We start from the raw sequence: 72089 nt of genomic DNA, 5'->3' as shown, positions 1-72089 counted from the left end.
CTATTCTATGCTGTACCTTTAAAGGCATTTTTGGAGTTTAAAACTGCTGTTGGGCATTCTATTTTGCTCCCTAACCAGTAGGATAGCAAATACTACTTTATTGTTCTTTGTGAACAAAATCATGAATTTTCCTTGATAGACACCATGGTCCTTGATTTCAGATCTTTCTCACTTTACAGAGAGATAAATTTTAGTGCTAGAGGAATTTATTTTAAACTAGTATTTTGTTTTTAAAAATGAGATAAATAAAAAGCTTGGCTTTCTTTCTTACATTGCAGAAGAATTATCAGAGAATCTAAATCTAATCCAGGTGAGTGATGACGCCATGTCCTCAGGATTTAAGCAGAGTGAAATGGCCTATGAGAGCAGACACTAAGGGGGAAGCCTTTCTGGATAGAGACTTTCATGACCAGGTTGTCTCCTACATAGTGAGTAAGAAAGAGGAAGAGCTAACTCTTGGGCATCATCTTGAGAGTTCCAACAGCTACGTTTCCTTAGCACCTTTGCTGAGTGAATGCTGTTGGAGAGTATGAAGGTTTCAATGAGAAAGGCTCCATAGGCTCATATATCTGAATATTTGGTTCTGAGCTGGTGGTCTGTTTAGGAATGATCAGGAGGTATGGCCTTGTCAGAAGAGGTGTGCCACTGATGCTGGGTTTTGGAATCTCAAAGCCAAGTCCAGTCCCTCCCTCTCTCAGTCTCTTGTTGGTCAGATGTAATCTCTCTTCTACTGCTCCAGGACATGCCATAGGGTCTCCACCATGGTCATCATGGATCACCCTATGAAACTGTAAACAAGCCCCCAATTAAATGCTTTTTTCTATGAGCTCTCTTGGTCATGGTGTGTGTCTCTTACAGCAATAGAAGAGTAACTATGACCGGAAGTTAGGCTAACTCTAAAATGGACCAAGGAGAAAACAAATCTAAATACCTTGTGGAGTGAGACTGAAGCATATTTTGAAAGATTAGAGCCTATGTTCCTCATTTAGTCATAAATTTGTGGGGTAAGAGAGAAAGACTGCTGGAGAATTTAAATCACTAAGTATTGTAAGACATCTAGTAGAGATAAAACCCATGTCGCAGTTTTCCTGGAAATGTTATCTGTGAGAGGTCCTCCACCTGATGAGAGAACAGTATTTCTGGGGATCAAATCCTAGGTTGTTGCTGGCAATGACTTCCATCCTATCCTGTCAGAAAATCCAGATTCCTAGGTTTCTAGGAATTTGATCTGAGATTTGTTGCTGTTTTTCAGAATGCTAGGTAAACCCCACTGAGAGAAGGCACCCAGCCCTCCCTCACAGGGCCACTCCCCTCACCCTCCTGCTCCTTGGTTTGTGTGCAGCTTCCCCTGCATCTCCCTCACTGTGTCTCTCAGAGCACAGTAGTACAGGGCAGAGTCTGACAGCTGCACTGAGGACTTCTGCAGGTGGAAGGAGCTGGTGCTCTTATGGAGGGTGGCGTGGAACCCTTGCTGCTCTGTCCTCTTGTTGTCTGTGGAGCTCTTCAGGAGGAGCTGAGGGGCTTTGTTGTGATATTGCATGTACCAGAAAAGGGAAATATCTGAGTAAGAAGTCTGATAGGTGCAGTTCATCATCACAGGTGACCCCTCTGTAACAGTAAACAGGTCTTCTGTCTGGGTCACTGAGTCTCCATCGCTCCTTCCTGAAAATAAATAATAACAAAATGAGGAATCACATAGCTATATGAGAGAGCAGGTAGAGACTCCCACAGCTGTTGAAGTGATCATCACTTAGGTAAACATAACTCACCGAGCATCAAGAGGAGCAGCAGAACTGAGCAGGTGTCAGGAAGCATGTTCACAGAAGACAGTGACACTTGGTTCTTGAGTTCATCAAACTCACAGGACAAGTCTCCTCAGGATCTTCTTGCAATTCCTCACTCATAAACAAGGACCTCCTTCTGCACAGTGACAGTCTGTCATGTGAAGCCACCACCTGCTGAGACATTAACATCTGAAGAGACAGCGCCCTCTGCTGATATCCCTTCAACCTGCTCCACAGCTGTCTGCACAATGCATTGTGAATAAACTTGAAAATTCACCCAAAGGAGGCAAGTCTCATAGCCACAGTGGATGCCTGAAATCCTGAAATCACCAGGGTTACTGAATTATGTGTTTCCTGTGGTATTTAGGGTGAATAGTGTACATAAAAGAACACACACACATACACACACACACACCTCTGATAAAATTTATCTACTTTTTCTCATTTTATTGTTTTTGAGAATGTTATGCAATGAATTTGATTATACTCACATAATCCCTCCACTTATGCCATATTCATTCACTCTTCCCTACCAACCCAGCTCTTGTGACCCCTCCCCATTTATAATAAAATACCTCAAGGTTTGCATTACAGGTTGTACTGCCCATATACTCTTGGGTGTGTAGCCTTCACAGGACAGGGTGGTCTATGAACCAGGGGCTTCACCTTTAAAGAAACCTGGATCCCTCTCCCAGTAGGTAACAATTGCCCATAGCTCTTAGCTAAATGTGGAATGCCCACCTTCCCTCTGCTTGCTGGAACTGTGACTGGTCTGATAGTGTGCAAGTCTTACATCTGTTACCATCCTCTGTGAGTTCATGTGTGCAACTGCCCTGCTGTGTCCAGAAAGCACTGTCTCCTTGTTGTTATCCCCTACCTATGGATCTCACAGCTCTTAGTCTCCAAAATGGTGCCACATATGGGGTTCAGCTTGTGCAGCAGACTTTAAATCAAATCAGAAGTTAGTTGGTTTCTCCCATAATATTTGTGCCACTATTGAAATAATGGGCATGTCTGCCAGGCTATGATTATAGCTCACAGGATCCAGAAATTGGAAAAACTGACAATTCATTTACTCCTCCAACAGGATGCATAGCACATTCTAGCACCACAAAAGCAACCCAGTAGGAATGAAGTGTTAGCTTAATTTCTCCATGATCTTTGACTTATTCAAAAGGTTATTACCATCAAGTTTCAAAGGGTGATCAACAATATTTACTATTGTGGTTTGTGGATTGTTGCTCTATTTATGTGGAAGCCCCTGTTACCAGTGGTACAATTGAAAGTTCTTTTTACCCCTTAGGTTATTTCTCAAAGTTGGTTCTTAGGTTATTAGAAAGACCAGGAATTATTTTACAAAAGATCACTTTTCTTTTTATTTTACATGTTATGGGTGTTTTGTTTTTCCTGAAAGCATGACTGTGTCATGTGCATGCAATGCCTACAAAGGACAGAAGTTGTCACTGAATCTCCCGAGACGGGACATAACACATACCCTGTGTAGTGTGCTTTGACACAGGGGTGCTGGGGACTGAATTGTTTTCTCCAAGAACAGTGCATACTCTTAATCACAGAACCATCTGTCCACCCCTGACCAGAGATGCTTCATGAGGCAAAATATTAAGATTCTTTCTTCTCAAGGAATAAACGAGAGTAAAGTATTCAGACCCAGTCAGCAAGGGGAACAGAGGGATGTAGGCAGAGGTGCTCATTTTATAGCATGTTTCCTAACCTCTTTGTTGACATAGACTTAATGTGAAGAAGCACAGAGGCCAGTACAAATGGTAAAACGGTAGAGGCATTGAGAGCCCTACTAAGAGATTTGTTATTAGTTGCCCAGGTAGCAAAGCCATGAAGGGTGTCGTGCAAAATATAGATCTTGTTGATGTTATGATTCATATGGTGATACATTTTTCTTCAAGGTGTGGTGTAGATTATGGGGAAGAGTCCCTAGAAGCAGGGAAGCCACTAAGACAATGAAGCTGAGAACCAGGTGTGAGTCACTGAGAGTCTGAAATGGAGGTGGTAGGATCAGGCTGAGCAGTAAAGTTCAAACATGATGCTCAGAATGCAGCATTAACATAAAAATCTATAAAAGTAGCTGCTCCTTAGGAAATGAACCTTTGCTAAATGCCTTATCTTAAATAAGAACACAGAGGGAGACGACACTGTTGACGGAGACTTATTCTCAACTGTTGTTTTTTTTTTCTTGTGTAATAGGATACATGTGCATTACCTTGTTACTATCAATGACAGCACATAAAACAGTGTCAAAATCAGCAACAATAATAAATGCAGTTATATTTGCTTATACAACTTCAATGTATTTTACTGTCTGTCATCCTGAGATAATGAGGTTCCTTCCTATTCACTGTACCAAATACCTGAGAAGCAGCAACATAAAGGATGAAGTCTAGATTGTGACTCCAAATCCAGTCATGTGAGAATAAACACTACCCATCACAACTCACTCTTGCCAACACAAGTATATATACCACAAGCATATACAAACAACACTCACATGTACATCCATACACACCACATACACTTACTACACACACATACATCACAGACATCATATTGCTTAAAAAAAACAAGAAATTTTGATTTTTGTTCAAAACAAGTTTTTGGAATTTTCAGCTAGATGTCTTAAGTAACAATAAGATGTCACATTAAAAACTGACTGTGTGGGTTGAAGAGATGGCTAAGTGGATAAAAGCACATCCTGCTACTGCAGAGGATCTGAGTTTGATTCCCTGGACCCACATTAGACACCTCACACATGCCTGTATTCCATATCCTCTGTCTTCCACAGCCACCTCTACTCGTGTGAACATACACATAATTAAAAATAAATCTTTTTAACAACTTAACTCTGTTTGACACAAGTAAGCATATTTACCATCTGTAACAGAAGTCAGAAGTTCTGTTTGAATATGTTCAATTCTATAAGTCAAATCTGAATTAGCATCACATGAATCTGTTTATTCCTCTCATCTGATTTTATCTATCACAGTGTAAAGTCAGTATAAAATGTGTACAGTTTTAGAATATAACTCAAAATACATTTGCATCTCAGGTAAACAATGAGAAACATAAGTTAACAAGTCAGACTTGGTTGTTCTTCAGTGGATATCTGGTCTATTGGCCTCTAATGGTGTCCAATACAATGCTGCGAGCACGGCTACATCAGGTGATAAGCTCACTAATAGACACATATTTATTTATTTATCCATTCATTCATCTGTCTGTTTGTTTGTTTGCTTGCTTGCTTATTTGAGGAACCACAACATGCAGGCCTTAACTAGATGAGTACTTGCTGTTTTTAGTGAGAATGAAGAGAAAGAACAATTAAAAATATAAATCATTTAAAGTTACAGGCACAATAAGTCCAGACAAAAATCAACTGTAATTATTAAAGAGATCAGTGCTACTATGGAGGAACTTATCATTTTTCACCAGAATGATAGAAATAGTGCCTGAAATGTAAAATACCCCAGGGTATGAACATAGAAGACTCACTAAGAGGAAGGGTTCCTGAGAAAATAGTCTCTTTTGACACTTTTTTTGGGGGGGAAAAAAGGCCATGCTGGGAAGTGTTTTCCTCAATTTAGCCAGTTAGGCATGCAGGAGCCACTCATTGCAGCAGAAATAAAAGGGATTAGGCTACATGGGAAGCTGGCAGCAGAACTCAGTATCATCTGAATAGTGCTCATTGTGAAGACATGGAGAACATAACAGGCCATGGTCATCAGGGCTTGATGTGAGGTTCAGAGAAAGGCTTGGAGTGGCAGGCACTGTACAGCAGAGTCAAAGTCCCCGAGAGCCTTGAGAGGCTGGTGAGAACAGGTAAGGGCAAAGCCTAAGTTACAGTGACAACCACTAGATGTTTGAGATTCTAGGAAGAATAAATATCTGCCAAGGAAAGCTGCAAAGTTTGAAAATTATATATAGTGCAGGCATGTAATAAAAGTAAGGATAGATAGTAGACTCTATTTAAACATAGAAATACCTACTTTTAAATCATAGCATTTCAGGATCCTACACATTGTAACACCTGATGAGTCAGCATTTCTGGAATTAGAACACAGGACTCATCTCAGAAGTTGAAAGACCCATCAAGGCCATGAGGACAAAGACCTTTTAGAGCCTTTCACTACTGAGCAGTTTCTCCTCATGCTCGGCAAGGATCCCACACTCTCTGTTCTGATATTGGAGCATAAAGAATCTTTTGTGATTGTTAATCTGAATCCTCCATTTCAAGTAAAGATATATGAGGACCCTGCGCTTGAAGACGTGTGTAAGAATGGACAGAACTGAGCCTTGCATTTCAGTTTTTTAATCTAAGCTCATGGTATTTTTCTTCAACCAAAGGTGCTTTTTAAAGTCACAAGTTTGAAAGGGTTCACCTATCCTATCGATAACAGGCTTTTCTTCATGAGAAGACATAAGTGCTGATTCTGTCCATAGTTAGGGTTTGTAGGATGCAGCTGAGAGTGTTTGCACTACAGCAACAGGTGCATGATAAACTCTCCATCTGCAGCACGAAAGTAAGCAACAGTGTGTGCATCCAGGAAAAGGACAGGAAACTACTCTGAGTAAAGGTCTTCTTACTATCTAGGGATCGTGATCAGTTCCTTTTTCTGTCAGCTAAAGAACTACAAGACAGCAAAAGTCTTGAGTGCAACACGTGGCAGCAGAAAAGACATAGCAGACAGAATCAACTGATGAAGAATAGCTTGTATTATGACTGCGAGAAAGAGGGGGGAAGGGAGAGAAAGAACACAGAGAAAGACACTGTACAGAGCAGAGAGGAGCATATTCAAGACCCCAAAAGTCTAGTGTTTTACCAAAGGCTGGTATTTAAATATCTCTAAAAGGTTTCCCTCCCCTAATTTATGGTTGGTCAGTTTGAATAAAGACAAGGTAAATGCTTGGCCCAAAGCATTGGCATACACATGTCCGTCCTATCAGGCTTTGAAATTGTTTGGGTCTAGCAGGAGTTAGAGGCCTATTGATGAAGAAACACTTTTCTAGCTCTGTTTGAAATCGCTAAGCTTCACCCATCAGGGTGAAGAAGAAGCCACTGAGCCATCTTGGAAGTTCACCAATTTTGTTAAAATGTGGGCCCTCCCATTATCTGTCTGCTTATCAGTGAATCTATTTAACCTCTGGTCCCTCCTGTAAATGACAACTTTTACTCTTCCATTGTTTATCTCTCATAGTTAAATTTATTATAATTAGAAGCCCTGGGCCTCTACCGTGCTTTCTGGGCTGCTGTAGGACAGCAATGGATGTTTTGTGACTGCAGTTCTCGATGACATTTTCAGCTTCCTAGATGCTTGGGGCCTGACTAGTCTCTTCCTGTAGGCTATTTACCTCTAGAAAGAAACACGGGCTAGAAAGCAGAAGTCAGCATTTATATTTTCCAAGTACATCTCCAAATTATCAAGAACACCTGGCCTCTTCATGCAGCCTCTGAACTTTGATGTCCCTGTTCCCATTACCAGAAGATTGAACTCCCTAGATAGTTATAGATATACAGCCACCAGAACTCCCAGAGTTTATCCATTCTCCCTTTTATCACAGTGGATTAGGCTCTGGACACTGATTTGAAGCATCCTAAAAAGGAAAAGTTAGTTTCTCCTAGCCCTGGCTTTTAACCTAACCAGACAGAGGAAAGCTCAGTTTATACATAAACACACATATTGGGGAAAGTGGCAGGGCTTAAAACCAAGTCTTAAAAGGCAGAAGTACCAGCATCTTGCCATCTATCATCTTGTGTTTGCCACCTCAACTTGATACTTGAACATGGTATGAGATACCTGAGGGTCCAGAGCCAATTCAGAAGAAATTGCGAAGCTATTCCATTCTCTGTCTTGTCCTAGAAAAGATTAAGAGCTAACAGTCTAATTTAATAAGACATGAGTGAGGTAAGAGTTTTCTATAGATCCAAGAAATGCAGAGCTTAGAGTTTTGTTTTGTTGGCTGACTGGTTGTTTCTACTTTTTTTATTTTGTTTAGGTGGCAGGCCCTTTCACAACTCAGGTGTACATGGTCAAAAGACCTGATTCCAGCACTGATATTCACTAAAGGTTGACCTGGGACAGTGGTTCTGAGTTTGTGATCTATCAATGGAGGTAAAAGATGTGTACTTTGCATGTAAAGCCTAGGAAATCTTCATTAAGAGAGTTATATAAAAATGAGAAATTAAGGAATAGTGAGAGAAATTTGTGAAAAAGAATAATTTCAGGGAGGAGAGAGCTGTCTAGAGTCTTTATAGGGGTATGGAAAATATTGCACAAGTGCTGATAAAATTAGATGTAATTGTTTTGGGTTGGTAAGTTTTCTGAGTAATAACAGGCTGAACTAATGGAAGCCCCATATGCTCTATGCATGTCCCAAGTTAGGAGATGATCATGTGATGTTTAGGTACTACCTACCCAAGTAGAAATGGTTAAAGTCTCCCTCTACCCATCTCTGACTTGTGCTTTCTTGAATGCCGACCTTAGCTGCCTCATAGCTTATAATCACTGACTTGTATTGATACTTCTGCTTTTCAGGTGTCTCTAGCACTGGTAAATATATTAAACTTTCTATTCTCATAGACAGCCAGAAAGAACTTTATGAAGTACAGAGACTATTGTGAGACTGTAAAAAATAACTGAATCAAATCACCACAAAATTCAGCAAGGTAGAAACTAATGGGAACCAAAATATACACAGGAACTTTGACACAGGCTCCAAGCAGTACAAAGGATGCTGCCATGAGATAACAGGAACAGCACCAGATTTTTGCACCTGAATCCCTGAGGAAATTCAGAGAGGCATGACCAGATTTGAGACTCCATCTATAGTGCACTTGTCTTGAACCCAGGCTGATAATCTGATCATCCAAATGAAGAGTTCAAATTTTATCTCCCAGCTTCAAAGAAGAAATGTGACTGAGTTCAAACAAGAGGCAGTATTCAGATCAGTGTTGCTCTTAACCTTAGTAAAAGAAGCTTTCTTTTCAGTGAGTTGATGCAGAGATGCACAACCACCCAAGGTTCTGAGAATAAGAGTTGAGTGTCCAAACCTAAAGGGACATCTATATCAGCCTCTACAAAGCTAGGAAAACATCAGAAAGTAAGGGATTGAAAACATGTAAACTCTCAAGGATAAGGAGAATGCTTAAAGTACTGAGAAAATAAACTGTGAGTGCTCCGCTATAGATGAAACACCTCTACTATCTATTTCAGTAAAGCTTAGGGGACACTTTGGAATAACAATAAAAACAAAAACAAAACAAAAAAAGTAAGACCTAGAAGATGGGGAGGAAAGCTTCAAGATACTGCTTTCTTGACATGACAAGGCTGTTTTACACGACTCATAGGACCTGTGGTTACTTGTACCAGACATGGACAAGATCTAGACAGCTTAAAATACAAGAAAGGGAGTGAAAGGGGCTCCTGAAACCTGTTTGCTTGCTGAGGAGCAATGGATAATTGATGACTGTTTGCACAGGAGAGTCATTTTTCTTTAGGAAGGGTTAGGATAACCATGCATCAGTACATGATCCCACACACATAAGCACATGCCAGCACTAACAGTAAGTTATGGGGTGGGGAGGATGAGAAAGAATAGGAGATATGAAGCGTAGAGCACTGTGTATACAAGATGAGATATTTCATAAAGTAAGTATTTTTCATATAGAGCATGCTCTAGTTCAGGCCTTGATGCAGCCCAGTGGGTTTGTGTGCAGGCTGCAAGGGCCTGGGGAGCACTGTGTGTTCACTGCACACAGGTAGACAGCTGAGTCACTGGGCTGGGAGTCTCTGATGTGCAAGGAAACATGCAGGCTGGCTTTATTGAGGTGAACTGTGAATCTGCTGTCTTCCTTTTCACCATTGGAGAAGATGGACATGAGCACCTCAGGGCCTTTCCCAGGACGATGTCTGTACCACCAGAAGTTCAGAGAAGCACTATCACTGAAAGTGCAGTTGAGAGAGGCCATGACTCCCTCTGGGACACTGAGGGATTCTGGGTTCTGCTGCACCTTCTGCTGGCTGCTCACACCTGTGCAGAAAGACAAAGGTCAGACAAATAGGACTGGATGCACATGGATATAGATACCCCAGAAAGCTTTTTCACAGACCTCTCCCTCCCTAACTAGAGATTAAAAACACCTGTGTTTCTACCATTAGCCTGAGTGAGCAACAACTTTATATATCACACCTGTATCCCACAGAAATTCCCAAACTTACAGTCTAACTGAAGCCACAGGACCACGAGGGAAACACCCAAGGATTTCATTCTCTTCCTCCCTCTTCACTGAGCATTCAGATTCTCAGCTCTAAACTCAGAGTCACATTCAAAAGTTCCACATCTCCTGCTTAAGGAAACATGAAAAGCAGCTTTGTTAGCAATCACAACAGTGACTACTTCATCACCTCAGCAGCACCAAGCCTGTCCCCTAGCCCTTTCTCTACCACTCTCCTTCTTCCTGCCCTTCCCCACTTCCCCCTTCTCTCCCACTTGAGAGCTTTGCTCAGGATCCTATGAAAACACTGCCACCTTGTGGGTTCATCATAGTGACCAAAGAAATGTTCAATCTGCAAACTCTTCTAGCCTAATTATTAAAAGGTAAAGCACTTGAGAGTTCAGTAGGTGTTTTTAAGAGACTTGTGTTCCAGGTCAGGGTGGATGGTGAGGTAGTGTGTGCACGCTCAGCACATGTTGTCTCTGTAGCCACCTGTACTGAAAAATCACCTAGGAAATGTCTGCATGGAAATCTGAGTAAGCTTTTTTTCATACATCATAACTCTAACCATTGTCCCTCCAGACACCCTCATACAAATCCATCTTCAAGTTTTACAGATGACTTCACCAGACTATTTATTGAGGCCAGTCCCTAGAAACACCTGGAATTCTTCACTCCATTATATGCCAGGTGCACACTTGTGTCTAAACAGATCTTTACTTCTGTTGACCAGAAGAGATGAACTGTGTTCAGCACCTAAACTCTAAATAACTCGGAAAGTTTTCATTTGTCTAATTTTTCATTCTCCTTTCTTGAGTGAAGTTCTGTTGTGTAGGATTGATCTGTGAAAGTTCTAGTTATGGTTTCTTTCGCCTCTCTTTTTCTGACACAGGCCCCTCTCTCCACTTCTAGCCTTTCTTCTTTCTCTGTTCTTTTCTCTCTTGTTGCTTTTCCCTCCCTTTCCATTTCTAACATAGTCATCAAGCCATGTGTACCAGGGGAATACCTATGACAGTGATGAACTCGGTGACATAGAACCAAGACAGGAAACAGGGTTGGGAGTTATTAGTGTGGTCTCTGGCCACACAGATGGCACAAGTTCACCAGGCTATTCACAACTTCTACTCCCAAACTTGTGGGCAGATACCAGATTATGCATTCCTTCCATTGAAGGAATAACCCTGTGTGACTTACAAAACAGGTTCCCCAATGATATTTATGAGCACAAGGACCTTTGTACCTCCTTCACTTTCCCATAATGGGCTTTGAAACCTTGCAGAAGCTGGTGACTAAAGACCTTTTCCTACTCAAGAGACATGAATCACCATCCACAAAACATGTTTTGATCATGCCCTGCCTTTACCATCAACAAGTGCAAAAGAAACAGAATGAGGGAAAGATGCTCAGACTCAAACTGTTTTTTCCAAGAGTACATTGTCGGTGACAATAATACTACTTATTTCTGTAAATATGAAACTAGAAGAAGGATGTAATCATGCTTATAATCCCAGAAGGGGTTCAGATTTGGGAGGTTGAAGCAAGAGAATGTGAGCTTAAAGTCTGCCTGAGAAATACAGGAAAATTTGTCACAAAATATATAAAGGAGGAGAGACAAGAATGAAGACAACAAGCAAAGTGGCCTAGGTAATTGTCCAAAGAGAAAGGTGAAACTAAATGTGAAGGACAGTTTAGTAAGATACACACCTGCTTATAGCATGAACAATAAAATCCCAGGGGCAGATATAGGGGTTGGAGCTGAAGAACAGAGAAGCAAAATAGTCAGCCTCTACCAATGCTCAGATGGAAGGAGCTATCCACTGAACCTCAAATTGCTTCTCCAAACTGTACTGTACTCCACCAAGACTCAGAAACCTTGACTGCTCTTTGATACTGCACTTTATATACTCACTAGTTCTGGGATTAAAGGCCTGACCTCTGTTTCTCTTTTAGACTGATTCACTCTCATGCCCTAGGTGGCCTTGAACTCACAGAGATCCATTCACCACTATCTCCTGTGTCCTTGGATTAAAGGTGTGTGCCAGCTTCTATGACTATGGCTAGCTTTGTATTCTGATATTCAGTGGCTTTATTATAATATAAACAATATATTGCCACAATTCTCCTATTTTGTCTAATACAAAAAAGAAGGCTACAACTAACGTAAGAAAAGCATATACAGTGAGTACAATAACTATATACAATATATACAAGCAATAAGTTTGTCAACAATGTCTAGTCCATTTGCATTTGACAAATTCAGAGACAACAATAGTCATCTTATCTAAGTGAGTCCAAAGGGTTGTAATTAATTCACTTTCTATTCTAATTTGCATTGTCTTTTAATGTCTCTCAACCTTTTATGCTTTATAACTCTTTAGTGAGCTTCTTTTCTGAATCTGGTAAGCAAGAAAAACTGGAACTATCACTATCTAGTTTTAAACTCCCTCAGAGACCTGTTAAGGAAATAATATTAACTGAGTAACCAGAAAGAGTGAGTAAGTAACTTCTAAAAAATGTGAGAAATGACAAAAACCGATAATTGCCTGGAAATCACCTAAGGTTCCTTTGCAACATTTGGGCATCCATCTTCACCCTATAGGCCTAGTATATCTGACAGACTTTTCTATGAATCAGAATTTATGAAGGACTGTCCACCTTTTCTTGGCACTCTTTTTTGTTTCCTGTTTGTGCAATTTGGACAGTGTACTGTCAGCAGTCAAGGCAAGGGCACTTTCTAGCTCAGTGGCGCCTTTTCCCACAAAGAAAGTGAACATCTTGTAGAGCTTCTTTTATGTCCATCATCTTCTCTGTATTAGATTGGTGCTGCCAGGAGCAGACATGTGTTGTTGTCATGAAAAAGAACCTATGTTATTAAAACATCTTAAGTGCCATATTTTGTAGATCTCTGAAGTGCTTAAAGACAACCTGTCTATCGAAACTATATCTTTTTGACCTTATAAGCATAATATGACTACAAATTTGATTATAATACATAACTAATTAGTAACCTGCATTCTCTATTATCCTATATAGCTGTTCATAATAACTTTCAAGCACTAGAAAATTACATTATATTGTTAAATGGGCTGAATAGGTACAATACCTTGAACAAGATTGGAACTTATGTACAGTGTGTTTTAACAAAGTTAATCTCAAATTTGTATCAATATAAAAAATTTGTATGCAAAAGTCCAATTTGATCTAAAATGCTTAAAACTAGTAGGTGCTTTTTAAAAGTAGATTCAATAATCTATCTTTTATATGATCATATATATATCATTCCTTTATTTTCAGAGTAGAATCAATAATCTACCTTTTTAGCTTATCATATCTGTATTCTCCCTTTTTTCTGATCATTGCCAATAACAAATTGTAACCAATCCCCCCAAAATGAAAAATATCCATAACCCAATGAAAGACCAAAAACAACTTACTCCACCTGTTGGGAATTTGGCTGTTCTTAAAGGTACTTCCTGCAGTCTGGAACACGGGGATCCTGAAAAGAAAAGTTTGGGGTTAATTTTCAAGTCATAGGAGAGGTAGCTCCCATAAATAATGTATTATCCACTCCTTGCATAATGGGAAAGACTGGAAGTTCTCTCAAGTCCTGGCTAGAGTAGTCTGTGAGGCTGGATCATGTCAGGATCATGTCTCGAAATTGTTCTAAGCAGTGTCTGTGAGGCTAAACACCTCTAAATTGTCCTGAGCAGTTTGTATTCTAAACCCAATCTTTAGTTAGAGTGGTTCAGATTAACAGTGTTATCATAGTCATGGTTGAATTGTTGTCTATGGGGTTCCATCTCATTTTTGGAGACTTCAGTGATCACATTAGGTTAGATTATTTTCCTTGGTAATATTTTTTTTTTCTGGGTAATTCTCCCTTCTTCTTTGGATGCTTATTTGTGTAAAGGTCTTTAAATTCCACAAGGTTGTTGGTTTTATTTCCCTGAAAAGACAAAAAAAAAAAAAAAAAAAAAAACAAAAACAAAAAAAAACAAAAAACAAAAAACAAAAAAACAAAAACCAAAAAAAAGCCCTTCCCCCAACCCTAACTTTGGAGAGGTTTGTAATCTAATCTTAATCAAATCTGATTGATGGTTTCTCCTGAAATTTTTGTTCTGTCTTCTAAAGCTCTTCTACCATCCTGAACAGTATGTTTTCTTACAATAGGCATCAGATTTTTAAATTGTTCTGGAAGGAGTTTCCATGATGACAGGAAAGGACTGAGAGTATGATTTGGCTTAGGGGCCTGCAAGAGGCCCCTCAAGGAGCTTCCCCAACAGCAAATTATTGCCTTGAATATCTCATTTTCATCTACACTCATTATTCCAATGGCTACCTTTGTCACACCTTCTACATAATCCAGAAGGGAAGGGAATGCTGTTTGGATTATGCTTAGAAGAAGCATTGTTTTTGAAAATGCCCTATTTACAATCCCTTTTAAAGTGAACCTGTTTGCCAAAATTAAAACACTTGACATTTTGTTTTTTCTTTAAACCTGTTGTAATCACCTTTCCTATCCATGCATCATCATGGTCAAGAACTTCAACATTAATTGTACCTCAGATCCATTCCTCCAAAGGTCTTGACCTTGCCTTTAATGGCCTGATTATCCTTATCATTGAGAAACAGTATTTTCAAAAACCAGATTTTCAGTTGTCATTTTTCTAGCTTCTAAATCTGATAACATTCTATATACTGCTAATGTCAATCTTTGTAAGAAAGCTGTGAAGACTTCCTTTGGGCCATGTATAACTTCAGTAAATAATTCAATTTACTTTCCTACTTCTCCAATTCTGTCCCAAGCCTTCAAAGCTGATGCACAGCATAAAGCCAGGGCAATGTCATCATGTAGAGACTACCTTTCTACAGTACCATAATATCCTTATCTGAGAATTTGATCTTGGGTACCAGGTACCTCATTGTAATTGTGAACCAAGCTCTAAGACAGCATTAAAAAGGTCTATCCAGTCTATAGGGAAAATTATAACATAAACTGACTATGAGTTTAACATTTGCTTCACAAGTGATACATGCATGCTATATGACAGTATTCTTCCTTGAAATACTCTAAATCTAATATTGTCACAAGTACCCAATTAACTGTCACAGAACCTCTATCATTTTGCACATCCTGTAAGATTAATGGATATATTAAGATTGGTTTTTTAAGTCCTTACATGGTTCCTCTTGTAATGCAATGCTGAACTTGGTTCGTCATGAAATTCTTCTGTCTGGATTTTAATATCTCTATGATCTACTTTAATAACTTTTTATAAGGCCTGTATCTTGGAACTCACATAAACCAACTGTTTTGGAGATAAAACAAGAATTATGAAACTGACAACAAAGATTATCAAAATGCTATGGCTAGCTTTGCATTCTTATTCTTCAGTGGATTTATTAGATCTTAGATATATCACCACTGAATGACAAACTGCCAATACAAGAAGACAGTTTAAAGTTTCCTGCTTTGCTGAAGAATCTGCCAGACACACTATGGCCTATGGGCTGAAGACGGAAGATTACAGAACTTCAGGTGACTGACAAGGCAAGATGTCTTTGTCATTTCTAGAGTTTATATACTATCCTTCTGTGGTCTTTGAAGGAGTTGAAGGCAATTATGGTTATGGTTTTCCTTAGTTAGGCTTAAAGATAAGTTACATATAGGACTTTAGACTCACAAATATAGGATAGATGACAGAATAGTTTCTTAATCTTGCTAAATGTTAATGGACTAAATAGTGTTAACTGTGATTCTTACTTGATAACTGTTATGTGATATAATTTTGCTATGTTAAGGTTAAAACCCTTCTTTTTATTTAGACAGAAAAGAGGAGATGATGGGAGATGCCATTATGTATATATGTTTCTCATACTGGTTAATGAATAAAGTATTGTTGGCCAATAGGAAAGGAAGATAGGAGGGACTAGGAGACAAGGAGGAAAGAGGAAGTAGTAAGGAGGAGTCAAGATGGAGAGTCTGGAGAAGGCAGAACTGCCAGCTGCCTCTTGCTGGTAAGACCACGTGGAAATACATAGAAATGGGTTACTAATTAAGACAGAGCTAGCCAATAAGAAACTAGTACTTGGCCAACAGTGTTATATCAAATACAGAGTCTCAGTGTGTTAATTGGGGCTGGCGTGGTGGTGGGACAAGACCAGCGGCGGAGGAAAAACTTACTCATTACACACCACCCCTCCCTAAAGAGTCTTCCAAACAATATGTATAAGGCTGGATTGACAGTTCTCACTGAAAAAAAGGAAGATGACCGAGCAGACACATGTAGCACTTTCCTGCATTATTCAGAACCTGAAACAAAGCATCAAGTGTGTGGCTGCCAGGTGAGAGAAACAATATGCAAAAGTATGGCAGTCCCAAAGTAAACAACAGAGTCAGATGAAATCCAAAGTCACTAAACTTTAAACTTCTAAAAGAAACAAAGGATCCTACAATTGGCTGCTGATAACACAAGAAGGGAGGGGAGACTTCCCTTGATGTGGCTTTAAACAAAAATATCAATAAGATGAACAGATGTACAATCTGACACTCTGGAAAAAATGTAACTTAAGAGAGATCTGTGATCCTCACTGGAAGCAAAAACAGAGCAATGGAGCCTCTCCAATTACAAGCTTGTTCACTGTGGCCATATAGGGATTTGTTGGAAATTATGCTCAGTTATGAAATGAACCTTGGCTGAACTCTGGCTTTCTCTTGGCTGTACATTTAGAGCCTTCAGTTATTCCACAAAGGTTTGATGATTTAATAACTAGCCTTATTTAGCAAGATCAGCCTAACATATAACCACTTGCCCCATCACTATAGTAACCTTTCTTGTTCTCAAAACTTCTGATCTTTCTACCCATGTCAAATCCATTCTTTGTGATTTTCTATATTCTGCTTGCAAGAATACCTGGTCCTCAACTATTCTTTTGATCTCCCCTGCCCCTTTTCCTACATCTTTGCACTGCTGACTATATAAACTCTGAGTAGAAAAATAAAGTTTGCCACTTGATCAGAATCCTGTCGTGTGATCAATTCCCCTGCATCTCTTGACCCTTCCCCCTAATCCCCTTCTTGGGTTTTTGGGTTCTAGGTTGAAGTCTCATGGGTCAAGGCAGGGTTTCTTTTTTTTTTTATTTTATTTTTTTATTTTATATAACAAAGTCCAATTAAATGGTAACAAACATTTATACACAGTATTTGGGAATTTGGGCACCATTCTTTCCAAACTACTTCCTGCTGGTATGGGGCACTGTCATGGGGGGATTCGAAGAAGATTCAGAAATCCTGGCTGTAGTGTGTCGGGCTGCTTTGTCCAGCTGTTTTGAATGTAGGATCACATTATACTCTGTTTCAGGCGGTCTGGCGTGATCAAACCACATTAGTCTGGAAGGAATCCACATCTTTTCATTTTCTGTGGAAACAAAAATAGAAATCCTTTTCCCCAGTAACTTGTCCTTCAACTTAAATTTTGGAGTCAAAGCATATTTTTTATTTAATTTATTATTTTACATGTCGATCCCAGTTCCCTCTCCTTGCCTCCCTCCCTCCATCCATCCATCCCTCCCTCCTTCCCTCCCTTTTACCTTCTCTGCCCTCTCACATGCATTCTAACCACCCTCCCCTCCCATCCCTCCACCCCAATTCCATATGTAGGGGAATGCCATCCAGTTGGGGTCATGTAGATCTGACAGGTCGTGTGAAGTAGGGACTAGAGCTTTTCTCCTGTCTCTAGATTAAGGCAGTTATCCCTCCATGGGGGATATGTTCCCAAAGTCCTTTTGTGCACCAGGGATACATCCTAGCTCCACTTTCTCAGGTCTCTTAGACTGCTCAGTCCTTCTGGCTGAGACCCATATTCAGGGGGGCCTGAGTCAGTGCCATGTTGGCTTCCCAGCTATCAGTCTAGTGGCCCTTAGCTCCTCCTTGTTCAGGTAAGCTGTCAGTATGTGTTTCTGCCAGATGGTCTTGTCCTCTCCATCTGCATCTGGGTTCTAGTTTGACTCAATATTTATGTATGGGAGTTTGATCCTGTTTTCAACAGGCATTAGTTGAGGACTCCATGGAGAAGTTAGTTGTTGATCCCAATCTCCGGGAAGGGCATTTATGATAGCCTTTCCACAGAAGTTCAAATTGTTAGTTGGGAGCAGTCTTGTAGTTCTCTAGACTTTTCTTTCTCTTTAATTTTATCTTCAAACCAATATTGGCTACCTCTTTTATGTAATCTCTCTCTGTCTCTGTCTCTCTCTCTCTTTCCTATCTTCTATTCCTAACCAGGCTCAATCTTCCTGGTTGCACATGTTTTCCTTTCCTCCCCCTCCTTTTCTCCTACTTCTCTCTCCATTTGCTGCCCCCCCCACTTCACATGAGCTCTTGGGGACTTGTCCCTTCCCAGTTCTGTGAGGGACTTTATGTGAATCTCTTAGGATACACCTTGTATCCTAGTTCCTCTGGTGATGTGAATTATAATCTGGTGATCCTTTGCTCTAGGTCTAAAATCTATATATGAATGAGTACATACTGTGTTCCTCTTTTTGTGACTGGGTTACCTCATTCAGGATGGTTTCTTCAAGTGCCATCCACTTGCCTGCGAATTTCAAGATACCATTATTTTTTTCTGCAGAGTAGTATTCCATTGTGTAGATGTGCCACATCTTCATTAACCATTCTTCAATTGAGGGGCATCTAGGTTGCTTCCAGGTTCTTGCTATTACAAATAGTGCTTCTATGAACATAGTTGAACAGATGTCTTTGTTGCATGGATGTGAATCCTTTGGGTATATGCCTAAGAGGGGGATTGCCGGGTCCTGTGGTAAACTAATTCCCATTTTCCTGAGGAACCGCCATACTGATCTCCAAAATGGCTGTATGAGTTTGCACTCCCACCAGCAGTGGAGGAGTGTTCCACTTTCTCCACATCCTCTCCAACATAGGTCATCACGGGTGTTTCTAATTTTAGCCATTCTGGCAGGGGTAAGATGGTATCTCAAAGTTGTTTTGATTTGCATTTCCCTGATAGCTAAGGATGTGGAGCATTTTCTTAAGTGTCTTTCAGCCTTTTTGATTTCCTCCATTGAGAATTCTTTCTTCAGTTCTGTACCCCATTTTTTAATAGGGTTATTTGGGGTTTTGTTGACTAGTTTCTTGAGTTCTTTGTATATTTTGGAAATCAGCCCTTTGTCGGATATAGGATTGGTGAAAATCTTTTCCCAGTCTGTGGGCTGCCGTTTGGTCTTGTCCACTGTGTCCTTTGCCTTACAGAAGCTTCTAAGTTTGAAGAGGTCCCATTTATTAATTGATTCTTTCAGTGTATGTGCCTCTGGAGTTATGTTCAAGAAGCGGTCTCCTATGCCAATTTGTTCATGGGAACCTCCTACTTTCTCTTCTAAGAGGTTCAATGTGGCTGGATAGATGTTGAGGTCTTTGATCCATTTGGACTTGAGTTTTGTTCATGGCTACAGACATGCGTCTAACTGCAGTTTTCTACACACCCGCATCCAATTGTGCCAGCACCATTTGTTGAAGATGCTGTCCTGGCCATATTGTATAATTTTAGCTGTTTTGTCGAAAATCAGGTGTTCATAGGTGCGTGGATTAATATCAGGATTTTCAATTCGATTCCATTGGTCTACCTGTCTATTTTTATGGATGTTTTCAGAACTATAGCTCTGTAGTAGAGCTTAAAGTCAGGAATGGTGATGCCTCCTGAAGTCCTTTTATTGTATAGGGTTGTTTTGGCTATCCTGGATCTTTTGTTTTTCCATATAAAGTTGATTATTATCCTTTCAAGGCCGGTGAAGAATTGTGGTGGGATTTTAATGGGGATTGCATTGAATCTGTAGATTGCTTTTGGCAAGATTGCCATTTTTACTAATTTTATCCTACCTATCCAAGAGCATGGGAGATCTTTCCATTTTCTTTAATTTCTTTCTTTAGAGTCACAAAGTTCTTATTATATAGGTCTTTTACTTGTTTGGTAAGCATTACACCAAGATACTCTATGTTGCTTGTGGCTATTGTAAAGGGTGATGTTTCTCTGATTTCTTTCTCTGTCTCTTTGTCGTCTGAAAAAAGTAGGGCTACTGATTTTTTTTTTTTTTTAGTTTATCATGAATCCTGCTACTTTGCTGAAGGTGTTTATTAGCTTTAGGAGTTCCCTGGTAGAGTTTATTGGGTCACTTATGTAAACTATCATATCATCTGCAAATAGAGACAGTTTGACTTCTTCCTTTCCAGTTTGGATCCCCTTGATCTCCTTTTGTTGTCTTATAGCATTAGCTAGAACTTCTAGTACGAAATTGAAGAGATATGGAGAGAGAGGACAGCCTTGTCTTGTCCCTGATTTTAGAGGAATTGGCTTAAGTTTCTCTCCATTCAGTTTGATGCTGGCAGTTGGTTTGCTGTATATTGCTCTCATTATGTTTAGGTATGTTCCTGTTATCCATGACCTCTCCCAGACCTTTATCATGAAAGGGTGTTGAATTTTATCGAAGGCTTTTTCTGCATCTAGGGAGATAATCATAAGGTTTTTCTTTTTCTGTTTGTTTATATGGTGGATCATGTTGATAGATTTTCTATGTTAAACCATCCCTGCATTCCAGGTATGAAGCCTACTTGGTCATAGTGGATTATTTCTCTGATGTATTCTTGAATTCGGTTTGCCAGTATTTTATTGAGTATTTTTGCATCGATGTTCATCAGGGATATTGGTCTGTAGTATTCTTTCTTAGTTGTGTCTTTGTGAGGTTTGGGTACCAAAGTTATTGTGGCCTCATAAAAAGAGTTTGGCAATGAACTTTCATTTTCTATCTTGTGGAACAGTTTGAGGAGTACTGGTATTAGTTCTTCCTTGAATGTCTGGTAGAATTCTGCACTGAATCCATCTGGCCCTGGACTTTTTTTGGTTGGAAGGCTTTCAATGACTGCTTCTATTTCATTGCGGGTTATAGGTCTATTTAAGTTATTTGTCTGTTCTTGATTTAATTTTGGTAAGTGATAGTTATCCAGAAACTTGTCCATTTCCTTTGAATTTTCAATTTTTGTGGAATACAGATTTTCAAAGTATGACCTGAAAATTGTCTGGATTTCCTCTGTGTCTGTTGTTACGTTCCCCATTTCATTTCTGATTTTGTTCATTTGCATGTTCTGTCTCTGCTTTTTCCTTAATTTGGAAAAAGATTTGTCTATCTAATTGATTTTCTCAAAAAACCATCTCTTTGTTGCATTGATTTTTTGTATTGTTTTCCTGGTTTCTATTTTGTTGAGTTCAGCCCTCAAGTTGATTATTTCCTGGCATCTACTCCTGTGGGGTGAATTCGCTTCTCTCTGTTCTAAGGCTTTCAGTTGCGCTGTTAATTCTCTTATGTGACTATCCTCTGTTTTCTTCATATGGGCACTTAGTGCAATGAACTTCCCTCGTAACACTGCTTTCAAGGTGTCCCATAAGTCCGGGTATGTTGTATCCTCATTCTCGTTGAATATTAGAAAGTCTTTAATTTCTTTCTTTATTTCTTCTTTGACCCAGGAGTGGTACAATTGCACATTGTTCAGTTTCCATGAGTTTGCAGGTTTTCTGCTATTTGTGTTGTTGTTGAATTCCAATATTAAAGCATGGTGGTCCGATAAGATACAGGGTGCTATTCCTATTCTCTTGTATCTGTTGAGGTTTGTTATGTCACCTAGTATATGGTCGATTTTAGAGAATGTTCCATGTGGAGCAGAGAAGAAGGTATATTCTTTTGTGTTTGGATGGAATGTTCTATAGATGTCTGTTGAACCCAGTTGAGACATAACTTCTGTTATTTCTTTTGTTTCTTTGTTGAGTTTCTGATTTGTGGTCCTGTCTAGTGTTGAGAGTGGTGTATTGAAGTCTCCCACTATAAGTGTGTGAGGTTTTATATGAGCTTTGAGTTTTAGTAGTGTTTCTTTTACGAATGTGGGTGACTTTGTATTAGGGGCATAGATGTTCAGAACTGAGACTTTGTGTTGATGGATTTCTCCTGAGATGAATATGAAATGACCGTCTTCATCTCTTTTGACTAATTTTGGTTTGAAGTCTAACTTGTTAGATATGAGGATAGCTACGCCTGCTTGCTTCTTATTTCCATTTGATTGGAAAATCTTTTCCCAACCCTTTACCCTGAGGTAATGTCTATCTTTGAAGCTTAGATGTGTTTCTTGTATGCAGCAGAAGGATGGATTCTGTCTTCGTATCCATTCTGTTAGCCTGTGTCTTTTTATAGGTGAGTTAAGACCATTAATGTTGAGGGTGAGTAAGGATCATTGCTTGTTGATGCTTGTTTGATTTAGGTTTGTTGTTGGCAGTGGTATTGTTAATATATTAGTTCTGTTTCACCCTTGGTTTCTGGTGTAGTTGGATTATCTGTTGCCTACATTTTTGTGGGCGTAGTTACCTTCCTTGTGTTGGAGTTTTCCTTCCAATACATTCTGTAGGGCTGGATTTGTAGATACGTATTGGGAAAATCTGGTTTTGTCATTAAATATCTTGTTCTCTCCATCTTTAGTGATTGAGAGTTTTGCTGGATATAGTAGCCTAGGCTGGCATCCGTGTTCTCTTAATACTTTTAGAACATCTATCCAGGACCTTCTGGCCTTGAGGGTTTCCATGGAGAAGTCAGGTGTAATTTTGATAGGTCTGCCTTTATATGTTACCTGTCCTTTTTCCTTCGCTGCTCTTAATATTCTTTCTTTATTCTGTATGCTAGGTGTTTTGATTATCATATGTCGAGGGGTCTTTTTTCTTTGGTCCAGCCTATTTGGGGTTTGGTATGCTTCTTGTACTTTCATGGGCATGTCCTTCTTCAGATTTGGAAAGTTTTCCTCGATATTTTGTTGAATATGTTTTCAGTACCTTTGAGCTGGGCTTCCTCACCTTTGTCTATGCCTATTATTCTTAGGTTTGACCTTTTCATGGTGTCCCACATTTCCTGGATGTTTTGTGTTAAGGATTTGTTGGATTTATGATTTTCTTTGGTCGATGAATCTATTTCTTCTAGTTTATCTTCTGCGCCTGAGATTCTCTCTTCCATCTCTTGAATTCTAATGGTTATGCTTGTTTCCATAGTTGCTGATTTTTTGCCCAGCTTTTCAATTTCCAGCATTCCTTCCATTTGTGTTGCCTTTATTTTCTCTATCTCAGTTTTCAAGTTGAACCGTTTCCTTCACCTGGTTAATTGTTTTTTCTTGGCTTTCTGTACTTTCCTTAAGGAATTTGTTCATTTCTTCCACTTTTTTTGTTTGTTTTTTCCTCCATTTCTTTAAGGGATTTTCTCACATCTTCTTTGAGGGTCTCTATCATTTTTATGATGGTAAATTTTAAGTCGTACCCTTCTGCTTCCTCTGCTTTGTTGTTGTGTTCCATTCTAGTTGGTGTAGATTCCCTAGATTCTGGTGGTGTCATGTTTGTCTTTCTGTTGTTATGTGTTCTCTTGTATTGCCTTCTTCCCATAGCTTCTTCCAGTAGGTGTTGGTGGTGTCTCCCCCTCTCTCTATGGTACTTCCCCGATGGGCTTATGTGGGTCTGAGATTCAATATCTGTAGCTCTGTGTGGTCCAAGCTCTCTAGGAGGTTTCTCCGCAGACAGGGATCCAGGGATGGGGTCAAGGATGAGGATCCCGAAGAAGATGCCAGCAGGTACTCACAGTGGTCCACTGACCAATAGCTCTGGCCAATAGCTCTAGCCAATAGCTGGCGGAAGAGGGCAAGGGCTGAGCTGGAACTTGAGGTTTTGCAGGATAGTAGGATCTCACTGGAAACTGAAGCTCTCCAGCTGAGACCTCGTTCTTTGGCAGAGGCCTGGATTTGGGGGTCAAGGATCTTGCCCACAGGAATGCAGAGTGGACCTGCAGAGATAGGCAGATCTCTGGGAGGGGCCCGGAACTCCAGCAGAGGACTGGAGGCGGGGTCAGAGACCAAGCCTGTGGAAATTATGGGTGGCCCCGCGTGGATAGTCAGGTCTCCTTTGTTCAGAGTTGCTCAGAGAAGTCTCCGAAGTAGGGTGGACTGTTGGCTCCACCCTCTGTCCCAGTGCTCAACCAGAGCGACAGGACCATGGGTGGGGTAGGGCACAGGGTAGGGGGGGTAGGCTGGCGGTGGGGATGGATGGGGGTGTATCAGAGCTCCAAGGGTGCTCTCGATGGAGACAGGAGACAGGAGCAGCAAGATCAGGGGCCAAACTGGGGAGTTCGGGCAGGGGAGGGGGGAAAAGAGGTTGTAGGGGACAGGCAGCCTAATTGGGCCCAGACTCACCTCTGGCCAATAGCTGGTGGAAGAGGGCAAGGGCTGAGCTGGAACTTGAGAAGGTTTTGCAGGATAGTCGGATCTCACTGGAAACTGGAGCTCTCCAGCTGAGAGCTCTCCAGCTGAGACCTCTTTCTTTGGCAGAGGCCAGGATTTGGGGGTCAAGTATCTTGAAGCTCTTTTTTTTTTAAAGGTTTTACTTTTATAAACAACCTCAAGACCCATCCCAGTTCTTTAACATCAGCACAACATTTTGAGTAAGCCTGGTTCTTCCTGTACACTCCCCAGTCGCCAGACCTACCCCATATCCACAACCAGGGGCCTATTTGAGACTGCTGAGTCTCCCTTGTATCATGGCCAACATCTGAGTTTCATCCAACAGGCAAGTCCTGTGTGCTACCTCAGCATATTGTATCCTCACAAGACATGCAAAAAGTCAAAGAAGTCTAAATGCCCAAGTCTAATCACAAAAATACAAACATAAAAGGTCAAGACAGTATGTTTTCCATCATCCTCAAAATCCAGAATTACATTGATGAACCTCAGAACATAGAACTGAAAACAACAATCATAAACATCATTAAAGACTTCAAAAATTTTAAAGATGACAAAAACAGTTCCATGAACTTAAACAATATGATCTTAAATGAAATAAATATTTGAGTGATGCCCAAGTAAGCAAAGCATAAAGCTGAATGAAATGAAGAAGACATTCATGTATTTGAAAACCAAATTCAATCAGATATAGAAACAGTGAAGAGAATTCAAGCTGAAATAAGCCAATGAGGAATCTCAGAGGGAAGCTCTTTCTGCCTACCTTTCCAAGAATTCTCCTCATCTCCTAGCCCTGTCAATCTTCTTGCCTCTATTGGCCAACCAATATGAGAAACAATATGTGATATATATATATCACCCATCACTCAATGAATAACTTGGGCCAGAGGTGACATGCAACTATATGAAGACAATGACTTGTATATGGAGATCAAGACACCTGACCACATACTCCATTGTTTCCGTGGCTTTCCTGTGAAATCAGTGTGACCCTCCATGAGGAACCATTGCTTCCTAGGGTTACAGATTCCCCTAGGAAATCCAGCTGTGGTAACATCCACTTCTTGCTCTGCTCTGACCATTTGTGTGATTTTTACCATCCAGCACAGACTGTGGAAAACAGAGTGTTCTGAAAGACAGTAATCAGAAGTCAGGCTTTATTTGCTTCTCAGGGTTTGTGCTCAGCTCCCCCTGCAGATTGTGCCACTGTGTCACTCAGAGCACAGTAGTACACAGCCGAGTCTGACTTTTGGGCCGAGGCTTTCTGCAAGTGGAAGGAAGTGGATTCTTTGTCATATGTAGCTTCAAACCCTCTGCTGCTTCCCTTGTTGTTGGCTGTTGTGACTTTCAAAAGCAGCTCTGGGCCTTCTCCAGGATATTGAACATACCAGAAAAGCGTCGGGTATGATGTGGTTGAATAAGTGCAGTTAATAAATAAAAATTCACCTTCTGAGAGAGTCACATGACCTTGCTTCTGGGTCACTGAGTCTCCATGGGTCTTCCCTGGAGGAAGAAGAGGATATCTGTGTCATATTAAGGACAAAGCTCTTAGATGATTAAATATTTTTCTGACACCATAAAGGAAAGAGCAAAACTTTTAAGTCACTTCACTTACTGAGTGTGAACAGCAAGATCACAGTCACAAGAGCTACAGAAGCGTTCATCTTGTCACCCAAATAATATTCTTGACTCTTCACATGAAGAAATGATGAAATGGCATCAAATGAACTTCTGAAGTTTATAAATACTGATAATGATCTTGTGTTAGGAAACTCCTCCCCCTGGTGGTCAGAGACTAAACTAGGTTCTTGCTTACCTCCCAGAAAAAGGCAGTGTGCTTTCATCCTTGAAAGCATTCATAAGGCACATTTCAAGTGGTTCTTATCAATGTGACGAATATAAACAATGACCATTGGCATTTTCAGTATTGTCTATCTTAGGATTCTACCTAAGAAAGAGTTGTAGTAGAGCAAGCAATAGCATATGTTTTGGCCTTTACAATATGATCAATTGAATGCAAGAAGTTCATTTTCCCTGAATCAAATTTGTATCAAAATAATGTGTGGACCCAAAGTGATGATGCAGCACTTAAAGCACTTGCAGAGGACACTAGTTTGATTCATAGAACACTCATAGTGGTTCACAGCCATTGTAACTCCAGGGTTTCTGACTCTCTCTTCTAACCTCCATGGTACCAGGCATACACATGGTACCTAAACACAGATGCAGGAAAAGCACTCAAGCACATAGATCTGTAAAAATTTCTCAAAGTTGCTATGAAATGGAACAGAATGTGTAATGACTAGAAACTGTTCTTTTTACCTCCCAGAAATTTGATATGATGGGTTTGTGCTTCTCATTTACTTAGAAAATCATTGGTGTCTTAAAACTATGTTTGTAGATTAACTGTACAGGACAGCTATGACAAAGGAAGCAGTTGTGACTGTCATGCAGACTCACATGTTGTGCCATGCTCTGCATCAAGCATAGGCTGTGACTTTTTTCTTAGCTTTGTTTTGTAAATGTCATTGTGACCAGTGGTGTGTGCTGTTAGGAATCACAAAGATGACTATCATTTGGCATTAGGGAGACATTTGTGACTCTTCCTTGAGGACCTGACGAGGCATCCCAAGTAGCCATTTCACATAAGTGCCTTTTAAAAAGTTCCTTCCTTCAAGCTTTAAAGCTTTTACCTAAGAGTCTAGCTTTCATGGTTGCTGTGTTTCTGTGGGAACATCTTCTGACCTTTAACTTGGTCCTAGCAAATTTTCTTCAGTAATAGAATTAGTCTCCTCACAAAGCTGTTCTTTCTCACCATTGTCCACATCTATTTCCTAATTCTTGGAACTTTTCCTTTTTAAAAAATTATATTTAATTAGAAAAAATCTTATTTTGCATATCAATCCCAGTTCCCACTCCCTCCCATTCTCCCATACCCTAATCCTACCCTGATCCCATCCCCCATCCACTCCCCATGGAGGGTGAGACCTTCCATGAGAGATCATCAAAATCTGTCAAGTCATTTGGGGTAGGGCCTATTCCTTCCCCCTTGTATCTAGGCTAAGGGATTATCCCTTCATGTCCAGTCCTCCTAGCTGACACCCACGTTCAGAGGGCATGGTTTGGTCCTATGTTGGTTCCCCAGCTGTCAGACTGGGGTCCATGAGTTCCAATTTACTCAGGTCATCTGTTTCTGTGGGTTTTCCTGGCATGGTCTTGACCCCTTTGTTCCTTACTCCTCCCTCTCCAATAAGAAAAAGCCATTTAGAATTCACTGAGATGATTTTCTGTGCATCAGCTGAGGGGCACTGCCACCCTGTGGTCAGATTTCTAACTGCAGTATCTAATTTGTTTTCCTCTTACTCATTAAAAATAACCCCAGCTGTACAGCCCCTATGGAAATCAGGATGGCGATTTCTCAAAATATTAGGGATAAACCCATTTAAAGATTCTGCAATACCACTTTTGGGCACATACCCAAAGGACACACATTCACACCATAAGGACTTTTGTTCAACTTTGTTCTTGGCAACATCATTTCTAACAGCCAGATCTTGGTAACAACCTAGATGTCCCTCAACTGAAGAATAGATAAAGAAAATGTGGCATATTTACATGGAGTAATAGTGGTAAGAAACAACGTCATTCTGAGATTTTTCAGGCAAATGGACAGAACTAGGAAAAAAATCCTGAGTGAGGTAACCCAGACCCAGAAAGAAACATAAAGTATGTACTAACTCATAAGTAGATACCAGACATAAGGCAAAAAATACCCAGCCTATGATCAACAACCACAGAGAAGCTAGAACCCTCTTCCAGAAACAGATGGAAGCAGATGCAGATATTCACAGCTAACCAATGGGCCAAGCTCCTGGAGTACAATCAAAGTGAGGGAGGAGCAACAATATGAACAAAGGAGTCAAGACCATGATGGGGAAACCCACAGAATCAGCTGACCTGAGCTAGTGAGAGATCACAGACTCGGGTCTGACAAATGGGAAACCTGAATAACAGTGAACTAGACTCCCTTAATATAGGTGACAATGGTGTGACTGGTACAATATATGAGGCCACTGGCAGTGGGCCCAAGATCTAGTGCACAAACTGACTTAGTGAAACCCATTCTATATGGAGAGAGACCATGCCTGCTCAGCCTAGGCACAGGGGGGTGGGAGGTGGAGATGTGCCTTGGTCCTGCCTTAACTAGATGATGGGACAAGACTTACTAGACTAAGGGAGGCAGATGGGAGATGGGAGGGGGATGGGAGGAGCAAGAGGAGAGGAGGGAAGGGGAGCTGGGATTGGGATGTTAAAAATGAATTAATAAAAAAATGTTAAAAAAAAAAGAAGAAACATGAAATAAACTAGGGACAAATATAGAGCATGTTGCTTAAGGAGATAAACTTTAAGAGAACAGAGTTATTCAAAGATCTGGTAATTTCTTCAAGGATTTGTTTGCTGTAATTATTCTGCACATTCCAGATTTTGTAAACATTCTTTTTAGTTATGTAAAAATTTTAACTTTCAAATATTAAGTCATTTTGGAAGTATAACATATAATTAAACAATAATGTAAACATTATATAGCTCAACACAATAAAGCTTCTAACTTGAGAAAAAAAAATCTTTCAGCCTAGATACAAGGGGCTGAGCCTCTGTCCTACCCTAAATGATGTGACAGATTTTAATGATCCCCCATGGAAGGCCGAACCCTCTCTGAGGCCTAGATGGGGGCTAGATGGGGAGATGGTGTGAAGAGTAGGAGGATGGGAGGGAGAGGGAACTGAGACTGGTGTGTAAAATAAGACTGTTTTTAATTTAAATGAAAAACAAATTTAAATTCAGTAGGAGACCCCAGCCCACCTGTGCCATGTCTACACCTCCAAGCCTACCTGTGCTCACACTAACTGTGAACTAGTTTAACCAGGTGAGTCCACTAGCTTTCTACTCACCCATGTGAGTACCTCCCTGTCAGACATAGCTGGGACACATGAACCATGAACCAGCCTAACCAGGTGAGTGGTCCAGATTCCCAATAGCCCACTCCATTTTCACATTCCCAGGCCTAGCTGTAGATACATCCCTTGTTCACCAGCCCAGCCAGTTGAGAGCCCCATAGCTCTACCCACTTACATCTTCCCCATACTCCCAGAAAGCCTACTTTAGATCCTGCAACCTACATAAAACTCAGACTGATAAGTTCGCAGAACCTCTGTGTGTCATCCACACACTTCCAAACATAGCTTGGCTTGAACAGCTTCTATTCCTGAGTAATCGTCACACACTTTCTCCATAACCACTGAATTAGAATCACTTTCATCCCTGTCATCCATCCTAATGCATATCTCTATCTGAAGGACTGACCTACCAACTCTTTAAACCTGATCTGAAACCAACCAAGCTTAAGCAACGAAGAAGAAGAAAAAAAAAAAAAAACAGAAACAAAATTCCACTCAAAAGAGGCAGACTGCAATATCAGACCCAGTGAAGGAAGTCTACATGCCTAGATCCTATCACAAGCATTATGAAAGGCCAAGACAACCCCCACTCCCATAAAAACTACCAGTTCTACAGAAATGTTCTCCAGTGGGAATTACCTAGATGAACCCAAGGAAAGTAAAATGTAACCAAGAGGGTATGGGAAAAAGAAACTAGGAAGAGCAATAGCAGGACAGTTTCTATGAAGTGGGAAATGGGAAAAGGCGAGGGTTAAATGGAGATCAGTGCAGGGGAGCAGACAAGAGGAGGAAAAAATAACATTAAGGGTGTTTGAAAAAGTCACAGGCAATCATATTATTTCTACCTACCTCAAAGTGTAGGGTGTGTGTGTGTGTGTGTGTGTGTGTGTGTGTGTGTGTGTGTGTGCATGCATATACATAAATAAATAATCAAAATAATGTTATGCCACTTTGAGTGACAGTGCTCCCTAGAGCCATAAACTATTTAGCATAACACTTGACATGAGAAACTTCATTTTAAGTGTCTGTTCAGGACAGCTCAATCCCAAAACTACATAGGCTATTGATGTTGGAAACCAGCAGTCTGCTAACCCTCCCCCCGACAATGGGCGGGAGGCTCATGGCCATGTCATCACTATGTCACCCTTTACCTGGCTGCTTATGAGTTACCTAGCTACACAGGGGACTCGGTTATGGATGGACAAGTTTCTCTTTTAAATCAAGCACACCAATCGCGCCCCCTTCTCTTCCCCTCTTCCACTCTTGCTCTCTCTTTCTCTCTCTTCCATTCTTCCTCTCTTCCTCTCTCTCTTCTTCCCCCTCTCTCTCCTGCTTTCAGTTGGCCACCAACTACCCCCTTCTCTCCCCTCTACCAATAAACTTCATGTGTGTGTTGAGCCTCATGTTTGTGTTTATTAGGCGATAACTAAAACAAAAGAACAACAATTGAGACTGTCTTTGGTTGACTCACAGATTTGAAGATAAGTCCCTATTCCTAAATATATTGCAAACTTTGGACATAGGACTGGGAAGAATGGGCTACAACTGACCTAGGAGTTTATTTCCTAAGGACTCCCATAGTATTCAGAGATATTCTGAAACTTGACAAGGGAAAAAGGCAGCCAATAGGTCTGTCCAGCTATGATACCTAAGAGCTACAACAATGACCAGCACCCAAATCTTCAACAGTGGCACTTACATCTTGGAGATAACCAACGACCATTGAATTGGACTTACAATCCACTCAAAGGGAGAGAATTCATAACTGTGACTGTCAATTTCTCCAATTATTCATGCCTGGAGAGGTCAGGAACTCAAAACAGAGAACTTCCCGCTGCACTGCCATTTTCCTAAGCCAATATAATCCCTAACTGCATTTTAAATATTTGTCCTTATTCCTACAGATGTTGTGTAATATTATTTTAATTATGTAAATATGTGTTATATTTGTTTATGCTGTGCAATATTACTTTAACTACGTGAAGGTGTGTTTCTGCTGCCTTTATTAACAATGTAAAAATGTGTTACATTGGTTTGTGAGGCATTTTCTTTATTATGAAAAGTTGTGCTGCTATTTAATCTTGCCTGCCTAAGACACCTGGTGGTTCTAATAAAAAGTGGAACATACAATAACTAGGCCGGAGAGGGATAGGCAGGACTGACAGGCAAAGGGAATAAGAAAGAGAAGAAATCCAGGCTTGTGAGAGAAAAGAGAATGCAGAAAAAGAGGGAGAAAGAGAGGGACTCACCTGGGGCCAAAATCAAAGCAACTGCCAGCCAGCTAACCATGGAGACAAGACAGTAACATATACAGAAGGAAGGAAACAAAGGTAAAAGAGCCCTAAGGTGAAATGTACATAAAGAGAAACAGGTTAAGTTATAAGAGCTAGCAAGAAACCAGCCTAATCTAAGGCCAAGCATTCATAGTGAATAATAGTCTCTTTGGCATGACTTGGAAGCTGGTTGGTGACCTAAAAGAAAAAGCCTGCTACACACCAGTAAGTGTACCTCATCAAAGAGAGTTCTTTCTGCAGCAGCAGTAGACCATAAAAGAAAACACAACTAGTCAAAATGCAAAGAACAACTGACCATGGGGTGTTGAGGGATAGAGTATTATTTTAACTATGTAAAGATGTGTTGCATTTGTTTGTGTTGCAGGATATGTAGAGATGTGTTACATTTGTTTATGCTACATTTGTTTAACTAGATAAAAAAGTGCATTGCGTTTCTTTTACCTTGCTTGCCCAAGACACCTGATTGGTCTAGTAAAAGGCTGAACAGCCAATACCTAGAAAGTAGAGGCACAGGCAGGGCTGGCAGGCAGAGAATAAGTAGGAGGAGGAATCTAGGCTCTAGGGAGAGAATAAGGGAAAAAGAGAAGAAGAGCCCCAGCCAGTCCAAAAAGCTGGCAGTCCAAGAAAACCTGCTACAGATGGGTGCTTAGTCTCAACTGATACATGCACAGCACAAGCACAACAGAGAGCATTGCAGAAAGGCTGATCCAAGGTAGGAATGCTTTCAGAGAGCATCAAATTGGTATAGCAGAACCATTTCTGCATCACCTCTCTAGGCTTTCATTTACTTTTGGAGGAGTTGTCCATCTCCTCGAATTAAGATAGATCTTGCTAGAAATCTAGGCTGGCCTCTAACTTGTGATTCACCTGCTTCAACTTCCCAAGTGCTGAGAACAAAGTTCAGCACTACCATGACCAGCATGAGTTCACTCCAGTACATCTACTTGACTCTAAACAATATTCTCTGAAGACACTTACACACTCACAGAGACTATAACTGCATGCACAAGATGTGAACAAACTCAAGTCATAAGAAAATCCCAGCACAGACATGGGGAGGTGGACATGAATTCAATCCCTAACCCAGAAGCCTGTTGCCATTGATGTCTCCTGGGAGAGGGAAAATTTGGATGGAGTCAAATAGGTATTTTAACCACATTCCAGGATACACCTCAAGTTCAGGAGTAGTTGAACAACACAAATATTTTTGTGTGTATACTTTTGTTGTTATTCTTTAGTGGATTTTGTCTTTGGAGAAAGGTTGTTTTGTCATCTTGTTTTTGTGGTTTTTTTTTTTTTTTTTTTTTTTGCATTATTTGAGAGAACTTTAAGCTGAGGAAGTAGGGAGGTGAGAAGGATATGGGAAGACTAAGGGAAGGGAAAGAATATTCAAAATAGGTTGTATAAAAAGTTCAAAAATAATCAGTAGTGTAATTTTTTAAAAAGATAGTGGCATTGTTCTGTTAATGTATCTTGGGCTTTGGTACAATGATGGGTGATAACCTGGGACTTTTCTGGCTTCACCCTATACAGTTTCACTCACCAGTGTCTAAAATGTTCTATTAGCAACTTCCTTTTCAAGTTGTCTACTTGGATGATGTCAGGTGCTCCTGAGAAATGTAAAGCTGAAAACTGAATGTTTGACAACTTCTCAATTTGAGAAATGACAAAGCTGACACTTGAGCTCTTAAGGCTATTTATGTCCTGTGGCAATAGCAGTAGACACATCTAATGAATTAGTTGAAAACATGGGATTCATTAAATCCAGGCTTGATGATTGTAGTGGAACAACTTTTATGAAATGACTTAACTAGTCATACAAATGGATTTTGCATAAGTATTTTATTGTATGCATAAACTTATGATCTAATACTTTCTCAGACATTTTTGTATGTTGTAGAAATCTGATAAATTGCTGTTTATTAGTACAAAGAGACAACACTACCAAGGCAACTTACGAAAGAAATTTAATTTCTTGCTTAAAGTTTCAGTGCCTTAGTGTATTATCATCATGGCTGGGAGCTGGCAGTTAGCTGGCACGGTGCTGGAGATGTAGCTAAGAGCTCTCTGATTCTGATCAGTAGGCCACAGGCAGAAAAAGAGACACTGGGCCTGGAGTGGGCTTTTTAACCTCACGGCCCACTTCTAGTGGCACATCTCCGCCAGTTCTTCCACCAACAAGGCCGCACCTCCCAATGATTTCCAAACAGGCCATCAACTGGAAACAAAGCATGCAAATATGTGAGCCTATGGGATCCATCCTGAACTATACGATGTCAGCAGAGATGACAGAGATGCACATAAGCTGGGACCCCCACAGCTGTGCAAAGCCTCCTGCAAAGTCTCTCTGTGGTAGGGCTGTAGCTGCACACCCAGCTGCAGTTTGGGGCCAGGCTTCAGGCTTGCTGGCAGCACTGTGCCTCTGCAGCACAGAGGTAGGTGCCTGAGTCCTCCAGCTGGGCATCCCAGATGTGCAGCGTGCTGTAGCGCTCCTTGGAGTTGAATGTTGACTTTAACCTCCCATTCTCCTTTGTTCCTGAAGCCAGGTAAAACAGACTGGTGAGGCTGCCCACTGAGTTCTGGCGGAACCACTGCACACTCCTCATGGTGGTAGAAAAATTGCATCTCAGAGCAGAGCCCGATCCCTCGTGGAGACTCAGGGCTGGAGGATTCTGCTCCACCTGCATCCCTCTGACCCCTGCTCAGATAAAGGAAAACAAACCATATGATGGGGGCTATCATTCCGCAGTTTCCACCCTGTCCTATATTCCACGAGACAGCCATGAGGAGCTTTGAATCAGCTTTGTTCTGCACCTCCTGCTGTCAGCCGAGGTTCACCTCTGTCCCATATGGGAGAGCCACAACTCACAGCAAATCCACACCCACAGCAGCACCAACACAGCTCCCAGGCTCCTCTCCATGGATCCTGTCGACCTGCTAAAACTTCTTTACCCAGCTCCACTGTCTAGTTTGCAGTGAGCAGGCTCTCCCTCATTCACCAGGCACCAACAAAATCTGAGCTCTTTCATCTTGATAAAAACCACGCCCACAGCAGCCCAGTGAAGCCTCACAGTAACTGCTGCAGAGCTGTGATGAAAACCATGAAGGGAAGCAGTAGGCCATGCCACCTACAGCGTGAAACTGAAGAGGTTTAGTTAGTCTATTTGTTTTAACAGTTGAAGTAGGAGACATTTGAGGAAAAATGTGAGGAGGAGATGATACATCAGGAAAGAGCCATGGTCTCCATACATCAGAGCATAAAGGATAGAGCAAGCCATTTCTTAAATTCCATAATTTGACAGAAATTGTAAGTCTGTTATATGAAAACTCTTTGATTGGATGCAATGTCTGCTGAGGAGCTCATACACTTTCCTGAAACCAGCAGGTCAACATCTGCAAAGAAATGTTTTCAATGGAATTTCCACCTGTTAAAACAATCAGGTTCTGCATACAACATTCACCCCGAGTCATTTTCTACCTCTGTCCTCCTTCTCAAGCCCCTTCACTGCACCTTGCAGACCCACAGACCGCAGGTCAAGTTCAGCGGTGTTCTCTCTATTGTCTTCTTCTGTTTTTGTAACTTATTACTTTTCTCCCTAACTAACTATTCTTGTTCCTGCTAGTCTAAAAGGAGATAATAGAAAGTTTAGCTATCATAGGTGTTAGAATAATACCTGGATCAGTGAACTCCAGGGATTTTCATCATAAAATTTTAAAACTTGAAGTCATGGGGTTATATGTTTTCTATTTAAATTCAGTGCTTTTGTCTCCTCAAGAAGTCATCCTCATAGAGGGTGTCCAGACTCATCTAGTTTTATGGTTCCACAGAATAGCAAAACTAATGGCCAGGAATAAACTTTGCTACCTGTGACTGACTGCCTCACATGTTCTCTGATGTCTTTAACTACCCAACCCTTTAGGCATGGCAGAAAATGCTTTCTGAGAAGCCTGCACTGCCCCCTTGTGGACCATCACCATCAACAAAGGTGACTTCTTTAGTATGTGATGGAGGAAATGCAAGATAGTCAGAGACATGATGGTCTAGATAGAATGGGGGTTAAAGGAGAATCACTTTAAAAGTAATATAGCAGGGAAATTAAACCTCTAAATAATCTGATATTTCTTATGTGGTATTTCTATAATTTAGTTAAATCCATAAGCACTGACTAAAGTTTTACTGAAAATAAATAGTAAGAATGCATGAAAGGGAGGAGACACTGGTGTACACTCTAATAAAGAAGAATAAAATACAGGTATCTGAATAAAACAAACAAGATCAGAGAATAGCATGGCTGAGAGTTATGTGACCCTGGGAACAGGAGAAATGTCTGCATGCAGATGGTCAGACTGTGAAGAAGGCAGGCAGGGTTTCTTCCCACACTCACACTTCATGGAAACAATGGAAAATAATAGGCATGAATCACTGTGAGTGCTTTTATGATTTTATATGCATATTCATAAGAACTAGCAAAATAAAAGAACATTGCACCAAAGGCTGAATTCCCCTAATGATTCCCTTATCCATTTCACCATTAATACTCAAATTCTGTCTTCATTTTCTAGATTAGAGCATTATGCTGCCAATACCTTTGCTATAGAGTTATAATCATGGGGAAATATGTGAAATGACAGAACTTTTTTAGTAATGTACTTACTGTATTTATTCATAGAAAGTGATACATTGAATGCATACCTTTTAGTGAAACAGAACTAGCTAGACTTGACCTGACCAAGGACAGCAACAGTAGATATAACAAAGTGTATAGACAAAGTCCACACCTTAGCTCTACACAAAAAAGGAAAACAAACAACAACAACAAAAAAATCTGCAGGCAAACAAAGATATCTCTGTGAGTCAGAGAAATAATATTCCCCAATGAAGAGGACAACAATTAATTATCCAGTACCAAATGGTCAGCCCTGAAAACATACATACAAATAACATTACATAACGTGGGAAAGTTATATTTAGCAATATATATATATATGTATATATATATATGCAACATACATATAAACATATACCTTTAATTTTAAGAAAGAAGTTAATTTGTAAAAGAAAAAGGAGGGGTAATATGAGAGGGTTTGAAGAGAGAAAAGAGAAGGAAGAAATGATGTAATTATACTATAATCTCAAAAACCAATAGTAATAGAATAATGTAAACTGTACTAACAAGTCTTGTGGGCTTCGTTACAGTAGCACACACAAGGCAATGAGTTCCCTTGTATCAGCACCTACTGATTAGCACAAACACTGCTGTTTATCTAACAGGATCCAGCATCATCCATCTACTTAAGGTTCCTCTCTATATTCACATAAATATTTCCCTCTAGTAGCAGAAAAAAGAGTGAAGCAAATGGACAATCCCTTAGGTCAGAGGATAATCATGCTCTTAGATGGTGTGATGGCTTTGTTTCTATTAGTTATTTGTGAATTGTAACTAGTTTATCAGCTGTTTGAGGAACGCTAAAATTACTACTTGTGTATATGTATAGTACTGAAACAATTTCCTATATACAGACATTAACCTGGGAGTGATTATTATAAGATGGAAATATACATTGTATGTTTTGAAGTGGTTAAAAAAAAAGTATCTGTCAAAGGGACAGAAGATGGGAATACATTGGAGGAAATAAAAAAGCCAAGAACAGGTTCAGCAGAGAAGGGTCTCAATGATGGATTGTCTAGATCAAGGGTGGGCAAGTCTGTGGAGATTTTCTTGGTTGATATAAGTAATGTGTGAAGATCCTGCCTTGTAGTGGCATCTTTCCTTGCAGTGAACTTGTGGTGGTGGCCACACCCTTTGGGTGTGGTTTTAGGTGCAGAGGACCCATTATAAGGTAAAGGAGAGGCTGGTTCTTGCTTTCTTGGAAGTGGGTGGCAATACTCCTGCTCTGGGTCCTTCAACTTTAGAGAAAGCTAGCTGAGTAATGAGAATTCTCACATTCAGTTCTCTCCATCCTGATGCCCATAATGATGAGATCATCTGTTTTAGTTCTAGCTGCCTTGACATTCCATCCATGATGACTGATAATCTGGAATTGTGAATTAAGAGAAATCCTTTCTTCCCAGGTGCTTCTTGTCAGGGTATTTTGCCTCAGCAACAAAAAAGAAACCAGATAGACACTAGTACCAAGGAAGTAGGGTCATTACAATTGTAGACATGTCTATATGGCTTTTACTTCTCTTGACTATTTTTGAAAGCATTTGGTACAATGGACTAGAAAAGTTATTAAATTCTGTAAGCAAAGCTTATGGTCACTCTAGTGGGACCATGGAGATAAGTACACTGAGAAGAGGAGGCCTAAATCTTTTAGATTTAGAGAGAATCAGGAACTCTATTGGAGGCCATTTAAACTGGCATCGGATGCAGGGGAGGAGAGAACCAATTGAATTGCCAGTTTTGCTCTTAAGTCTAACACAAATCCTACTAATTCATGTGCATGTGGAAATGCCCACACACTGCTGCAAATCCACATTCATAAAGAAACTGGTGGGGAACATAGGTACAACAAAGACATGAGAGGCATAACCCATTATCTCCTCCTACATTCTTAAATTTAAATCAAGACCCACATAATGTTATCTGTTAATATGTACAGATAATTGATTTCTTTCTGTCTTTTTACAGACCAAGAAGCTGAGAGATTACATCTTTCATCATGAAGTAGAGAAAGGAAACTGGAAGTGTGTGATGCTTTAATTCTCAAAGCCCAGCCAAGGGACTAGCTTCCTCAGCAAGGCTACAACTCCTTAATATCCCCCAAATATTGCTACAAACTATGGACCAAGTGTTAAATAACGAGAATATGAGGAACTTTCTCATTCAAACAACCACAGGCCTATAATAACATAATCAATATTCAAATTGGAGCTGTATCCTATTGGAAAATTGTCAGAATTATACAATTAAAAAGCTGAGTAAACTTCTAAATATTTTTAATCTAGAGCACCATTTTATTTCTCAATGCCTTTTCAATCTTTATTTTTGAAGACATCATACACATATACAATGAAATATCATATTAAACCCCAGTTTCCCACATCCAATCCTCATATTTATGTAACTATAACTAAAGTTAGTTAGTTTTTAATTTAAAACTTTCTCAAGACATTTTTGATGACTTTTACAGTTCTGTTTTGCTAGAGCATTCCAAATATGATGCTCGAATATCTACAAAGACTAAGGATTGTTCTTGAATGTGATTTTATGTCTCCTGTGGGAAACATTTATATTCTGTTTATAAGACATGTTTACAACTTACAGCTATAACATGGGTAGGTATCAGATCACAGCTATAAAACCCAATCTGGTCAATGTACCCTGACTCTGGATATGGCCTTCTGACTTGCTTTCCTGCTCCCAGATATAATCTGTAGTTTGTGGAAGGCAATTGTATTCACCTCAAAAAATTAGAAAAGGGATGCTATTTTAATATTAAATATGTATGTATTGGAATTTATTTACATGTTTTTCTGAATTCAAACAACCTTCTTTGTATAATTGCTTTCTTCATTACATATGTGTATAAAAGTACTCTGAAATTGAAGCAAGGTTGTCTACAGCATCAGACCATTGTCCACCCTATTCTTTCAGGTCCTCAGATACAAGGTCCAATAAACAAACTCTGCACAGTTCAGGCAAAAAATCAATTATATGTATATAGATGAATAATATACATCAATAAAGAAAAATGAAATGATAAAATATGCAAGAAAATGGATGCAGCTGGAACATACTGTAGTAACTGAGTTATCCCAGCCTCAGAGAGACAAATGCATGCAAATCTTTGCTTCTACATTTTATCTGTATGTATCATGTGACTATGAGTGTGTGCACATATTAAGAAACTAGAAGAAGGAGGTTTCCTTAAGCATGGAAACTGCAGATGTGGTGGATAAGATAAACGGGGAAGAGTCAACAAAAAGTAAATATGTATAAAACTTCCATAGAGAAATATGCTATATCCTAAGGAAGTTTTTCAAAATTAAAAAACATTTTATAATTGAAAGATTTTAAAAAGCAATTAAGTCACAGTGCTGTAGAGGTATCTTTATGACATGGTGTGAAGAGCCTCTCATGGTCATGTCTATGTCATCCTGCTCAACAAGATCAGCACATAAAGAGTATGTACACGGTTGTAGAACCATCAGCATAAGGGAAGAGTGAAAAATGTTCCAGCCACAAAAACAGTGTGCCTTTTCCTTCAGGACTGCTTATTTTGAAAATATCAAGATTGTTCCCTATAAGTCAAACCCTCTCTCTCTACTCTTGCTGTTAATTCTCATTGCAAATAGCATAAAAAGAGTTTCCCAGTTTGTGCTCTATCTAAGGCCTTGCTGGGTCCCAGTGGTTTGGGTACAGGATGCAGGTGCCTGGGGAGCACTGTGTGCTCACTGCACACAGGTAGACAGCTGAGTCACTGGTCTGGGAGTCTCTGATGTGCAGGGAAACATGCAGGCTGGCTTTATTGAGGTGAACTGTGAATCTGCCTTCTTTCTTTTCACCATTGGAGAAGATGGACATGAGCACCTCAGGGCCTTTCCCAGGACGCTGCCTGTGCCACCAGAAGTTCAGAGAAGCACTATCACTGAAAGTGCAGTTGAGAGAGGCCATGGCTCCCTCTGGGACACTGAGGGATTCTGGATTCTGCTGCACCTTCTGCTGGCTGCTCACACCTGTGCAGAAAGACAAAGGTCAGACAAATAGGACTGGATGCACATGGATATAGATACCCCAGAAAGCTTTTTCACAGACCTCTCCCTCCTTAACTAGAGATTAAAAACACCTGTGTTTCTACCGTTAGCCTGAGAGAGCAACAACTTTATATATCACACCTGTATCCCACAGAAATTCCCAAACTTACAGTCTAACTGAAGCCACAGGACCACGAGGGAAACACCCAAGGATTTCATTCTCTTCCTCCCTCTTCACTGAGCATTCAGATTCTCAGCTCTAAACTCAGAGTCACATTCAAAAGTTCCACATCTCCTGCTTAAGGAAACATGAAAAGCAGCTTTGTTAGCAATCACAACAGTGACTACTTCATCACCTCAGCAGCACCAAGCCTGTCCCCCAGCCCTTTCTCTACCCCTCTCCTTCTTCCTGCCCTTCCCCACTTCCCCCTTCTCTCCCACTTGAGAGCTTTGCTCAGGATCCTATGCAAACACTGCCACCTTGTGGGGTCATCATAGTGACCAAAGAAATGTTCAATCTGCAAACTCTCCTAGCCTAATTATTAAAAGGTAAAGCACTTGAGAGTTCAGTAGGTGTTTTTAAGAGACTTGCGTTCCAGGTCAGGGTGGATGGTGAGGTAGTGTGTGCACGCTCAGCACATGTTGTCTCTGTAGCCACCTGTACTGAAAAATCACCTAGAAAATGTATGCATGGAAATCTGAATGAACTTCTTCCATAAAGCATAACGCTGACCATTGTCACTGCAGACACCTTCATACCAATCCATCTTCAAGGTTTACAGATGGCCTGAACAGACTGTTTATCTTCACCAGAGACTGTAAAATCTGGAATGCTTCGTTTCACTTTGTGCCAAGAGCACACTTGTATCTAAATAGAACATTTGTGCATTGAACCAGGAGAGCTGGACCTGTGTTTAGTACCTAAACTCTCAGTAATACCTAGAAAACTTGTTTGTCTAAGTTTTTATTCATCTTTCTTCAGTGAATTCCTTTGTAGGATTGATCTGTGAAAGTTCTAGTTCTGGTTTCTCTCACCTCCCTCTTTCTGACACAGACCCCATCTCCTTTTCTCTTTTTTCTTCTTTTCTCTTCTTCCTTCTCACTGTGGCTTTTACCCTCTCTCCATTTCAAACATAGTCATCAAGCCATGGGCACCAGAAGAAAACCTATGACAGTGATGAACTGGGTGCACTTAGAAATAAGTCAGGATGCAACTTTCCTCCAGAGGAAAGTTTCCTCCAGAGACCTGCAAGGCTGGCAGCATGAAGACCTGCTTGCAGTAAGAAGGCAGTATGGTTGACTAAGAAATCTGAGCATTTGAAAAGAGTGTGGTTTGGGGTGGTTGGTGTGGTCTCTGGCACAGAGATGGCACACAGTTCACCAGGTTAGTCATCACTTCTGCTCCCAGACTTCTGGGCAGATATCGGATTATGCATTCCTTCCCTAGAAAAACAGCCCTGTGTGTTTTACATTACAGGCTCCCTTAATAGTATCTGTGAGCACAAGGAACTCTGTGCCTGCTACACTGCCCCATAATGGGCTTTGAGAGCTTGCATAAGCTGGTGACTAAAGACCTTTTCCTACTCAAGAGACATGAATCACCATCCACAAAACAGGGTTTGATCATGCCCTTCCTTTCCCATCAACAAGTGCAAAGGGAACAGAATGAGGGAAAGATGCTCAAACTCAAACTGTTTTTCCAAGAGTGTACTGTCCATGACAGTAACAACACTCATTTCTCAGTACATATGAAACTATAGGGAGGATGTAATCAAAATGTGGTATGCTTATAATCCCAGAAGGGATTCAGGTTTGGGAGGCTGAAGCAACAGAATATGAGCTTAAGGCCTGCCTGAGACATACAGGGAGACATTATCAAAAAAAAAAAAAATCTAAAGGAGGAGACACAACAATGAAGACAGCAGAAGACAGAAAGCACAGTGGCCTTAAGAAATGTCCAAACAGAATCATGAAACTAAACTTGAAGCACAGTTTAGGGAGATACACACCTCCCTGTAAGAGACTTTCAATAAAATGTTAAGACTGGATTAACAGTTCTCATGGCAGAGCAGGAGGATGACTGATAGAGACACAAAGCACTTTCTGCCTCCTGAGAACCTGAAACAAAGCATCAAGTGTGTCTCTGCCAGGTGAGAGGAGCAATATGCAGAAGTGTGGGAGTCCCAAAGTAAACAACAGAAAATTAAAGATCATAACATTGGCTGCTGATAACCCAAGAGGTGGGGGGAGAAGTCCCTTGATGGGGCTTTAAATAAAAATCTCAATGAGATCCACTGATGTACAATGACACACTCTGCAAAGATAGAACTTAAAAAGAGAAATTTGTGACGCTCACTGCAAACACAAACAGGGCAATGGGATCTTTCCACTTATGAGCATGTTCACAGGGGTCATGGTGGGGTTCTTCCTTAAAAAGGTTTTACTATTTATAACCAACCTCAAGGCCCAGCCCTGTCCTTTCACACCAGCACAGCAGATTGAATATGCCTGACTCTTCCTGTACCCTCCCCAATCACCAGACATACCCTATATCTACAACTAGGGGCCTAGTTGAGACTATTTAGTTCCCCTTGTATCATGGTCAACCTCTGAGTTTCATCCAGCAGGCAAATATGGTGTACTAGCTCAGCATACTCTATCCTCATAAGACATAAAACAAGTCAAAGAATTCCAAATGCCCAAGTCTAATCACAAAAACACAAGTAATATGAAAGGTCAAGACAGTATACTGTCCATACCCCATATCCAGAATTACTATAGATGAACCTCAGAACATAAAACTCAAATGACAACCATAAACTTCATTAAAGAATTCAAGGAACTTAAAGATGACATAAACAGTTCAATGGACTTAAAGAATATGATCATAAATTAATTAAATTCTTGAGTGATATCCAAGAAGGCAAAGCATAAGGCTGGATAAAATGAAGAAGACAATCCAGATATAGAAATAGTGAAGAGAATTCAAGCTGAAATGAAGATGAAATTAAAGCTTAATAAGCCCATGAGAAAACTCAGAGTGAAGCCTTGCAAGGAGAATGGATGAATAGAAGATAGAATATCAGTGCTCAAATAAAAATAAGAAAAAATTTGAAACACAAGAAAGAAACATGCAAGGACAGTAGAACACCATAGAAATGTCTCATTTAGAAGCTATATAGACAGAGTACCAAATGATTGTCTAAAGAGGATCTTGGTTAAAACCAAGCACCCATATGGTGACTCATAAACAGCTGTGACTCCAGTTTTAGGGGATCTGACATCCATTTTTGCCTCTTCTGGTATCAGTCATGTATGTGATATACAGGCACACATACACCTAAAATGCACATGATCATAATAATATCACATTTGAAAAGCCATATATTCAGGTAATAGGCATAGATGAAGAAGAACCCTGAGTCAATGAGATAGGATGGCTCTTCAAAAAGATTATAGAAGGAAAGTTATCAAACTAAAAAAATAAAACAATAAAAGAAATTCCACATTGAATATCATAGTTAAAACACAAAACATACAGAACGAAGAAAGAGTATGGAAAGCTAAAATAAACACACACACACACTCACACACACACACACACACACACACACACACACGTGATATATATAAAAGAAAATCCACCATAACCACACCTGATTTCTCATGGAAAATTTGAAAGCTATCAGAGACTGGAGCAATGTATATTAAGTTCTAAAAGACACTACATGCCAACTTAGACCACAGTCCCCAGAAAAACTATCTGCCATAGATGGAGAAAGAAAATGAACCATGATAAAAATAGGCTAAAAGAATTCATGTTCGTGAGACCAAGAATTCATGTTCGTGAGACCAACCATACAGAGGAATACTTTAGGATGAAGAGGTGTATAAACATGGCCAAGAAACTACAGAAAGAAAACAAATGATAATCACTTATGCAGCACAGACTGTGTGGAAAACAGTCATCTGAAAGACAGATAATCAGAAGTCAGGCTTTCTTTTGCTTCTCAGGGTTTGCTTCTCAGGGTTCAGCTCCCCCTGCAGATTGTGCCACTGTGTCACTCAGAGCACAGTAGTACACAGCCGAGTCTGACTTTTGGGCCGAGGCTTTCTGCAAGTGGAAGGAAGTGGATCCTTTGTCAAAAGTAGCTTCAAACCCTCTGCTGCTTCCCTTGTTGTTGGCTGTTGTGACTTTCAAAAGCAGCTCTGGGCCTTCTCCAGGATGTTGGGCATACCAGAAAAGAGTCGGGTATGATGTGGTTGAATAAGTGCAGTTAATAAATAAAAATTCGCCTTCTGAGAGAGTCACATGACCTTGCTTCTGGGTCACTGAGTCTCCATGGGTCTTCCCTGGAGGAAGAAGAGGATATCTGTGTCACATTAAGGCAAAAGCTCTTATATGATTAAATATTTTTGTGACATCAGAGAATAACAAGTGCAAATTTTAAGTCACTTCACTTACCAAGCATGATCAGCAGCATCACAGTCATTAAAGCCAGAAAAATGTTCATCTCTAGTGTTACCCAAGAAATGTCCTTGACTCTTCACATGAAGAAATGATGAAATGACATCAAATGATGAACCTATGAAGCTTATAATTCACAAAGAAAATGATCTTGTGTTAGAAAACTCTGCCCCCTGGTGGACAGAGACTTAACTATGGTCTCTTGGTTTACTCTCAGAAATGTGCTCTCTTCGTCAACATCATTCATAATGCTATCTCAGACTTCAAGCTGCCCTTATCAGAATAAAGGATATAAGCAAAGGTCATTAATTTATTCAATATTGTTATTCTTAGGATTCAACCTGATATGAAAGTTCTATAGTAGAGCAACTGATGAGATCTCTGTTTTGGGTTTTGGGTTTGTTGTTGTTGTTGTTGTTGTTGTTTTCTTTTATTTTACATATTGATCCAAGTTCCCTCTCCCTTCCATCTTCTCACCCCCCCACGAACCCCTCTCTGTCCCATTCCTCATTCCCTCCCCAGAGATGGTGAGGCCTTCCAGGAGCAATCATCAAAATCTGTCAAGATATTTGTGGTAGGTCCTAGGCCCTCCCTCATGTCTTAGGCTAAGGGAGTATCCCTCCATGGGGAATGTGCTCCCAAAGTCCTTTTGTGCACCAAGGATACATCCTGGTTGCACTGTCAGAGTTCCCATAGACTTCCCAGGCCTTCTAACTGAGACCCAAGTTCAAAGGGTCTAGGTTGGTCCTATGCTGGTTTACCAGCTATCAGTCTGGGGGTCCATGAGCTCCCCCTTGTTCTGGTCAGCTGTCTCTGTGGATTTCTTCAGCCTGGTCTGACCCTTTTGCTCATCACTTCTCTCTCTGCAACTGGATTCCAGGAGTTCTGCTCAGTGTTTAGTTGTTTCCATCAGCTACTGAATGAAGGCTCTGGGATGACATATAGGGAGCTATCAATCTTATTATTGGGGAAGGGTATTTAAGGTAGCCTCTTCACTATTGTGCAGATTGTTAAGTGGGGTCATCCTTGTAGATCTCTGGACATTTCCTAGTGCCAGTTTTCTCTTCAAACCTATAATGGCTCCCTCTATTATGGTATCTCTTTTATTTATTTATTTATTTATTTACTTATTTACTTATTTATTTATTTATTTTTGTTCTTGGCCTATTCATACTCTGACTCAATCTTCCTGGTCCCACTTGTTCTCCTCTCCTCCTCTTCTCTTTCTCCTAACTCCCTCTCCGCTCACTGCCCCCCCATCCCAATATGCTCAGGAGATCTTGTCCATTTCCCCTTCTGTGGGGGTCATGCATGTCTCTCTTAGGGTTCTGTTTTAGTTTCTATCATAGGATAAACTAAAAGCAAGAAGTAGATTTTACCAGTATATATCCACTGATTAGAATTTGTATTAAGATACTATGCAGGCCTAAATTGATTGTTAAGCTGCAGAACATAATTTTGCTCTTGCAGAAGGCCCAGGTTTGGTTCTCAGAATGCACATTGTGGTTCTCAACCCTCTTTAACTCCAGTCTCCAGGGAACTGACTTTCTCCTCTGACCTCCATGGATACCAGGCATACACGTGATACATAAACACAAATTCAGGCAAAATACTCATGCCCATAAAACAAAATAAACAGATGTTAAAATTTTCTTAAAGTTATTATAAAATGGTGTAATTATAACTATCTCTGGAAATGTGTAATAATTAGAATCTGCTCTTTTTACCTTTTAGAAATTTGAAAAGTGAGTTTGTGCTGCCCATTTACTTAGGTATCGTGAAACAATGTGTGAAGATTAACTGTACAGGACAGCCACAACAAAGACACAGTTGAGACTGGCATGCATGACTCACATGTTGTGCCATGCTCTGAATCAAACATAAGCTATGACCTTTCTCTTAGCTCTGTTCTGTAAATGTCATTGTGACCAGTGGTGTGGGCTGTTAGGAATCAAAGCTGACTATCATTTGGCATTGGGAAGACATTTGTGACTCTTCCTGCGGACCTGACAAAGCGTCCCAAGCAGCCATTTGACATAACCTCTTTTTATTGAGTCAAAATTTTTACTCATGAGTCTGGCTTTCATGGCTGCCATGTTTCTGTGGGAGCTCCTTCCATCCTTTAATATGCTCTTAGTAATATTTCCTCATTGACAGACTTTGTCTTCTCACAAAGCTATTCATTCTCACCTCTGTCCACACCTGTTTTCTAACTCTTATTGATTTTAAATTAGAACTGTAATCTGCAAATGCCACCTTTGTCTCAGAACCTTTGTCTCTTACAGTTCAAGGTAATGAATGTTGAGGCCATCTGGATTCTGTAGTTTGCTTTTAATGTGTTGTTCACATATTTTCTATATAAGATGTAGAATGATTTATTAAAACAACATTTTCTTCTTTTCTTTTTTTTTTTTTTACTTTTACAATTTAACAGGCATACACTTTTGCACAGACTGACATACTACATATGTACTTCTTCCAACAATGTAGACCTCAAATCCAATGAGAAAATATTTGATTCCCTCTACACCTCTACAACAATGAGAAAGCAGTTGGTTGCCCCTACAAATCACCAGGTCACTATTGCACCAGTGGGCACACATTGCTTTATGGGTTTGTCATTTAGCACACTAGGACCTCCTCATGGTTTTAAAACAGAATATCGCCAATTCTTGTAGGAATATGTCACAACTTTTGCATTGCTGAACACATATACATACAAGAATCCATTCACAAAGAAAAGAGATAAAGCCTTACCCTTTACTTCAGATGTTGATCTCTGCACCTACTCAGCAAACTATTCATTTTCCACTGATTATTTAAACCAAGATATCATAGTGCACAATAGACATCTAACATATACAATAAAAATGAATTCCCCAAGTAATTGTTAGGCAGCAAGTAACAATATGTTTTAAACTTTCCAGGTAATCTGTGGCCTTATCTTAAATACTTTTAATATCTATTTTTTAGTTTCCATCTCAAACAAACAATGTGACAAATGTTGTCCTAGAGATTCTGACACAGCAAAAAGGGTGCTGCTCTAGCCCTGGTGGCAGGCTTGAGGACAGGATGCAGATACCTGGGGATCATTGTATATTTGTTGTACAGAAGTAGATGGCTGAATCTCCAGGCTTAGTGTCTGTGATGTACAGGGATAGTTGTTTGTCTTTCTTATCCAATAAAAGGATGAGTCTTTGGTTCTGTATTCTTTCCACATTTGAATAGATGTCAACAATGAATTGAGGATGATAACCAGGCTCTTGTTTATACCAAGGGAAGTAGGATGAGACACAGTCTGTGTAAGTATAATTTGTTCTCTTCAAAAAGATTCAGTGTGACTGCATTTATGTTGAGGTCCTTGATCCATTTGGACTTGAGTTTTGTGCATGGTGATAGGCATGAATCTATCTGCAATCTTCTACACACTATCATCCATTTGTGCCAGTACCATTTGTTGAAGATGCTTTCCTGCTCCCAATGTATACTTTTAGCATAGGAGTGTGGAATAATATCAGGATTTTCTATTCGATTCTGCTGGTCTACCTGTCTGTTTTTGTGCCAATATCAGGCTGTTTTCAGGACAATCATTCTATAGTCGAGTTTGAAGTCAGGGATAGTGATGCCTCCTGAAGTTCCTTTATTGTGCTGGGACAATTGTGTGTTGTTTCGTTATCCTGGGTATTTTGTTTCTCCATATAAAGATGATTATTATCCTTTCAAGGTCAGTGAAGAATGGTGCTTGTATTTTGACGGGGATTGCATTGAATCTGTAGATTGATTTTGGCAAGATTGTCATTTTTACTCTGTTTATCCTACCTATCCAAGAACATGGAAGATCTTTCCATTTTCTGGTTTCTTCTTTAATTTCTTTCTTTAAAAACACAAAGTTCTTGCTATATAGGTCTTCACTTGTTTGGTAAGAGGTACCTCAAAACACTTTATGTTGTGTGTGGCTATTGTAAAGGGTGATGTTTCTTCTCTGATATCTTTCTCAGCCCCTTTGTTGTCTGTATATAGTAGGGCTACTGATTTTTTTTTTTTTATTTTATCTTGTATCCTGCTAGTTTGCTGAAATGTTTAGCAGCTGTAGGAGTTCCCTGGTAGAGGTTTTAGGTCACTTATGTAAACTATCATATCATCTGAAAATAGTGACATTTTGACATCTTCCTTTCCAATTTATGCCCCCTTAATCTCTGTTTGTTTTCTTATTGCTTTAGCTAGAGCTAGCTTTAAGTATAATATTGAAGAGAGAGATATAGGGAGGACAGCCTTGTCCTTTTCCTGATTTTAGAGGGCTCACCTTAAGCTTGTGTCCATTCAGTTTGATGTTGGCTATTGGTTTTACTGTATGTTGCTTTTTATTACATTTAGATATGTTCATGTTATCCCTGATCTCTCCAAGACATTTATTATGAAAGGATGTTGAATATGTCAAAGGCTTTTTCACCATCTAATGAGATGATCATGTGGTTTTTCTTTTACAGTTTGTTTACATGGTGGATCACACTGATAGATTTTCATATATTCAACCATCCCTGCAACCCAGGGATGAAGCCTACTTGTTCATGGTGGGTGATTACTCTGATGTATTCTTGCATTTGATTTGCCAGTATTTTATTGAGTATTTTTTGTCATTGATGTTCATCAGGGATATTGGTCTGTAGTTTTCTTTCTTAGTTGTGCTTTGTGTGGCTTGGGTACCAAGGTGATTGTGGCCTCATGAAAAGAGCTCGGTAAGGAATCTTCTGCTTCTATTGTGGGGAACAATTTGAGGAGTATTGATATTAGCTCTTCTTTAAATTTCTGAGAGAATTCTGCATGGAAGCCGGCCCTGGGCTTTTTTTTTTTTTTTTGCTGGGAGGATGTTGATGAGTGCCTCTATTTTATTAGGGGATATAAGTATATTTAAATTGCTTATCCATTCTTTATTTAATTTTGATAGGTGATAGCTATCCAGAAATTTATCCTTTTCCTTTGAATTTTCAAATTTGTGGAGTACAGGTTTTCCAAGTATGACCTGAACTTCCTCAGTGTCTCCCTTTTCATTTTTGATTTTGTTAATTTGCATGTTCTCTCTGCTTTTTTGGTTAGTTTGGATAAAGGTTTGTCTATCTTGATCATTTTCTGAAAAAAAAAAAAAAACAACTCTTTATTGCATTGATTTTTTGTATTATTTTCCTGGTTTCTATTTTATTGATGTCAGCCCTCAAAATGATTATTTCCTGGCATCTACTCTTCCAAGGTGAGTTTGCTTCTTTTTGTTCTAAGGCCTTCAATTGTGTTGTTAATTCTCTAATGTGCATATCCTCTGTTTTCTTCATATGAGCACTTAGTGCAATGAACTTCCCTCGTAACACTGCTTTCAAGGTATCCCATAAGTTCAGGTAGTTGTGTCCTCATTATCATTGAATTCTAGGAAGTCTTTAATTTCTTTCTTTATTTCTTCTTTGACCCAGGTATAGTGCAATTGCACATTGTTCATTTTCCATGAGTTTGTAGGGTTTCTGCAATTTGTGTTGTTGTTGAATTCCAACTTTAAAGCATGGTGTTCTGATAAGATACAGGGGAATATTCCAATTTTCTTTTTTGTATCTGTTATGGTTTGTTATGTTACTGAGTATGTGGTCAGTTTTAGAGAAGGTTCCATGTGGCGCTGAGAAGTTATATTTTTTTTGTGTTTGGTTGGAATGTATTACAAATGTCTGTTAAACCCAGTTGAAACATAACTTCTGTTAGTTCTTTTTTTTTTTCTTTGTTAAGTTTCTGAGTGGTGAGAGTGGGGTGTTGAAGTCTTCCACTATAAGTGTGTTAAGTTTTATGTGAACTTTGAATTATATGAATGTGGATGCTTTTGTATTTGGGGCATAGATGTTCAGAATTGAAACGTTGTACCTATGGATTTCTCCTGTGATGAATACGAAATGAACGTCTTCATCTTTCTTGATTGATTTTCATTTGAAGTCTAAATTGTTAGATATTAGAATAGCTACACCTGCTTGCTTCTTGGGTCAATTTGATTGGAAGATCTTTTCCCAACCCTTTACCCTGTGGTAATGTCTGTCTTTGAAGCTTAGATGTGTTTCTTGTATGCAGCAGAAAGATCGATTCTGTCATTGTATCCATTCTCTTAGTCTGTGTCTTTTTATAAGAGAGTTAAGACCATTCATGTCGATGGAAAGTAAGGACCATTGAATGTTAATTCTTGTTTGTTTTAGATTTTTTTTTTTTTTTTTTTTTTTTTTTTTTTTTTGGTGGTGGTATTGTGAATATATTTGTCCTGCTTTACCTTTTGGTTCTGGTAAGTGGGATTATCTATTGTCTATGTATTTGTGAGCATAGTTAACTTCCTTGGGTTGGAATTTTCCTTCCAGAACTTTCTGTAGGGGCTGGATTTATATATAATTATTGTGAAATTGGCTTTGTCATTAAATATCTTTTTTTTTCTCTGTATATAGTGATTGAGAGTTTTGCTGGTTATAGTAGCCTGGGCTGGTATCTGTGGACTCTTAGTACTTGTAGAACATCTATCCAGGACCTTCTAGCCTTGAGGGTTTCCATGTAGAGGTCAGGTGTAATTTTGATAGGTCTGCCTTTGTAGGTTACCTTGCCTTTTTCCTTCACTGATCTTAATATCTTTCTTTATTCTGTATGTTTGTTGTTTTGATTATTATGTGTCGATGGGTCTTTTTTCTTTGGTCCAGTTTATTTGGTGTTTGGTATGCTCCTTGTACTTTCATGGGCATGTCCCTCTTCAGATTGAGAAAATTTTCTTTAATGATTTTGTTGAATATGTTTTCTGCACCTTTGAACTGGGCTTCTGTTGTGAGTAGATTTTTCCCTCCGCTGGTCACGTCCCACCACAACACCAGCCACAAATAACACAATGAGACTCTGTATTAAATATCAAGCTGTAGGTCAGTTATTAGTGTCTTATTGGCTAGCTCTGTCTTAAATATTAACCCATTTCTATTAATCTAAGTATTTCCACGTGGTCTCATCATACCGGAGAGACGGGCCTGCATTCTGCTTTCTTTCCTCCATATTGAATCTCCTCCCTACTACTTTCTCTCTCCTCCTAGTCTCCTATCTTCCTTTCCTATTGACCAACAGTGCTTTATTATTAACCAACAAGAGAAACCTATTTACAGAATGAAACCTCCCATCAGGCTTCTTTGCCTTCTTCTATGCCTATTATTCTTAGCTTTGGCCTTTTCATAGTGTCCCACATTTCCTTGATGTTTTATGTTAAGGATTTTTTAGACTTAGGTTTTCTTTGGTCAATGAATATATTTCCTCCAGTTTATATTCAATGCCTGAGATTCTCACTTCCATCTCTTATATTCTGTTGGTTATGCATCTGTAAATCCTGATTGTTTGCCCAGTTTTTTTTCCAGCATTCCTTCAGTTTGTGTTTTCTTTATTGTCTCTATTTCAGTTTTCAAGTATTGAACTGTTTCCTTCACTTGTTTAATTGTTTGTTCTTGGATTTTCTTACTTTCATTAAGAGACTTTTTCATTTCTTCCGATTTTTTGTTTGTTTTCTTTTTTTTTTTTTTTTTTTTTTCATTTCTTTAAGGGATTTTCTCACATAGTCTTTGAGGGCCTCTATCGTTTTTATAAAATATTTTTTAAGTCCTTCTCTTCTGCTTCATCTGATTTGGGGTGTTCAGGTGTAGTTGGTGTAGAGTCCCTACATTCTGGTGGTGTCATGCTTGTGTTTCTATTGTTAGGTATTTTCTTGTATTGCCCTCTTTCCATTGCTTCTTCCAGTGGGTGCAGGCGGGGTCTCTCTCTCTCTCTGTCTCTCTCTGTGTGCTACTTCCCCAGTGGGCTTAGTGGGCTTAGGTTGGTCAGGATTTCGATGTCTGTGGCTCTGGGTTGTCCAAACTCTCTAGGAAGTCTCTCCTCAGGCAGAGGCCTGGCAATGGAGGTCAAATATCAGGCAGGTGGGAACTCAGGGTGGTCCCAAATGCATAGGCGTGTGTCAGGCAGAGTCCCAGCAATGGATGTCAAAAGCAATTTGTATCTTCTTTAAGGAACTCAAATATAAGATTATTTCGAAGTCTTTGTCCTATGATTCATATCTATTGCATTTCTCAAGGCCAATTATATTGCTTTGCTATGCACTAACAAGTCCGTATTGTTTTATCTGTTGTTGATTATGTATTTACATTGGTGTATAGTCATCTTGGCTTGGGATGCTTGTCATTTAAGATGCTAATATCTGATGGGGGAATGTCCTTCTGTATATATGTTTCTCTTACTGGTTGATTAATAAAACACGGTTTGGCCAATGAGGCAGGAATATAGGCAGGACTAGGAAATTAGGAGAATTCTGGGAAAGGTAGGGAGAGGATGCTCACCACAGATTCGCCATGCTTCAGAAGGAATAATAACATGCCGGGCCACAGCATCAGCAATACAAAGATTGATAGAAATGAGTTAATAATTAAGATAAAGACATCTGTTCAACTTTTTTTCAGAGCAGCATTATTTGTAATAGCAAGAACCTGAAACCAACCTAGATGCCCTCAACTGAAGAATGGATAAAGAAGATGTGGCACATTTACACAATGGAATACTATTCAAAAAAAAAAAAAGAACACTGGAAGCTTGAAATTTGCAGGTTAATAGATGGAACATGAAGAAACCATAATGAGTGAGGTAACCCAGTCACAAAAAGAGAAACATGGTATGTACTCACTCATATATGGATTTTAGACATAGAGCAAAGGATCACCAGCCTATAATTCACACCAACAGAGAAATTAAGAGACAAGGAGGAACCTAATAGATTCATACAAGGTCCCTCAGAGAAGGAGAAAGGAACAAGATCTCCTGAGCATTATGGGAGTGGGGGGGCAGTAAGTGGGGAGGGAGTTAGGAGAAAGAGAAGGGGAGGAGAGGAGAACATGTGGGACCAGGAAGATTGAGTCAGGGGACAAATAGACAAGAGCAAAAATAAAAATAGAGATGTCATAATAGAGGTAGCCATTATAGGTTTGAAGAGAAAACTTACTCTAGAGAAATGCCCACATATCTACAAGATGACCCCAACCAACATTCTAAACAACAGAGGAAAGGCCACCTTAAATGCCCTTCCCAGATAATGAGACTGATAACTAACTTATATGCAATCACAGGGCCCTCATCTAGTAGCTGATAGAAGCAGAAGCAGACACCCACAGCTAAACCCTGAGCCGATCTCCTGAAATACAGTTGCAGAGAGGGAGAAATGATAAGCAAAGGGATCAAGAACAGGCTACATAAACCCACAGAGACAGCTGACCTTCACAAGGGGGAGCTCATGGACCCCCAGACTGATAGCTGGGAAACCAGTATTGGACTGACTCAGACCTTCTGAACATGGATCTCAGAAGGTCTGCACAGTCTTAGGGACCTCTGATAATGGAACCAGGATGTATCCCTGGTGCACAAAAGGACTTTGGGAGCACATCCCCTATGGAGGGATAATCCCTTATCCTAGAGGCAAGAGGGAAAGCCTAGTCCCTACTCTAAATAATTATAATATCACCCTCCCCATGGAGTGGGAGACATAATGGGATGGGAGTGGGTTTGGGGCCATATATATGATATAGCTAGACAATAAGAAGCCCGAGACATTGGCCAACAGCTTCATAATTTATATCACATCCGCATGCTTATTTGGATCCAAAGTGTGGCAGGACAAAGAACTTCCACAACAAATACCTGCTCTCATCTTTGTTGGATGAGTGTTTTGTTCCTTGTTTTCAGTTTCCTTCTCTGGTTCTTAGTGGAGTCTGGTAGTTGTGGGTTGCCTGGCAGGAAATGCTTCTGAGATACATGTGTGACCACTGGAGGCTGGGTACAATGTGATTTTAGGTACTGGGGACTGACAATTAAGATTGGATGGGCTAGAATGGGGAGGTTGCAGGGGTCCACAGTTAGGAGGAAAGCAGGGTATGCCAAAAGGATCTGCCAAGACCCTTTAGAATGTAGGAAGATAGAGAATAGAGGCTACATCAGGGGTGGGGATGAGAATGGTAGATTGGAATTGAAGGAGGGGGAAAGAGCAAAGCTGCCCACATGATTCCATGGACTGTGTGGCTGGTGGATTTCCAGGGAATGTTTTTGAAGCTGGATTTGAGACAAAGGTATGTTGTCCTGAAGGAGGCTATAAGAGATGTTTCTGCCTGTTCTACTGAAGGTAGAAGCAGAGAATCCCTTTGCTGTTTAATTTCTCATGTTTCTATGAAAAGCTAATTATTGGCATTCAATGTCACAGTTTTTTAAATAAAATCATATTATATTAAAAATGCCCAGGATCATGGTGAAATACACCCACTTTATTTAAAAATAAAAAACAGTTTAAATACATTCTTCCCCATTTAAGAAAAACTCTTTTTAGTCAAAGAAAAGTAGGAAGCATTTAAGTTTACCCTAACATGTTGCAAGAATATAATATGTTCTGCCTCTATTTAGATTACATTAAGTCCCATAAGATATGCTGGGACATAATTGTCTAAATGTGGAATTAAAATTAATAGTTCATGATGACAAAGTCAGTGTGTTCCATTTCCCAAGCAATTTTCCTGTTACTGGAAAGTCATGCTTTGCCATAGTATCATGTTTGTTTTTTTAACCAATATTATCTTACACGGTGCATATGTTATAAAAGTTTCCTTGAAATACAATTCAAAATTGGTAGTAGATATAATAATTGTGCTTCTTATTAAAATTTACATGGTAAATGAAACCATTAAATACAAATATGCCATTATAAAATGATGTAACTTCCAGAAACATAAAAGATTGAAATATTTTTGAATTTCTAAAGTTTATGTTTATATGGACAAGTCCATCAATCCCCCCTCAAATAAGTCACATGGAATTAATCTTATATTCTTCTCCCTTGTTCCACATTCTATAGTACTTGTTTATGTGGTTTTATGGACTTCAGACACTGAGAAGGACAAGAGCACTTTGATCTCCAGCCATCTCATGCTTCATTTGTAGATTTTAATTCATGTCAATCCTCATTCATGAATTTTAATTCTCTCACTTCAAATAAAAGGCTCATTATTTTGACAGCTCATATCAAGTCTTAATTTGGAAAAAATAATCAAGATACATAATATATATCTTAAGTAAACCCAGTAGCATGTGCTCCAAATATTATCTTGAGGTGATAAGTGCCATCCTTCTATGGGTATTATTAAAAATTTAATTTATTTTGCTTTAATATTTTTAAAATTAGATTATACTGTAGATCTAGCAGCTCTCACCTCCCTCCTTCTCTACTTCACATGAATCCACCCTTGCTCTCTTTCAATTCATTAAATTTTTTCTAACTGCTGGGATTTTTCCTGTTCTCAAAATTCCTTACTTGACTGGATTCCCAGAGTTCATCATGGTGGTTAGATGTGGATCTCTGCATCTGGTTTCATCAATTACTGTATGAGGTCTCTGTGATGATAATTGGGGTGTTTACCATTCTGATTACAGGGAAGGCTATTTCAGGCCCCCTCACCCACTAATGCTACGAGTCTTAGCTAGGATCATCCTTGTAGATTCTTGGGTATTTCCCTAGCATCTGGTTCCTCCCTAACCCCATAGGGGCTCTCTCTATCAAAGTTTCTCTTTCAGGAATACTTGAGCAAGGGGGAGGGGTCAAGATCATGGTGGAGAAATCTACAGAAACAGCTGAACTAATCTTATGGAAACTTGAGAACTCTGGACAGAGAGCTGTGGAGCCTCCATGGAAACAAACTATGCCCTTCTTATATGGGAGACAGTTGTGTAGCTTGGTCAATCTGAGGGACCCCTGGCAGTAGAACAAGGATCTATCCCTGGTGTCCATGAACTAGCTTTTTGGAGCCCATTACCTATGATGGCATATCATGCTCAGCCTTAACACAGTGGGCAGGGGTTAATCCTGCACCAACTTAATGTGCCAGACTTTGACAACTCCCCATGGCAGCCCTTATGGTTGGGAATGGATCTGAGTTAGGCTTGGGGAAAGGTGGAGGATGGAGCTGGGAAAACTTTGGTTGAAATGTAAAATGAAATTAAAAATTAATAACTTCAAAAAAGAATTGGTTTATCTAAAGAAATTACAGAACAAAATAATACCATATTATGATACAAGCACTTTCCTACCAGCCTGGTCCCATAGCCACATCAGACCAAAATAACACAAAGAGACACTGTATTAATTTTGAAACTGTTGGCTTGTTACTAGCATTTCTTATTGGCTAGCTCTGTCTTAAATATTAACCCATAATTACTAATATATATACATATATATATATGTATATGTATACACATATATATGTATATATATATATATACATATATATATAAGACCATGTAGAAATATATATATATTTCTACATGGTCTTATCTTACTGAGAACACCAGACTCATATCCTCTCCCCTTGAGATCACATAAACACTTTACACATAAACACATAAAAAACTCTACTATGTTTTCCAGAATCCTCCACCTCTCCTAGTCCCACCTATCTTGTTTTCTATTGAACAACTTTATTCATTAACCAATAAGAGAAACATATTTACAGAATGGTATCTCCCATTGATATTAAAATTTATCAAACTAATAAACAATTATTTATGGAATTAATTTTCTTCTTTGTCTAAGGATGAAATCTTCTTACCTTTCCTCTTCCACAATAGCATATCTATTCATGTCTTCATTGTTCAGGCCTGTTTAAGCAAACTTGTGGACAAGCCTGGTACTCTGTCATTTCTAACTTACAATTTCACTGAATTGTCCCTTTGTTTTTTTGGGGGGAGGTTGTTTTTTTGTTTGTTTGTTTTTGTTTGGTTGGTTTTTTTTTTTTTTGTTTTGTTTTTTTTTTTTGCTTTGGTTTGGTTTAGTTTGGTTTTTTGGTTTTTCCTTCTTTTATTTTATTTTATTTATTATTCTTTCTTATTTTACGTATCAATCCCAGTTCCCTCTCCCTCCCTCCCATGTATCCTGAACCCACTCCCATCCCATTCCCCCCCCATACATCCTGGTTCCACTGTCAGAGGTCCCTTGAATGCCCCTTTAAATTGTATTCCTTGCATAGCTTTTAGGTGTTGATTACACTCTATACTCATAAGGGTTTTTCAGCAATGTGCACCAATCATCCATACAAATATTTTATCACTATAACTTAATATTTTGTGCATTTCTAAAACTACACATTACCATAAATACAATCTCAGTGACCTACACTTCATCATGAAACATTATGAAGTATCAGGGATAATGTCTAAGACATTAACTGGGATTTACATGTGCATTAAATGTATAGATATATGGTGAATTTATAAAGAATGTCAATGATTAGAATGCTCTGCTCAGAATCTTCCTTAAGGCAGTTTTAATGTCCTTGTTCCTCAGGCTGTAGATGAAGGGATTCAACATAGGTGTTACCACAGTGTACATCAATGAGGCCACTGCATTACTTCTTGCAGAATGTGACAGGGAGGAACTGAAGTACACTGCTAATGCCGTTCCATAAAACAGGCAAACAACAGACAAATGAGACCCACAGGTGGAGAAGGTTTTGTGTTTCCCACTTGATGATGATCCCATGATGGAGGAAACTATTTTAAAATAAGAGAAAAAGATTCCTGAAATAGGAAGTAACCCAAAGAGAGTACCTACACAGAATCTGACTATGGTACTGGTGAAAGTATCAAGACAAGCAACATTAAGGACTTCAGAAGAGCCACAGAAGAAGTTGGAAATTTCAATAAAATACTCACAGTTGGAAAAATGTAATACTGCCACATAATGCAACAGTAAGTTCACAAGGCTAAGGAGAAACGACCCTACAAGTAATACACCACAGCGACTGGGATTCATAATGACCTGATAATACAGGGGGTGGCAGATGGCCACAAACCTGTCATATGCCATTACAACCAGAAGCATGTCATCCATACATGCAAAAATTATAAACAGTGACATCTGTGTCAGGCAGCCTGCATAGGAGATGACTGGACAGTGAGTTTGTATGTCCACAATCACCCTTGGAACAGTGGTGGAGATGAAACCAATATCAACCATGGACAGGTTAGAGAGGAAGAAGTACATGGGTGTGTGGAGATGGGAGTCAGAGCTTACTGTCAGGATGATGAGCAGGTTTCCAAACAGGGCCAAGATGTACATAGACAAGAATAGGCCAAAGAGAACAGTCTGTAGGTCTGAATCCTCTGAGAGTGAAATGAAGTGGAATTCTGGTACAGATGTTGTGTTCCACATGGTTTTATTTCTTGAACATCTTTTGAAGGAAACCAAAAATGATATTAACATTGGTACCAGCATGCATGTAGACCTACTTTGCAATTTGGGTAAAGTAAGTACAAATAATGGTTATTTTCTCAAACTTATTGTGACATCATTAATAATTGCTCAGTCATGGCAAATGCCATACTCAAAATTTTGTACTTGGATCCTGTGTTACCTCTTATGAGAGCCATATTGGATAGAGTAATCCAGATAATGTGAGGCCAAAATTACTGTAAACAGCTGACCCGTAGTTAATCTTTAAGTGGTAGAGTGATTTTGCCTGAGCAGATTATTAATTCCATCACAAAATTACTTATGTCATCCAAAAGCTCATCTGTTTTCTTCTACCTGTATTCATACCAGTAGCTATTTAGTTACCCTATAAAAATACAGTAACAGCCAGACTTGCAGCAATAGATATATGTGTCTTTTAATATTCATCAGTTAACCCCTTTTCTGTTTTACACTATAAACTAGTGGAATTATGATATACTCATCCATTTTACATGATGATTTTCCCACTTTACCAATGAAAAACATGGAACAAAAATGAAAAAAAACTTATCTCGGATCAATTTCAAGGTCACACTCCTGAATGAAATAAAAATGTAAAGGAAAGTATATATGTGACTTCAGAGGAGAAAGGGTCTACTTCATGTTTAAAACATGTATTGTTTATTTTACATCTGTAGCAAAGACTCTTTAGGCCCAGTGAAACAAAAATATGAAAGTTAGAGTAGTAAATTATATCAATATACAAAAAAAATTGATAGAAGAAGGGACATTCATAGAAAATTTATTTACTAAATCTTGGTCATATGACTGTCAAGTTGTCTCAGAATTACTCTTACATGTCTTAGTTCACATTAACAAATAGCAGAAACAAAATAATTCAAAATAAATGTGTCATTCTTGGATTCTTGAGTAGTTTGATTTTACTTTATGTTTTATTATTTCTGTATTTCTAATTATAATATAATAACATTTCTTTTGTCCATTTCATCTCTTCTAGCCCTCATATAACTCACAAGATACTACTTCACATTCATAGCTTCTATGTCCATTCATTGTGATTTCATTCACATATATATGTATATTTTCATGGATTACTGATAACATAGTTTTAAGATGACATACAGAGATCTTAACAGCACATATCTTTTTAAGCTCCCATGATTTAAAACTACAAATTATATAGGGACCTGACCTCTTTTCCTCATTAGAAACTTAGTGACTAAGCCTCAGAATGATGGAGGATGCTGACAACAGCAAAAATATCCAAAAAATAGAGTACAGTCTTTGTGGGTCTGTAAATCAGACACTTCAGAGTATGAGGCTAAATATGGATCAAGGAAACTAGAAAAGCTTGAGTTGAATTGTTGCTTCAATGTTTTGACACTGTTCCAAATGAACCTGAAATATACAATTCACAGTTCACAATGCAGCAGAGAGCATTCCATTATAAAGGATCTGGAAACCAGGAAGGAAAAAAGGCAGGGGCCTATTTTTTTTTTTTTTTTTTTTTTAGAATAAAGTATGAAATGTCTGTTTACTAAACAGATCATTATGTGTTTTGGACATGCAAAGTAATTCATACAAGACTTCATTCCTTTCTACCTGACCACTGTCTTTGTCTTTAACATTCTATAAATAAAAATTATGCAAATACTTATAATTTGGAATTTGGAAGAACTATTCAGATGAAGTAAGATACATACCATCTAAAACTCAGATCTTCTACTCAGGGAACACCTAAATAGTCACACATGATAGTTTTCTTCAAAAGTATGATTATTGAACCACCCTCACCAGCATACAGATAGGACTTTAGATTGTTTGTGAAACAACATTTTGAACATATTTTCTGCTCTCATTAGTCATAGAAGTGTGAAAAAGAGACAGTGAAGATAATTAAATGAGAATTTGAAGACTGCCATTACAGTTATAAGAGCATAGTAGAGAGGCTCAATTTTTTATTACAATTATCACATCATCATGCTTCCCAAATTATCATAGTTCATATGATTAGAAAGAAGTAATAAACCTTGTACTGTCCTCTTCATCCTCAATTTCCTCAGAACTTACATGAATAAACTGTGGGGCTCTGTAGCCATGAAGAAGGGATGAGGATATGATGAACACCACACACACACACACACACACACACACACACACACACACACACACACAGAAACACTCTGCTGGTTGACTGATGAAGGCTCAAGCTCACACTTGAATCCTGAAGTGAACAAAAGAACAAGAGCTTACTAATACAGAACACTGTATAAAGATCAAACAGGGTTAAATAGTCCTGGATTACAGAGAATAAGCTGATGACCTACAGGGACAGGCTAACTAATTACTGGTAAGTAACCTTAGAAACTCAATGCACAGAGCTGGTGATTACTCATACTGGTCCACAATAATGCAATCTCTGAGGAATTACTGAGGTAAATGGAAGATGCAGAAAAGGTGTTAAATGTTCTCAAGAGGTTAGTTATGACCTTTTTGTTGACATACCTAATTTTATATTTCCTGATGTATTTCAGTTTTGGCTTTCTTTGGTAATTTTTTTTATTATTAAGTTCTTTTTTGATAATTTTTTATTTAAATTTGAAACAAGCTTGTTTTACATGTCAATCACAGTGCCCTCTCCCTCCCCTTTCCCCTACCCCCACCAACTCTCACTCCATCCCATTTCTGCTCCCCAAGGAGAGTGAGGCCTTCCATGAGGGATCTTCCCAGTGTGTCATATCATTTGGAACAGGGCCTAGGCCCCCCCACATCCTTCTGTGTGGCAATCCAAAGGCCAGAAATTCACTATGTCTGTTCTCAAGATTCATGCCAGAGAGACCTTTGACTCATGTGGAATCCCACTGTTGAGGTTGATCTCTGTACCACAAAAGGTCTCTCCCATGCTGCTGTGACCAACAGTCTCAGTGACTAACTGAGACACATAAAGCTATAGAACTCCATGACACGGGTAAGACCTGCTGTTGGGGTAGGAGTTAAAAGGCAGATGAGCATATCAATAAAAATATTGCACCTGCTCTGGGTAGAAAGAAACTGAATGTTGTGGAACCAGAGAAGATGGACAAACTGAGCATCAAGATGGATGGCACTGAAAATATATCTAAATTTGTGCAAATGCCATACTGGAAGTTTCCCTGGCTGTCTCAAAAGCTGGTGCTGAAGAAAAGTTAGTGTCCCTCACATCGCTGAATTGGCTGGCAACCCTAAAGTCATCCTGTGGGTCCAACTTTTTTTATATATAATTTTTTGGGTCCCACATTTCAATGTGATCAACAGTAGTTCTCAAGCTGGCAATGATCTGGTCATGCAAGAGTGCCTGCAGGGCATCCAGGTTCTGGGAAGCCATGATCATTGGAGCAGAAGTTTATCACAATGAAGAACAAAACCACATCTCTGTCTTCTTACTTTTTAAGAAGTAAGATGTCTCACTCTATTTCCCAGTCCAGCCTTGATCTCAAGAGGCCCCTGCCATAGGTATGGTCTCAACAGAGAAACTGATAGATATTTGTGTTTCATTAAGTCTTCCAAGTGACTCCAACACATTCTAAAGTCTGAGAGCTACTGCTCTGAACTTGTATTGAAAAAGCTGTAACTAATGAAGCTCCAGCAAGAAACAGAAAGAGAGAGACAGAGACAGAAAGCCAGGAAGAGAGAAGTATTATAAGTCCTAGGTAGGGAATCAGGAAATTTCAGAACAGATGATTTTTTTTTAATGTCCAGAAAAGCGTAGATTGGAATTCTCTGTTGGGCTCAAAAGAGTATGCATCTATTACATTCATCCACACTTTTTTCTTTTTCTCCTTCAAGGACACTTTCAGGCTCTTTGATAGTTGGGGAAATCCAAGTGTGAGATTCCTCCAGGATTACTTCTACAAAGAAAAAGAGTAAAGAAATATAACCATTATTTTATTTTTAACTTAAAACAATAGGGACCCTGTCTCTCTGGGCTCCTGTTAGGCACTTCAGTGCTGAATTGATACAAAGTTGTGTTATTTTATATCTGGGTAGCTTTTTCCTTATCAAGAGGAAAATCATCAATGAGAAATGATTGTCTAAATAACATCTTGTAGAGATTTAAACCTAAATTCTGTGGAGTGATATTTCTTGGAATGTTAAAGAAATATTCCAATTATGTTAATCTTTAGTGATACTTTCCTATTGGATGTTTAAGACCTTGCAGGTGTCCAAACTTAATTATTTCCTGTTGCTCTTGTTGCTGGTTACTGTTGTTATTGTTGCTTTTGTTGTTTTGCTTGCTGGGGGATGGAACCTCCAGCCCTCCTAGACAACCCCTGGTTCCCAAATCTGAGACCTCTCATTTTGAATTACATTTGCATAGTATTTCTGTTGTTGACTGTTTCTTTTGATACTGAAGCTTTCTCTTAATTCCTTTTCACAGTAGGGAAGCTTAGTTGGATGGGGTCTTGCCCTAAGGACAATACTCCCTTTATTCCATTTTGAATCAGCTTTTCTTTAAACTTTTTAACTCCCTGAGCACAAGAGTTGGATCCAATATTACAGTTCCTGGTGCTCCTTTTCTTCTCAAACTGTACAATATTTCTTTTTGCCCAACTAGATCTTTCCACTGTAGTGCATAAGAGTGATCACTAATAACCACATAATCGGAACAATACTAGACTCTCTTCAATTCTCCTCTGTCAACAACATTCATTCAAAATGCTTCAATTTAGCCTCAGGCAAACCCTTGGGACAAGGACAAAAAGAAGACACATTTTTTCCCAAAATATCTTAAGAATGGTCTTCAATATAATTCTCCCCTAAAGCCTCTAGAAATGGGCCACCAGGCAACCCAAACCCACCAAACACTACTAAGAACCAGTAAATGAAATTGAAACTAAGGAACAAAACACTCATCCAACAAAGACATCTAAAATTATAACCATCCTAAGCCAAGATGCCTACCCACCACTATAAATATATAATCAATAATAACCAGAACAATATGTACTCTATAGTACATAGCAAACTAACACAACAGGCCCGAATAATGAAATATAGCTGAAACACAGAACAAAGATTTTAAAACGGTATTTATGTACATTTGATACAAACTAATGTATTCATAAAATATAAAAAATAAATAGTGAAATAAAATGAAGAAAACAGTTCAAGACATGAAAATCAAAATAGTATCAATAAAAAATATCTAAACTGAGTTGAGGTGTGAAATGAAAAATTTAGGGATTAGAAAAAGAACTGCATGGACAAGCTTCACCAAGTGAATATAAAGCTGGAAGAGAAAATCTCAGACATTGAAGACAAGAGGGGAAGAAAAGGGATACCCCAGTCAAAGAAAACATTAAATGTAACAAAGCCAGGCACAGAAAATATCGTACATTTACACAATGGAGTACTGATCAGCAGAAAAAAACAATGAAATCTTGAAATCCCCAGACAAATGGAAGGAACTAGAAGAAACCATCCTGAGTGAGGTAACCCATTAACAAATAGACAAACATGGTATGTGCTCACTCATATATGGATTTTAGACATAAAGCAAAAGATCATCAGCCCATAATCACAACGCCAGAGAAACTAGAAAACCCTAAGAGAGACATACATGGTACCTAGGAGAAGGGGAAAGGGACAAGATCTCCTGAGCATATTGGGAGCATGGGAAGCAGTGAGTGGAAAGAGAATTAGAAGAAAGAGGAGGGAAAGGACAAAAAAAGTTCTCCTCTGCCTTAGAAACATGGGGGAGAGCCTAGGCCCTGCTCCAAATGATATGACAGACTTTGAAGAATCCCCATGGAAGGCATCACCATCCCTAGAGAGCAGAAGGGGGATAGGATGGGGGTTGGTGGGGAGGACAGAGGAGAACAGTGGAGGACAGTAGGGTGTGGGAACTGGGATTGACATGTGAAACAAGCTTGTTTCAAATTTAAATAAAAAATATCAAAAAATAGTTATGATTTTGAAAAGTTTATGCTTATATGTACAACTCTACAATCCCCCTCAAATAAGTCTCATGGAATCACTCTTATATCACTTTGGTTAAAGGACTGTGGGGAAGAGATACTGTGAGAATTTCACAACTGCCATTACAGACATAAATTCCCAGTAGAGAGGCTCAAATTATTATTGCACATGTTATACCATTGTGCTGATCAAATTATCATAGATTATATGCTTAGGAAGAAGTAATAATTTTTGTAATCACCCCATCATCAATTCCCTCAGAACTTATATGAATAAACAGTAGTACAGTGCTGCCAGGATGAAGGGCAATAGAAATGACAAATCTCCCTTGACTGGAATAGAATCAAGCTCACTCTTGAATCCAGAAGTGAATATAATATAGAACAATGCAGGAAGAGAAACAGGGTTATGTAGTCCTAGATTACAGAGAACAACCTGGTGACCTATAGGGACAGGCTGACTAATTACTTGTAAGTAGCCTTAGAAACTCAATGCACAGAGCTGGTGATTACTCCTACTAGTCCACAGTATTACAATCTCTAAGGAATTCTTGTTGTTAATAGAGGAAGCACAAGAGATGTTGAATATTCTCATGAGGTTAGCTATGAGGTTTCTTTGAAGTCCTAATTTTTATTTCCACTTTTATTTCAATTTGGGCTCTCTTTAGTAATTCGTTTTATTACTATTATAAATTCTACTGGTGGAGTTTCCTGTGTCTGCATAAACCTATTTCTTTTCTGTGTGGCAATTCAAAAGCCAGAAATTCACCTTGTCTATTCTCAAGATTTGGGCCAGAGAGATCTTTGACTCTTGGGGAATCCTGTTGTTGAATTGATCTCTGCACTTCAAAAAGTCTCTTCTAAGCTGCTGTGACCAACAGTGCCTCCACTGATATCTATTGGGCCCAGAACTCTGTAACAGTGACAACATGTGCTCCTAAGGAAGGGGTCTCCTAAGTTCTTGAGTACATCAGTATGACTATTGCACCTGCTCTGGGTATAAAGAAACTGAATGTTGTGGAACAAGAAAAGATGGACAAACTGATCATCGAGATGAATGGCAAAGAAAATAAATCTAAATTTGGTGAAAATGCCATACTGGAAATTTTCCTGACTGTCTCAAAAGCTGGTGCTGTAGAAAACAAGGTGTCCCTGTGCCCTCATATCAGTGACTTGGCTGACATTCCTTATGCAACCCTGCTGATCTCAGCTTCCAATGTGACCAGTGGTGGTCTTCATGCTGGCAACAAGCTGTCCCTGCAAGAGTTCATGACCCTGCCTTTGGCAGTGTAAAGTTTCTGTGGAGCTATGTGCACTGGAGCAAAGGGTTATCACAACCTGAAGAATGTCATAAAGAAGAAATAAGGGAAGAAAGCCACCAATGTGAGTGATAAGGACAGGTTTGTGCTTAATCCTGGAAAACAAACAAGCTTTGGAGCTGCTGAAGGTCACAATTGAGAAGGGCAGGTACACTGACCAGGGTATCATCAGCATGGACATGGCTTCCTCTGATTTCTTTGGGTCTGGCAAGTATGACCTGGACTTCAAGTCTCCTATGACTCCAACAGGTACATCATGCCCAATGATGTGGATGACCTGTATAAGTCTTTCATCTGAGAATATCCTGTGGTGTCCATCAAAGATCCCTTTGACCAGGAAAACAGGGAGGCTTGGCAGAAGTTCATAGCTAGGGCAGGCATCCAGGTGGTTGAGGATGAGCTCATGATAACCATCCCTGCATGGATTGCCAAAGCTGTGGCAGAAAAGTCCTGCAACTGCCTCCTGCTCCAAGTGAACTAGATTGGTCTCTGGGACCAAGTATCTGTAGGAGTGTAAGCTGGCCCCCTCCAATGTTGGAGTTTCCTGGAGTCCTTCGGGTCTGGTGACACTAAAAATACTTTCATAACTGACCTCTTGGTGGGGTTCTTCATGGGTTATATCAAGACTGGTGTCCCTTGCTTATCTGAACACTTGGTAAAACACAATCAGGTCCTTACAATCAAGGAGACATAAATGCACAGGGATGCCAAGTTTTCCAGCAGAAACTTCAGAAATCACCTGGACAAGTAAAGCAGGGCCTGGAGATCCCTGGAAAAACCATCTGTTTAGACCTTCTTCCTGATGTCTTGGGGATGAATCCAAAGCTGGACCAGTGCTAGCTTCTCCCATGTCACAACTTCCTTAGATATTTAAAGTCATACCTGACTACTAGGACCCAGCTTTGTAATAATGTGATTGGTCCAAATCATGGATTCTGTCACCTCAGTTCCCAGCTAGTGTCTGGGGCCCGCATAACTCCAGTGTAATCTCTAGGGTGGCCACAGGCAAGACTCCACATTTACATGAAAAATAAAACCTCAGTGATACCAAAAATAAATTAATAAATTAATGGATAAATTTTACTTTCATAGATTGAATTTTCATCATTTCATTCTACTGTTTTTGTTTTCAATGGCTTCATTTTTCAAATCTTCTTTATGCATACCCTCTGTAAGATCCTTGAACATATTCATAATTACTATTTTTGAATTGTATTTCCCCAGGCCCCCAGAAAGATGGTTACTGACTTCTGGTGGAGGCTTGCTGTCTTGGCTGTTCATGTTTGTGTCTTTGCACTGGGGTCTAAGCTTCTGGAGCTATGATGTGTGAGATGTTTGTTGATGATGATATCTAGTCTTTTCCTTGGTAGTGGATGCTCCATTCTTTTCTTGTTGTTACCTTCTCTGGATCCTAGGCAAGTGTGGTGACTCAGGGGTCTCTGGTAAAGAGTACTACTATGGATAGGTTGTTGGCAGAAAGGAATAGAGATGGGCAGGAAGGAAAGGCTAAAAAGACTGTGAGAAAAAGCTAAGGGGATGTATCCACACCAAGAGGCCGAGTACCCAGGGGGATGTAGGTGTGGCAGAAAGAAGGGCTCTTGCAAAGAGGCTGCAGTAGGATAAATAATAAATCGGGAGAGACAAGCATAAATGGGAAAGAAAACCTTGGTTCTGGACCAAAACGTGGAGTAACTATTAATAGAGTTTGATTGGGAGATGTGGTTCCTGCAAAAAGGCTGCTACAGGCTGGGAGTAAAGTCTGGAGAAAGCAAAATGGACAGGAAGAACAGTGAGAACTGCCTACCTGAGTCCCACACCAGCGCAGCCACTGGAGATCCATGGTAGAATAGGTTTGTGGGAATTGATGGCTCACAAAAAAAGGAATGAAGATGGGGTAGAAGGGAAGGTCAGCAGGAAAGACCCAGCTGATACTGAACCAAGAAGCAGAGTCCCCAGGAGGTAGGGTGACAGGAGGGGCTCCTGCAAGAGGCTGTGAGACTGGAAAAATGGTAATGGCAGACAGGAAGGACAGTGAAAATTGCCCACCTGAGTCCCATCCCTGTGTGATCACTGGAGGTCATTGGTAGAAAGTATTTGTAGGGATCAAAACAGACATTAAGGAATTGAGATAGACTGAAATTTATGGCTGAGAGAATTGGCAGGAAAGCTAAGCCTGGTCTACACTGAGAGTCCAGTTGGACAGAGCTGTACATCTCATAGAAATAATTGTCTTTTGTTCATATGAGTTCTTACACCTGTTCTTACAACTGGTGTAAATGGTGCTTGTGCCTATAGGGGCTGCTGATGTTGCTGGGCCTGGTTGACCATGGGAAGGATGGTGTGGTAGGTGTGAGTGGGTGGCAGGGTGGGTCTTGTGGGAACAGAGTCCAGTGGGTGGCATAGGGAGTAGTGCATGCAGCCTGCACACAGGTCTCTCAGCTGCTGGTCTGCTACTGCGGTCTGCACTAGAACAATTAGATTCCACCAGAGTTGAGGACACCGCCCAGCTGCCTTGCAGGGACTGGAATAGGAGAGGGACATTTCTATTTCTTAAATTTGGTTTCATCATGGAATGTCTTCCTCTATCTCTTATTTAAAATTTTTAGTGGATGTAGCAGTCTGAGAGGCATCTGTGATCTCTTAGAATTTGTAGAACTTTCTACCAGTCTCTTCTGCATCTCAGAGTCTTCACTGAGAAGCCAGGTGTTAATCTAATAGGTCTGCTATCTTCATGTTACTTGGCCTTTTTCATTGCAGCATTAATATGCCTTCTTTTTCTGTATGTTTTGATTATTAGGTGTTATGGTGAACCTAATTTCTGGCTATGTCTATTTGGTGTTCTGATATGCTCCATGTACTTTGACATGAACCTCCTTATTTACATTTTGGAAATTTTCTCTTATGGTTTTGTTGAAAATATTTTCTGTGTCCTTGACCAGGGTTTCTTTTTTTCCTCTATTCCTGTTATTTCTAGATTAGGTACTTTCACAGTGTCCCCGACTTACTGTGTGTTTGTTTCTGCTTTTGTGTATATAGCGTTTTCTTTGACTGGGGTATCTTTGCTTCTTGTCTTATCTTTATCGTCTGAGATTTTTCTTCTATCAGTTGTATTCTCCTGGTGAAGCTGGTCCTTGTAGTTCTTTTCTTAGTTCCTAAATTTTTCATTTCATGTCTCACCTTATTTTTAGGTTTTCATTATTGGTACTGTTTCCATTGTCATTTCATGAACTGTTTTCTCCATTTTATTCCACCGAGTTTTTTATATTTTGTAAATGGGTTAATTTTGTATCCTCTTTAAGCACCTCAAGTGTACATAAATGCTATTTTGAGATCCTTGTCCTATGCTGCAGGTCTATTGCATTACCCAGATCCTATTGCATTATTTTTCTACGTACTAGAGAGTACATATTGGTTATATATTTACAGTAGTGTATAGACATCTTGTCTTGAGATGATTGTCAATTTAGATGCTAATATCTGGTCTTGCATTTGTTGAGTGAGTATTTTGTTCCTTGTTTTCAGCTTTCTTCATTGGTTCTTAGTAGAGTTTGGTGGCTCTGGGTTGTCTGGTAGGAAATACTTCTCAGATATTAACATGTGTGGTCACTGTGAGTTCCAGGTAGAATGTACTTTTAGTTATTGGGAACTAACAGTTTAGATTACATGTGGACCAGAAGGGGAAGTTTGCAGGGGCCCTCAGGTAGGAAGAAAGCACAGTATGCCAAAAGGATCTGCCTAGATCCGATGAAGATGTAGGTAGACAGAAAAAGAGGTCACAACAGGTAGTCTGGTATAGGGATGGGGTATAAAATTGTAGATTTGAATTGAAGGATAGAAAGAAGACTAAAGATGCCCACCTGATTGCCTGAACTGTGTGACTGGAGGATTTCAAGAAAATGTTTTTGGAGCTTGAGCTGAAACAAAGGGAAGTGGTCTGGGAGAAGGCTATAAGAGATCTGTCTGCTTGTTCCACTGGGGACAGAAACAGAGAGTCTCTTTGCTGCTTAATTTTTCATGTTTCCATGCAAGACTAATTATTGGCATTCAATGTTACAGTACTTGAAAGAAAATCATATGATATAAAAGAAGCCCAGGAACATATTGAGTATGGACACTTTATTAACAACTACAACAACAACAACAACAAAAAACTCACTGGGAGAAAACAAACAAACAAAAACAAAAAACAAATAAATGAAGAGAAAAACAAACCAAAAATGCAATTTTTTAAAAAGAAAAACAAAGAAAAAACAATCAAACAGGTGAAGGAGACAATTCAAACAGTTCAAATATTGAAAACTGAAATAGAGGCATAAAAGAAAACACAAACTAAAGGAATGCTGGAAATAGAAAATCTGTGTAAACTATCAGGAACTACAGATGCAAGCAAAACCAACAGAATACAAGAGATGAAAGAGAGAATCTCAAGACCCCGATCTCCAGGCCTCTGCTGGAGCACTGGGCCTCTGTCAAAGATGGGACTATCCACATGGGACCACCCTGAGTCACCGCCTGCCTGATCTTTGACACACACTGCTGGGCCTCTGCCAGAGAGACCTATTAGAGATCTTGGACCACCCAGAGCTACAGATATCGAATTCCTGACTGGCCAAAGCCCACCAGGAGAGTACCGTAAAGAAAGAGAGACTCTACCTGCACCCGCTGGAAGAAGCCATGGAAAGAGGGCATACAAGAAAACATGCAACAACAGAAAGACAAGAATAATACTACCAGACTCTAGAACTCTACAGTAACTAGACGAGAACACACCAAAGCAGAAGGAGCAGAAGTGAATGACTCAAAACATAACTTTATAAAAAACGATAGAGGCCCTCAAAGACGATATGAGAAAATCTCTTAAAGAAATAGAAGAAAACACAAACAGAAAACTAGAAGACATTAAAAAATCTCTTAAAGAAATTAAGGAAGGCTAAGAAAAAAAACAATCAAACAGATGAAGTAAACAACTCAAACAATTCAAGACTTGAAAACTGAAATAGAGACAATAAAGAAAACATAAACTGAGAGAATGCTAGAAATAGAAAAACTGGGCAAATAATCAGGAACTACAAATAAAAGCATAACAACAGAATACAAGAGATGGAAGAGAGAAGAATCTCAGGCACTGAAGATAAACTAGAGGAAAAAGATTCATCAACCAAAGAAAATTGTAAATCCAATAAATCCTTAACCCAAAACATCCAGGAAATGTGGGACACTGTGAAAGGTCCAAAGTTAAGAATAATAGGCAAAGAAGCCCAGCTCAAAGGTGCAGAAAATATATTCAACAAAATCATTGAAGAAAACTTCCCCAATCTGAAGAATGACATGCCCATGAAAGTACAAGAAGTATACTGAACACCAAATAGACTTGACCAAAGGAAAAAGACCCCTCAACATACAATAACCAAACACCCAACATACAAAATAAAGAAAGAATATTAATAGCAGCAAAGGAAAAAGGCCAGGTAACATATAAAGGCAGACCTATCAAAATTACACCTGCCTTCTCCATGGAAACTCTCAAGGCCAGAAGGTCCTGGATAGATGTTCTACAAATACTAAGAGTCCACAGATGCCAGCCCAGGATACCATACCCAGCATACTCTCAGTCCCTATAGATGGAAAAAACAAGATATTCAATGACAAAGCCAGATTTTCAAAATACGTATCCATAAATTCAACCATACAGAAAGTTCATAAGGAAAACCCATGAAATTTAACTACACTCAAAAAGACATAGGCAA

General features: G+C 39.4%; 2 protein-coding genes, 1 pseudogene and 4 gene segments (V, D, J or C); 1 reads left to right on the top strand and 6 right to left on the bottom strand.

The window, feature by feature from the left end:
• Positions 1–1312: 1312 nt before the first annotated feature.
• LOC127217593 (T-cell receptor alpha chain V region CTL-F3-like) lies at positions 1313–1815 on the bottom strand. The segment is given in 2 exon segments: positions 1313–1662; positions 1770–1815. Coding segments are annotated over 2 exon segments (396 nt in total).
• Positions 1816–9492: 7677 nt separating this feature from the next.
• On the bottom strand, positions 9493–10082 carry LOC127217604 (T-cell receptor alpha chain V region 2B4-like). The segment is given in 2 exon segments: positions 9493–9842; positions 10031–10082. Coding segments are annotated over 2 exon segments (399 nt in total).
• A 15429-nt stretch (positions 10083–25511) lies between these two features.
• Positions 25512–26007, bottom strand: LOC127217603 (T cell receptor alpha variable 9-2-like). The segment is given in 2 exon segments: positions 25512–25846; positions 25959–26007. Coding segments are annotated over 2 exon segments (384 nt in total).
• Positions 26008–33991: 7984 nt separating this feature from the next.
• LOC127217602 (T cell receptor alpha variable 22-like) lies at positions 33992–34516 on the bottom strand. The segment is given in 2 exon segments: positions 33992–34293; positions 34465–34516. Coding segments are annotated over 2 exon segments (354 nt in total).
• A 5409-nt stretch (positions 34517–39925) lies between these two features.
• LOC127217601 (immunoglobulin iota chain) lies at positions 39926–44807 on the bottom strand. Its single transcript, XM_051178581.1, has 3 exons — positions 44759–44807; positions 44359–44646; positions 39926–40275 (listed from the first exon to the last, which is right to left on the bottom strand). Exons 1-3 carry the CDS (start codon positions 44805–44807, stop codon positions 39926–39928), a joined length of 687 nt encoding a protein of 228 aa, XP_051034538.1.
• Positions 44808–58100: 13293 nt separating this feature from the next.
• Positions 58101–59024, bottom strand: LOC127217592 (olfactory receptor 18-like). Its single transcript, XM_051178576.1, has one exon. It carries the CDS (start codon positions 59022–59024, stop codon positions 58101–58103), a length of 924 nt encoding a protein of 307 aa, XP_051034533.1.
• Positions 59025–65860: 6836 nt separating this feature from the next.
• LOC127217591 (alpha-enolase-like) lies at positions 65861–67093 on the top strand (annotated as a pseudogene).
• The last annotated feature ends 4996 nt before the right edge of the window (positions 67094–72089 follow it).

The sequence above is a fragment of the Phodopus roborovskii genome, unplaced genomic scaffold, assembly GCF_943737965.1.
Source record: "Phodopus roborovskii unplaced genomic scaffold, PHOROB, whole genome shotgun sequence".
Taxonomy (NCBI): Eukaryota; Metazoa; Chordata; class Mammalia; order Rodentia; family Cricetidae; genus Phodopus; species Phodopus roborovskii.
This window is presented reverse-complemented; position numbering and strand designations above follow the sequence as displayed.

Coding starts and splice junctions, on each gene's coding strand:
- LOC127217601 (XM_051178581.1), bottom strand. CDS start 44,807: ATGAACATTTTTCTGGCTTTAATGACTGTGATGCTGCTGATCATGCTT. Junction 44,647..44,758: donor GATGCTGCTGATCATGCTTG/GTAAGTGAAGTG, acceptor TTCTTCCTCCAG/GGAAGACCCATGGAGACTCA. Junction 40,276..44,358: donor TGTGTACTACTGTGCTCTGA/GTGACACAGTGG, acceptor CTTTCTGCACAG/GTGTGAGCAGCCAGCAGAAG.
- LOC127217592 (XM_051178576.1), bottom strand. CDS start 59,024: ATGTGGAACACAACATCTGTACCAGAATTCCACTTCATTTCACTCTCA.